General features: G+C 37.5%; 2 protein-coding genes across 3 annotated transcripts in view; both read left to right on the forward strand.

The window, feature by feature from the left end:
- Nucleotides 1-3,273, forward strand: part of LOC140241274 (medium-chain specific acyl-CoA dehydrogenase, mitochondrial-like) — an 18,812-nt gene extending 15,539 nt beyond the window's left edge. For both annotated transcript variants that reach the window (XM_072321023.1, XM_072321022.1), the window contains exons 10-11: nt 1-58; nt 3,010-3,273. The exon at nt 1-58 is cut by the window's left edge and continues 191 nt beyond it. In XM_072321023.1, coding sequence (XP_072177124.1) covers nt 1-58; nt 3,010-3,090 — 139 coding nt within the window. In that variant the 3' untranslated portion in view covers nt 3,091-3,273. The remainder of the gene's footprint in view (nt 59-3,009) is intronic.
- A 17,805-nt stretch (nt 3,274-21,078) lies between these two features.
- On the forward strand, nt 21,079-54,185 carry LOC140240347 (dual specificity mitogen-activated protein kinase kinase 7-like). Its single transcript, XM_072320112.1, has 12 exons — nt 21,079-21,214; nt 28,724-28,829; nt 29,291-29,357; nt 37,848-37,961; nt 40,250-40,369; nt 41,851-41,958; nt 45,492-45,543; nt 47,923-48,050; nt 49,708-49,788; nt 50,982-51,124; nt 51,896-51,941; nt 52,822-54,185. The coding sequence occupies exons 1-12, from the start codon at nt 21,079-21,081 to the stop codon at nt 52,936-52,938; spliced, it is 1,218 nt and encodes a 405-aa protein (XP_072176213.1). The 3' UTR covers nt 52,939-54,185.
- The last annotated feature ends 17,904 nt before the right edge of the window (nt 54,186-72,089 follow it).

Raw genomic sequence — 72,089 nt, forward strand, 5'->3', positions numbered from 1 at the left:
CGGATTCAATAGCGAGTATCCAGTTGAGAAGTTGATGAGGGACGCCAAGATCTTCCAGGTTAGTTCTCATTCTCCTGTTTTTTCCATATTGATCGGTGACCTTGCAACGCAAAACCACCACAACAAAAAAGGTCGCCAGTCAAAAATTTTTAGTCAAGGGCAGATTCTGACGGAGCAGACTCTGTGCTTTTAAATGACACAGAACTCAATAGAAGTGGACTTTCCTAACCCATCTAAATAAGGGAAAGAAAGTACACCCTCTGGAAAAGTGTTTACTGAGATAGGAGGCTGTGAAATTGAGGGGTCTATTCAAATGCTTAATCTTACCCAGCAGTGCTCTGTGCAATGAATGGGACAGAAAGCAGGATGTAAGAGTCTGTAGCAACTATAATGAGGGGGTTATCTGATTAAGCTCATTAAGCACATTCTGTAGCTACCATAATGAAGTGATTATCAGATTAAGCACATTCTATTCATGACTGATCCCAACTAAAAATGCAGTAGCATCATCCTTTCTAAAGTTGCCAGAGTTGAAAGTGAAGTGTGTGTAGAGGGTTTCTAAGGAATTAAAATGGACCTCTAAGATATGCCCAATGACACTGCATGAGAAAAAAAAGTTTTAGAAAAACTACAAAAATACTCACAATTTCACATTCATTTTATGATCTCAGACTTAAAGGTAGGGGATACCTTTTACAGACCTCCCAAAATGTAGCAAAACATTGAATATGAACCTCGGGGGACTTGCTCAGGCCACTGCTTAGAAATTTGGAAGTCAACAGTTATCTACAATTCGAATAATGCACAAAGCTCAACTACTCAGTAGTTCTGTGTGTCAGCCACACTTAAGCCTTTTTGTTGCATTCTTCTGTATTTGTGATCTATAAACACAAATCTAAAAGTACAAGAGCTGATGTAATAACATAAAGAGTGTGTGGCAAGAATGTTTATAGAAATGTTTGTAAGTGTTGATGAACTTTCTTCACAAAATATACATGATGGACACACATGCAGTACATGGGTCTGCAAAGGTAGCCTAGTAATGTACTGGAATTTACGGTGAGCCCCGAAAACAATTCAATTCAAAATCTAACGGTCAAAAAAATGTACTAAATGTTACCTTCCACTTTCAATACTTTATGGGAGTTTCTAAAATGATACTCCCTTCAACATACCACTGTATTTATACAACTCTTCATTTAAGGTGTGCAAATGGGATTCCCTACCTTTAAGAATTATGGAGAAGAATAGATCTTTCATAAAATAAAAGGCTATCCATCCATTCACCCATTTCTCTGGCTGCAGAAAAAGAAAAGGAAAATGGAACAAAAACTTGTTGGGCGTCTCCAAAAAATTGGCATACGATTGTGTACACAGAGTGATCACATTTCGAATCATAAATTCAGAGGTCATTGATGAATGTCATTAAAAATATGTTTGAATTCAAACCCTGTGTATGATTGTTAAATGTTGTGAGGATAAGTCCCTGCTATGAGTGTGTTCTTGAGTTTGAAGGTCGTTAGGGCGTAACAACTTGTAGATGTCGGTGTTTCTCGAGCATATGGTATAACAGATTGAATGAAATTTTGTCCAAGCGATGCACATAGATTCATGCTAAGCAACATGATAAGAAATGTCTCTTTGTGATACTGTCCAAGCGAGGTACATGGATTCAGGCTACATGGCATTGTAACAAATCTGCAACAGCTGTATTTTTTTTGCACCAGAATGAGAATCAAAATACGCGGTAACAACCTGCCACCCATTGACATTCGGTTCCCATCAGCGGCATGCGTACATGCAAAGTCAGTAGGATTTCATGTTGGTTGGTCCCTAAGGTGCTGAAGGTATTGTTTACCATTGGGAGCAGTGATTTGAAAAATGTTTGAGTTATCACATTTGATGCATATGTGTAGGTCAGCTGTATCACAAAACATCCTACCATATAAAGATTTCATAATAAAGTCTAAAATATAAGGAGATATCACTATTTTCCTTACTACACCATGACTGTATACAGTTTAGTCTTTAACCCTAATCAGGCCGGGCTTTTTTGGGTGTTCTGTGGTCGGGGAGGGGTTGATTCAAGCCCCCCCTGAGATCTCGGCCGTTGATCGCGCAATCGCCATGAAATTTGGCATGTGCATTACCTGTGGCGTAATCTACAAAGCTATACAAAAAGAAATGGAAATTTTTGTCATAATAATTAATTATGCTAATATATGCGTAAAATCATACATTTTGCTCTAAATCAGAAATTAAAGCTCCTAGAATCCTAATTTGTGGTGAAAACATTCTTTGTAGCATTCCTAACAATGTACTTGAAAAAAAAATTGGTATCACCATCAATTTCTTATGTATTTTATTGTTTTATGAATTTCTTATGTATTTCTTTGTTTTTTCGACCTTTTGTTTTATCATTTTTTTTCCACAAAATTTATGACAGAACCTATTTCCAGCATAATTATGCTAAAATTAATTAGTTTCAGCCTATGAAAGTGAAAATAATCATATCTTTATGAATAAGAAGAGAAAACTCCATTTGCATAGACTTTATACACAAAATCACGTTTTTGAGCCATTTTCGGTCTGACAGGCATGTATAGAATGTTATGCAGCGTCGTAACGGTATGCGCAATTTTCGCGAGAATGGTGTCAAAAGATGCGCGAGACTTGAAAGTAAAAAGTCAGCAAACGGCGCGGTCAAAAAATTTCGCACGGCGGAGTAGTCGCGAAAAATGTCGAGGGGGGGTTTGATTCAAACCCCCCCCCCCCCCCCAGGCCTTTTTAGGATTAAACATTGTTATCAGAACTGTTGTTGAGATTTTGTATATTTAGCAATACTCGGCATTGATTATAATGATTTACATTTTTACATTGGTTGTTTCTACCACTTTGTCACATTTTAGAACTATTTTGAAGCACTACAGCTGGGTTTTTGTTTCATCTGCAAATGGTAGATAATGCCTTTAACCTCTGTGTTTACTTGATTTTCTCCCACCTGCACAGATTTACGAGGGAACCGCCCAAATCCAGAGAGTGATCATCTCCCGCGAGTGGCTGACCAAAGCAAGCCAGGGCGCCTCCTAAGTAGCTTGTGCTCCGGAGTTGACTCGGCATCTGGCATATACCACATTGCCGACCACACCCTGTTGTAGGACTAATCAAGCACAAATCATCATCAGCAGCAATACTGGCAAAAATGCGATTGATCAATATTTAGTTTGAATGAAAACTAAAACAAAAGAATAATAAAGTAAGAAAGAAAGGAAATATGATGCAGATTAATTATCACATTTCGTTGTACTGGACACAGGTGTGTATGGCTGCATCTCTCTGTTAGACACACATATTCATTTTCTTTTGTTTGCCTGTTTGTGACTAGCAGGTGACAGAGATAGTGTTCTCTTCACAAGTGTATACATGCTCTTCAAGGAGGTGTGATCTGTCTGTAGTGAAAATGAAATTCTAGAAATATTTGATTGTAAGTTTGGAGTTAGTTAAAGAAAAAAAAAAACACTGTTTGTTACAACAATAGTGATGAAATATACCAGTCTGTTACAAGATAGATATGATATACATATTAACATTAGAACATAACACACACATGCATGTAATTGTCTTTGCACATTTGTACATTTCATTTGAAGAATGTTTCTTGGTAACGATAGGAAACCTGATTGTTACGAGCTTGGCATGGTATTCATTTGTATATAAACATATCAGAGGACACTACATTCTGTGTGGTATATTTGATTTTATGAGCAGCAGGGTTTTTGATGTGTTTATTTGTTTGTTTATTCAAATTGTATGGGTAGTTTCAGAAATTACCAGTGCACACCATGGCAATATCAGATTATTTTGGTGTATTTATTTTAGAGACAGACTTACAATGATGTTTTGTATTGTTCTCACAGCAGGTTTTTAGCCCAGAGATTGCAATGTTGCCCTTTGTATGCAGTGATCTTACTTGGCAGCATGATCCGCCATTACTATTGGTGTCCCCACACGCATTCGTGTTTGGTGAATGCATGATAGATATCGCAGCTCGCTCATGGGGCACTGCAGTAATGTCATGCACATCAATCCTCGGATCGGTCTCTAACACAGTGGCATATGGCAAAAGATGGAGACTATCTCAGTTTTCAATGCTTCAATGGGTAGTTTATGCGGAAGTCAGGAAAAGAAAAGGAAGTAAAATCACCCACATGTTGATATGTGTGGAGTATGGGCCTTATGTTATCTGGTTTTGGTATGATGTGCTACTTTCTTTGTGAAACAGGAATTTATGATGTAAAGATCAGGAAGTCATTTCTATGCACATATTATTCTATCACTAGTAGGCCCACACTAATTCTATCTACAGCAGAGTGATTCGGGGGGGGGGGGGGGGGGGGGGGGGGACTGTGATACCCCTCGTTGAGAATTCTGATCCAAGGGGTGAGTACTTAGTGCTATTAGCTGCATTCTTTCCAAAAAATAGAATGAAAATTTGTCATTATGCAATCAGTTCAGGGTATGATAACTTCCAAAAGATTTTCTAGTGTTTTGTTTGTTTGTTTCTTTTTAAAATCTGAGCACATTGTTGGTAAACTCAGCATTGTTACTCCATGTGAAGAGGAAAACATACTGGAATGTGTAGCTCTGTTCAATGTTTGTGTCTTGGTGTATATATATATTCTTTCACAAGAACAGATTGAGGACTGGAGAATGATTCTACTCGAGGTATTGTTTCTTGAAGCACATTTACATATTATGCAGGCTTCTGCATATACAGATTGAAATAGAGAGACAACATTTTTGAGAGTATATCCTTGTCAATAAAATATGCCATGGAAACTGGCTTTGCCATTAAAAAAGAAAGAAAAGAAAATGCCTGTGATATGTTTCTATGTATTGTCTGTGTCTTTGTCTGTCTGTCTGTGTAAAGAGAGAGATATCATTCTTTTTTGCATGTTGTCTTATAATTTCCCAAAGAGCAGAGAGTGGTGCTTGCAAGTGAATTGTGTATGTAGTCTTTGTATAAAGCATTGTTCCAGAACATTGAACAAGAACTTGACCAAGCTTCTCCAGAAAGCATGTAACATGCTGCAGTTGACTCCCATTATAATGAAGTCCTCGGGACCAGCTGATTCCTTTCGTTATATCGTAATTTTGTTATAACTGAAAATTCAAACAGTAAAAAAGCACAGAGTGGATGATATTTGGCCTGAATTTGCACTCCTTGTAACTGGAATTTTGTTTGGAGTGCACTATACTTTATCTCGGTAGCAGCACGAGGAAATTTGTAATCTGCAATGAAATCAAAAGGGGAGGGGGGGGGGGGACACACACACACACACACACACACACACACACACACACACACACAAACAGATTATCAAATTTTCTTCAAACTTTGCATAAGTGTAGCACCAGTCCATCGGATCAGCATTTACTGAATCCACACACCTGAATTATGTGTAGGGATCAGAAACACCCTCTTTTGAGCTACGTGGATTCAAGTTTTATGATGATACTGGTTCAGATCACAGAATTGTTTAAGGAGATGACAAAAACAAAACTTTTCTAAGAATAAAATGCCAGTGGAGTGTTGTATATAATGTATTAATTCAAAATGGTTATATTGTACTACGCTTCTTCAAAGAGGACTTAGTAACACCTTATTCTGACCACCCTACACACTTGAAACATTGTGATACTCGGAATCCAATCTGCTGCTGGTTTGAGCAGCCAAAACAAAAGCAGTTGCTGCAGCAAAGCCACCGCCACAACCACCACCACCAACAACACAAATAACAACTTTAGCAAGTGCGCACAAATGCCCATAAAAATATACGCTTTTAAAAGCAAATGTAACAAACACATGTAAATACAAGTGTTTGCGAATGTTGTGATTGATCTCTTTGTGTGAATAATGACAGTGCTTTACCAGTAGGGGGCGCCATGTATCATTTTTGGTCTTTCAGATGAAAAAAAAAAAAGGAAACCAATCTCTTTGACACGTACCAACAAACCACGCGCAGTTAACAAATAAAGTAACATGCAGTGCGTATGCAACTAGCATAATGTATGGCTTCCTTCAAACAAAGCGTATAACTAAGATTGTGTCCTTGCCTTTAAAATCTTGTTTACGACCGTTCCTACATCCGTAACTATTCTTTTTTAAAACTCAAATAGCACACTACTTCTTTCTTCTTCTGTTGTTGTCGTTGTTGTTGTCGTTGTTGTTGTTGTTGTGTTTTTTTTTCATTGCTCTTTTCATTCCAGCGCTGCGTTTGGGGTTTCGCTAGGTGCAGAGATGCCAAGTTCAAAAAACTTTTATGAGTGAGATTTTTATGACTCGGCATCTCGGCGCTCGCGCGCATGCGCGCGCGAACGAGGGGGGTGTCCCCCCTCCCATGGTAGGGAACTTTTTTAAATTATTAGCTCTTAATGATGCGATCTGGTGCATACTTAAGTGACTATGTTTTACTAATTTTGAAAAGCAAAAGGGAAATATACCTTCAATTGCAACTATCACTTTAATCCTTTGAGCTATATGCTCCTTATTTTTGGCCCAAATTGCAGACTTCACCAGATGCGTGAGAAAAATGGGTGCCATGCGTGAGATCGTGAGACAGACCCTAAATGCTTGAGTCTCACGCAGAATGCGTGAGACTTGGTAGCTCTGTAGGTGTAGGAACCTTTTTTGTTTTTAACTTCCTGGGAAGTTTTGATAAAAGTGTAGTACTCTTGCTTTAGATAGTGCAGTATCATTCATGTTTAACGCTCTGCATCTCTCACCCTTAAAAGAAGGACTTGATGATTATGACAAGAGAACCACCAAAGACATCACTTGCAAGTGAGTGACAAATTCAGATTGCAAAAAGCGATAAATAATGGTTACGTTAAACAAAGGGTATGTAACTATATATTATATATCATGTGAGTATAACTAAACTTGTCCGAATTCATTATAGTCTATGCCAATAATATTGCCACACCCTTCGGATTTGGGGGTGTGTATGTGTGTGTGTGTGTGTGTGTGTGTGTGTGCGCGCGCGGGGTGGGGGGGGGGGAGAAAGAGGGAAAGAAAGAACAAGTGGGGCAAATCATTCCCATCACATTATGCGTCAAAATTTGCATTGTGAAATACATAGGTTTTTATCTTACAACACGTATAAGAAGAGTCCTATATATGATGGAGTATCCTTCACGTGATTGCACAAATTTGTGACGGTAACCAGCTCGTAGGAAATGTCCCGTGACCTTAGCCAAGCTGCAGGAAATTTCACTTACAGTAAAAAAATGGCGCTTGTGAAAACACACTTAAAGGCACAGTGTCAGCAATGTGTGTACACGTATAGTATTATGCGCGTTTTGCTATGTTTAAACCGGCCTAGTTCTTACCTATAAATTATCAATTTCAGTTTAGGAGGTAAACCTTCATCAGAAAAGAACATGCCCGAGTAGACGTAATACACTAAAAAGCGTTATCACAGTAGGCCCTAAAAGCGGCAGCCTTGTCCAGTTTTGAGTGAAAATGTATGCATGGCATTATGCACATCATATTTCCAATCAGATAGGTCTACAAGTTTGTCATTCAATGTCTTGTGTTTTACATAGGCACGAACTTTAAGCATTTTCACTTTAATGATTTTATGTATACCTTATATTTTTATGATGTAAAGATAATGCACGTTAGGTATATTATACACATCCGTTAGAGAGACAAAGTTGATTCTTTAAAGAGGTTCGAGAAAATATTTATCTTTTTTTTTTTATTATTATTATTGAACCGTCAGTCACCAGCGGATGTCTTCTACAACGGCTCCAATAGGCTAAAGGTAATGAAAGACCATGCAAACAAACAAACAAACACGTGCATACTTTTATGTACGCCATCCGATCGGATGGCGTACATAAAAGTATGCACACGTTTGTTTGTTTGTTTGCTTTTTCGCACTGTCGTTTGACACAAGCAAACCTAACCATTTAGTATGCTTAGGGTAAATTCTCTGTGTAAAACAGCAGGATGACCTTCCTTTGATTATTGATTTGTAAGATTTGCAAGATTTGTAAGATTTTATTGACTCTATCGACCCCCTCTCGGGGTATGAGAGTACAAACATATTTACAATGTATGAATACAAAAATATAAGTGATAATGTACATGTACATGTGAAAATAACAGATAAACATGTTTACAAAACAAGGCGTAACGGAGTACAGGACGTTTAACTATACTCTACCACTCCGTGTACACACATTCACATCTACTTTACTTTCTACAAAACTACTGTCTTTCTTCTTTGGTTTTGACGAAAACTGAAACATTATCATTCTGACAAATTTGGCCAGTTTTTTTTTTTCAAATGGCAAGCATTAGCTGAATTGAATAGTTTGGCCACATTCTTGACGTATGGATATTGCTCTGCATTGCCACCACGCGCATGATCATTGTAGTCCAAATCAAACCCGCGTGCTGCCCTCCGGTGACACGTTTTCGAAAGGAGGGGGGCACTTCCGGGTTTCATCAGCTAACAAGCAAAAAAAAAAAAAAAAAAAAAAAGGAAACAAAAAAATAAATGAAAAAGGCCTTCAGCGCAAACATGTGGTGCCACTTTCTCAGCTCAATTTGTGTTCATAATAACTCAGATCGAGGACAAGAATTCTTATTCACATGACATTAACAGCAAAAACAAAGCGACACACACACAGAAAAAAAAAGAAACAAAAAAAAAAATCGCTGTAATTACACCCTCCCAAAAATCTCTTCATTCTTATGATATTTATCTATTTATTTTTTTTTTTTTTTTGGGGGGGGGGGGTTTATGATAACATCAAACACACACACACACACGCACACACAAAACCCGAGAATTTCAGCATAAAGGTGATCCACGTCCTTAATGTTTTACTACAGTTTTACTACAGTAAAACAGTAAGGAAAAGAAGGAATAGAGAAAAATAAGAATCGATTTCAATCATCGTCTCTTCCCCACCCCCTCCCCCCAAAAAAAGATCGACATATGTATTCATCACATTTGTAATTCTAATCAGCTAAAATGTGCCTGGCGCTGTGTTATGTTACGATCTGAACATGCATTTTCTGGATTAATTGTGATAATGACTATCGTTCGTGTAACTCGCGTTTACAAGATCCATTGTTTTGCGAAGAAAACATGTTTATCTTCTGATGATTCAAAGAAGTAATACTGTGACATAAGCTTTCATGAAGGTCCTGCCAACACACGTATTGTAAGAGGATACATCGACGCAATACCGATACTTGAATTTCAAAGCGCCTACAAGGCATATGCACTTAAAAAAACAACAAAAAATCAAAAACCAAAAACCACACAAAACAAAACAGGAGCTATAGGTTCCTGCTCTGTTTCAATTAACCTTCTGCGTGCTTTGAGAGCTAGAAATAGCACAGAAAATCTGATAGTTTTGTACTCTGTATATGAAAGTCCTGGTACAAAAAGGGTTAAGGAACATCGCTAACGCACCGTCCGACTTTTGGTGCATTTTTTATGACATCATAACAATCATCCAAGATTTCGCGAAATCATCCTTATCTTAGATGACAAGGGGTACTAAAACATACCGTATATAATAAGTTGACCATCCCCGAGAAGCACATTCCTGATCACGTTTCTAATGATTCTAGATGATTTTGAAGGTAATCCATGGACACTAGATTAACCCTTTGTGTGCCTTCACTGAAAAAAAAAATCGGGTGTTGAATATGAAACACTGAGCTGGTGTTAAATTTTGGTGCTCATTTGTGGTGTTAGATTAACACCTCCGGGTGTCGCTTCAAAACATAAAACCTGTTTTTAGATAGGCAATTAGTTACTGTTCTTCTTGTTTATTTAAAACTTCAACAAGACTAACAATAACGTTTCGATAAAGTACTTGATTTTTTAAAACAGTATACAACACCACAGTAACACCAGTTGGTGTGGCCTCCTATTGACACTGGGCTAGTGTTAAACCATTGACATTGACACCAGTAATATCACATCAACACCATGTAGTGTAATTGAATTAACACCAGTGCAGTGTAAAAAAAAAAAAAAAACCAAACAAACATCAGCTACAGTATCAAAATAATTATCACCACGAAGTGCCAGGTGAACTTTTTTTCAAAACCATCACAACATACTTCCTACACCAGCTGTAGGTGTGGTCTTTTATTGGCACTTGATTGGTGGTAGATTGAACACCTATGTTGTTAAATTTAACACCAATCTTTTTACACTGCCCAAAGTTATAGGTTTATACATCGACATGTAGAAGGGTCTAAACAAATTGGCTGCGGAAACCTGAAAGATCCTGTTTAACAGTCTATATGGAGTTCTCGGAATTTTGATAGGAAAGAGGTTGAAATGTCGCTTTGGCGTCGGTCATCATGCAGTACCCAACCTTCATATTATTTATCTGCGCATTGCTCAAGGAAACGGATGACGGCGTTATTAAAAACTGTTATGCTTGTGGATTACAACATTGAGAAAATGAATAATAACCTGTCTGGCTAAAGAGTAACAAATATCGGGATGATCATTATAGCCGCATCACGAGTGTGTGTGTGTATGTGTGTGTGTGTGTGTGTGTGTGTGTGTGTTTGTGTGTTTGTGTTTAATCTTGTAAAAAGTATAGTTGTATTGTAATTTCTTAATATCAGCTCAAGTTTAGACATGTTTTAAATATGACAACTGAGTGCCAGAAATGACTTTTTTTTTTCTCGTGAAAATAATACCACTCAGAGGTTCGTCACTGTACAGTTTGTTTAGGAAGGAAAACAAATTAGATTTCATGAACAAAGGGAGGGGGGAATTAAAAGCAACCCCAAGAAACAGAGAAATGTAAAAAAAAAAAAAAAATGAGAAGAAGGAGGGGACTCAAGATCAAGATCCGCAGAGAATGGTCTATGATATATATGATAAATATAACTTATGTGCATATATATAGATAAATAAATAAATAAATATATATATAATAGTATTATATCCATGACATCATATTAATTAGCATATTGTAAATAAAACCACTAAAATATTCGTGTCAATAGTTTGCTCAACGTGAGTTAATGGAGAGCTTGGACAAAACAAAAAAAAAATCAAAATCGGTTAAACCAATATCATTATTCAAACGTCTCGCGTTGTTTCCCAGTCCTTATAGCTATATGTCTTAATCACAGAAGCCCCCCCCCCCCCATTTACCCCCTCCTATTTCTACAACCGAATGCAACATATTTATCGTAAAGCTTCCACCCTCTTACGTCAATATTTGTTTGTTTTTTTTCATTGTCAACTATTTTTGTTTACGACACCGAAGCCAACGTAACATAATAGGATATGCAAACTGCTATCACTAATTGCATTTCCCCTTCGTTAAAAATTACAAATTGTTTGAAACCTTCTTCGCATTGAATTCAACACTTAACAAAAGGTCTTATACACCTCTAGCGTTGTTCACAAGTAATTAAAACATTGCCTAAGTTATCGGCAAATATAAAAGCGTGATCGATATTGTAAACAGCTATTTCATATTTCTTGTCACCTAAATTGCGCTGGGATACTTTCAGTGAGAAATGCACAAGGTTTAAAACAATAAAACTATGGCGCTGATAGAAACATAATTATAGCTTACGGCCTGTATGTACCTTCAAACCTGTCAATATCATAGTGCAGGGATTGACATTCACTTACTATTCACAACACTGGCAACCTGTTCTTTGTACATGACATGTATTTATTATATTATAGAAATTTTCTCTCTTTTTTTTTGTTGCAAAGGATGTGGACTAACTTTCAGTCACAACACACACATATACACACTCACACACACACACGCACATTAAAAACGTAAGCACAAACACGTACATGTAGCCTACACTCGCACACACACACGTATACACACACACACACACACACACACACACACACGCACGCACTCACAAAACAGTCAACAGAAAGAATACACCGTATACAACAGAAAAGACGGATGCAGATAATTTGATGCCCAAATTAGCAGATGTAAACAAACACTCACCCTCTTCCTCTTTTCCCCTTTCTCCTCCTCCCTCTCTCTCTCTCCCTCTCTCCCTGCTCCTCCCTTCTCCCCCTATCTCTCTGTATTTCTCCCTTCGCTGGCGCCATCTGCATGGCTGTCTGTCCTTGTCATGAACGATAATTTTAAATCTTATTATTCTCTTTTCGAATTTAACAGTAGGTTTGGTAACCTGTACACATGACATTTAAATTGTATTCTCCCCATGCAGTTATCATCATCCTACACAACTTGAGACCCCATTTCCCCTCCAGATTCGGTATATTTAGTCCTATGATTTCATCCTAAGTGCAAATTTAAGCAGAAACGTTGACTCTGATCCAACTAACCAGCAAACTAGCAAAAATAAGCTTTAATGCAACACTGCAATTCTGATAACATTAAGTTTTGACATATTGTGTATAATTTTTATATTCATAAACAATCATAACAAAATCACTCGTCGACATCATCATCTATTTCATAATATAAAAGTTTTATCAAAAGATTACCTTTGAAATTGATGTTACATCAGTCTTCTTTAAATAACCGTGAAAGGGAAAAAAAATCCTTTCTGATTATTTCTGATGTTTCTGATATATTTGATCTTCTTGTATGGAGAAAGAGTCATTCTGAGAGGGATTTTTTCTGTCCAAGCAAGCTCTGTAAAAACAGCAACGAAGTGTAATAGGTGGCCATGCCAAGTAGGCCTATATTAAAAGACGAAGCATCGTATACTACATAGTACTACAAAAGATGCTAAGAAGACATCAAACTTAATATGAGTTTTAGGACGAGCATGCATGCACTATCACGATTATAGCAATGCTCTCTATATAGCTAGAATAGAATGAAGTTTGAAAGAGAGAAATATTCGCTTACTTTCTAATCGTTTTACCAATATCGTGAAGCACGTAATTACATATCTATTTGTAAATGATGTTGGAAAACGCCCCCTAGAAATAACAAACGAACAAACAAACAAACAAACAAACAAACAAACAAACAAACAAAACAAATCAAATTAAAAAAAAAAAACTCCGACGTGGAAAGGACACCATGTGCCAGTTCATGATGATTTATTATTATTACACAACTGAGAAGAAAAGCTGGTTTTCAGCGTAATTATGTGTCAATTTTTTAAACACAAAAGAGCAGATTTTAAGAAAAAAAAACACCATACAATAAACATACAAGCAGAAGCCTGCTTTTACGTTACAGTCACAATTATACCACCGTCAAAAAAGACTTAACGATTTCTTCAAGTTGCATCATGTTTCGCCCATTCCTTCGAATCATTCCTGGAGGGCATTTCATGAAGTATTTTGTCTGATATGTTTTCTGACAAACTGTTATAAGCTATCAAAATCTTTGCATCTGATTGGCTGAGAGCAAATTTGTCCGACAAAGACAGTTGTCGGACAAAACGCTTCATGAAATGCTCCCCAGATCTTGCGTGTTTTATGTACACCGCATCTTACCATTTTGATTCATTCAGACAAGGTTGTGTGTGTTTCCTCTTGGAAGTAGAAAAGCAATTCGGTGGATCAATCAATTAAGCACGTTTTACCACGCATGAATGAATAACAATTAGTCCATTCACAACTAAAAGAAAAAGAAGGAAAAACTAAATGACACCTAACCTAAAATATGAACACTCGTTTTGGATGATGTGGACCATAGTATCTCCTGTGTAACAATGAAGTTGAAGTATTATACAGGAATATGAAAGTGACAAGACATCAAGTTGCAGAGTTATAACAAGGATAATACTAATATTATGAATAAAAATACTTACACTATATCACTACTACGTATAACTACTACTACCACTGGGGCCCATACTACTACTACTACTACTACTACTACTACTACTACTACTACTACTGCTACTGCTACTAATACTACTACTACTACTACTGCTACTGCTACTACTACTACTACTACTACTACTACTACTACTACTACTTTTATATACTACTATTACTAATTATACTATACTAGTTACTACTACTACTGCTGCTGCTATACTTACTACTACTGCTATATATTATTATGACTACTACTACTACTGCTACTACTACTACTACTACTACTACTACTATACTACTACTACTACTACTACTACTACTACTACTACTACTACTACTACTACTACTACTACTACTACTACTACCACTACTACTATTACTACTATACAACCAGTTGGTTTAACAGCATGGGATTGCGAGCGAGTGACTCTATTATACAAATAAGTATGACAATAAAATCATAATAATGATTATAGTGGCTTCTTGTAACACGAACATTCCAGCACATTATACCGGGTACTGATGTTTACTTTATGGCATCTTTTTAGATGGGAGCTATCATACAAGTCAACACAAAATGCCGTGACAGATCTCTGTATGATTGTTCGTACAGTATAGCTGAATAAATGTACGCATAATCACTGCTAAACACCAAACTCACTGGTATAGTCTGTTTTCAAATTCAAATTCAAATTCGTTATGAGTTTCCTCCATTGAACAAAGTCACAAATGAAATCCAACGTACATGCATTTTTGTCCATTTTCAAATAAAAAAAAGAAGACTTAACAACAATCAGTACATTCAAACAACTGACATGCATTTTAAATTCAATTTCCATTCAATTTCAAATCAGTTATATTCTATTTTCATCAAATAAAAAATACATACAAAGTATTCAATTGTCAACTCGTATTGTTGAGCAATTTGGAAAAAAAAAGTGCAAGTTGCGAGATATAAAGCAAGATATATGAACAGACGATTAGAAAAAGGAAGGCAATGCACACTTAGCAATAGTAACAAAGAGCAAAAAATAAAGCCATGGAATAATAAAGCGAGTGATCTACTGAGAAGCGATGCTTGTAAGACGTATAAAGATCACTCTAAAAAACAAACAAACAATATACCAATAACGTATACGCAGAATTAATCTAAATATGTACTCTAAAAGCATTTGAAATTGTAATTACGATGTGAAGTCTGAAATGATATACGATAAAGTCTGATATGATGTACAATAGTCTGACAAGATTATGCAATATGTCTGATAAAGAAATGGAAAGATATGTTGATTTTGATCTGTTCCGGATGTGGTGATCTGACCGAATTACAGTAGAATGTATTGATAGGGTTAGAATGCAGAAGGCTGACGTTAAATAAACAAATAGCTTTTCATTGGCTGCCATTGTCGACAAACCTCAAGGATTTCAACACACTAGTATGCAAACAGTTCATGTAAATATATATTAAGCACGAGGAATGCATAAATCATCATACACACTAACTTGCATGTATTTTTTCCTGATAATTCTTTATTCAAATTTCGTTCAAGTTCATATCACAGAAACAGAAACGTTCACAGAAACAAAAACAAAACATCATACAAAGACAAACTGCATTGTACACAAACATTGTGCAAACGTATATACATCATCCTTTTGCCCACACACACACACACACACACACACACACAGATATACAAAAAAGCGACTAAACGAGTCATTTCCCATGGACGAAATGCAACTTTAAAGTACAGAAGCAAGGTACACTCTGTCGCATGACTTCACACCCGTAACTGCGCATCCGATGCGAGCGGGATTCTAATTATAGTGAACTTGTCTTTTTGTCTCTCTCCCTCTTATCTTTCATTTTTCCTCTCTCCCTCTCTTCCCCTCTCTCTCCTTCTCTGTTTCTCTCTCTTACTCGCTCTCCGGGTCAACAGCAGGGTTCTGAACTTGACTTAACGATGTCTATCCGTGCAATGCCACATTCGATGTAGACAGCCCCGAATTGCTGCCATAGTACACTGCCACTTGATTTTGGTACACAAGCCCAGCAATGAATAGACGAGAGAGGTTGTATATTTCGTTCTGCCGGACGCCTCCCCGTCTGAGAAGTTTTCAACCACTAGGTAAGTTAACTATTTTATTATTTAACGTCACGTGACTGGTGTTACATGTTGTCATTGTTTCATTTATTCATGTAGTCTCTGCACGTGTATGAAGACGAGAATAGATGACCGTGTGTTTCTTTTCGCACCGTGAACTTGTTTGAAGATTTTTAAACAAGTGCATCAAACTTGTCTGTAAATATTGATTGCATTGGGATGAAATTCTGTTTGTACTCGGTTCTTGGCGTGCGCATTGATTTGCATTCCAGAACACTTCCGAATTTAACTTTGTGCCATATACAGTTAACCTACACTATGTCCGTTATTACACTATATTATTTACGTCAAAGTTACACACGAAGATGCCAGAACTATATTGACGCCTGTCAGTGTTTGCCACTGCATTATAATTACGCGCGCTCGAAACATCGCAGATCGATCTCCATTATCGGCATGTCGCAGATTTTAAGTAATGCTTCCTTCGTTAATGCACTGCTCCTCTTGTCTACATCGACACCCTTTCCCTCACCAATATTAGAGTGAAACAATAATTATTATACTTTAGATACGTCATTTGTCACATGACGGAATCTTGGTAATGGTTGGTGAAACAATTAAACCCACACGATTTGGCTCTGGATAGACATTTCGGGACAGAAATATCCATACTTTGCACGTCATCTGCTACACGACGAAATTCTCGTTGTCAGTTCTGAAATCTAACGGTTTGACCATAAAATGCCAACGTGAATGTAAACCGTAAATAATGTAGTTTCGACGAGGAGAGTATAAAGCCACAAAAGAGTGACATTAAAAACGCGAGGAACAGTTTTGCTTGATGTTTATACCAATTTCTATCAATCAACTGTAGATAGTGTTATAGTGTTGTACTGAGAAAAGTAGTCACGTGATTTTTTCTTTCTTACTTTACAACTCATGACTCCTTATATCTATGAACATTTAATTCCTGTGTGTATGTCTGTGTGTTTGTCTGTATGTCTATTTGTTTTTCTCATCATCACCATCTCACTCCGCATTTCTCTTAGCTTGCTACATACTTAGGCCTACATATAGTATGGTTTGCTTCGGGTTTGTTGTGTCCTGAACAAGTGTTCCCAATTGTTTTGTCTTTTCTATATTATGCAAACTACTTCTTAATGTCTTCCATAATAATCAACTATCAAATAATCTCCAATGGTGTAAAGTTTACATTTTCTGTCACCTCTCTTAATTTCTAAAATTAACATTGCATTCTATATACAGACTTTGTCATAATATATATATATATATATATATATATATATATATATATATATAATGACCAGGAGCAGACGTATACCCTTGTGTGTATGTTCTGCTTCAGAAACGGATTTTTAATCTAACATCACATCGCATCCTGGTCGCTGATGAAGAATGCGATGACTAACCTGTTTGGTGTCTTGTTTCTAAAACATGCGCTTTCCTCGCCAGGATAAAGCGTTTTAATGCCATTTTAGGTTTTAATCTCATAATTAAATTCAATTCAAATTTATTTCCGTTTTTCGACAATAACCTATATATGGCATTCTCTTTAGTGACAAAAATCATGTAAACAAAACAATGTGGATTGAACAGAGTAAACAACAATATACAGATAACGGTGCATTGTAATGGGAATGAAGTAAAATGAAATAAAGTGAAGTATCAATGTGCAATATATATATATATATATATGCAATATATATATATATGTATATATATGTATATAATATATATACATATATATATATATATATATATATATATATACATATATATATATATATATATATATATATATATATATATATATATATGATGTGTCATAATTACATATACGCACACATAAGTCACATATACGCTTGTATTTGCGGAGTGCTCAAAGGATCCAACGTAATATCTGAGCTAGTTTGACAGGGAGGAAATGGGGAAAAAAAGTTTTCACTCGTGAGGTCTCAGGGGCGAGGAAACGTCAAAAACCTGGATACTTCCGCCTGCTGGTTGCCACGTTTTGCGAACCATATGTGCGCTCGACGTTGCAGATCGAGTGGAAAATGGAAGCCACTATTTAAGAGAGCACTTTTCTGTTTTGCCCCGTTCGTTGCCTTCATCATTATTATAGTCCATGTTGTATAGATGTTCATCTCTTCTTCTTCTCTATCAGACCTTTTTTTTTTTGTACTGAACTGTTTATCATATTGCAGAATGTTTTATTCTCGTTATCATTGTAATCAATACTACTACTAATAATAATGATAATAGGGACGATAATAATAATAATAACAGTAATTATCACTGTTAACATTGATTATCTTTGATTGAACTATTATCAATATCACTATTATTGTCATCATCAGGCTCATCCCAAGTACTTAAGCATTATCATAACCATTCTACATTGATATGATATTTTGTATATTATAGTAAGCGCTATTTTTCCCTTTTGATTAACATCATAATCTTGATGGTGATATTATATTTTCACTGTGCTTACATAAGTTACATTATCATAGATCATAAGCAGTTCTTTCTTCCGCAGATGATGATTCTATAGGCCAACGTGTGTTTATTCTAGAAATAGTTATGGTATGGATACGTCGCATTAGAGTTTCAATAAGATTTTAACGACAGTTTCACGGAGATTAATTCGCATGGGTGGCTTTTGGCACGGATACTGACGATTTTTGGCCCTAGTTTTTGGCTCATGATGCATGCAAAGTGAACACACACATTCTTTTAAAGGGTGCGACCCCCGTGGATTTTCAAAGGTGTATAAGTTAAAGGAAACATGCATGTACCCTGAAAATAACTTGTTATCTATATACTTTATAATATAAAAGTCTTGTTTTTACTTTTGTTGTTAATTTTAGTCGTAAATATCCAATTGGTTAGATTGCTTATCTATACTTTTGTGTGATATCAAGTGATTTATCAATTCGATCAATTATGACGATGGGCCATAATAAGAAAAAAAAAAGTCTTCACTTTGCTACCACTTCTCTCCCCAAATCGGCTAAGATGCCAAAAAGAAAAGAAAAAATAGTAGTGATAAAATAATTTGAAAAAAAAAAGGTCTTCACATTTTTTTCCCTTGGGGGCTAAGCCTGAGGACAGAGTGCTATAGGAAAATACCGTGTGGATCTGCTCCCGTGATGCCGTTTTTCTGAGCACATCACATTTTCACTTGGCAGCGCAAAGGGGGGGGGGGGGAGCTCTCCTAATCCCTTCCCCCTTAGATCCGCGGCTGCAAAATTACAACAACAAAAAAAAGAGGAAGAGGAAGTAGAGAAAGAAGCTCTTTGTTGATAATGAAAAAAATGAAATGAAAGGTAGAAGAACAAGAAGAAGGATATAAGAACATGAGGTAGTAGTAGTAGTAGCAGTAAGAAGAAGAGGAAGAAGAAGGAGGAGAAGGAGGAGGAGGAGAAGAAGGAGGAGAAGAAGTTGATATAGAAGACGAAGATAGGTATGATGATGATGACGGCTATATATGGAATTTACGAACTTGTTGGGTATTTCCCTGCTTTGTATTATAGGGATCCGTATATGTTTGAGGTTTGCATATACAGCCAGATGTTTATTCCAGATGAATCTTCCGGATGCATTGTTTACTTTCAGACAAGGACTTCTACACGCGTAGGCTTATGGCACACGTAATATAATTTCTTTGTTTGCTGATGAATCCAAGAATAACGGCAGTGCTATTTCATAAAAGACGTGACTGTAACTCTTCTTAGTTCATTGTACATTGACATAGAAAGAAAAAAGAAGAAATGTTATTTAACATAACAGTACAAGTGTTTGAGCTATCCCTCTTTAAAAAAAAAAAAATCCACTCACAGTAACAAAAATCTAACAAACAACCAAAACAACATAACAAATACATATGCAAATGCAAAACAAAAGTTCAAATCCACAGCACTGCATGCACTGTCGGAGAAGTAAAGCTAGATCCCAACCGGGCATGCACTTTTCATAATTCCACATCGTTTTCAAGTTGGCATTATATGAAACATGGAAAACTTTAATTAGAGAAAGAAAACTTAAATGGAGTTAGAAGTAATTCAAAATCACACATAAAGTCAGAAGATGTGATTTTTTTTTTTCCAACTTAAGTTTCATCATACAGCTAGCCATAAATAGCAACCAAATACGCACGATATGAGTGAGCGTCATGGCCGCACAAGTCTCCCATTGGCATACGTATTAAATCTTTACTAAATTTACATTGTTGGCATGAAGGCAAAGAAATGTTAAGTTGTATTTTCTACATGAAATTGTGATGTGTTGCCGTAACATCCAATGGCAATCGTGGCTTTTAATATGGAAGAGTTGTAGCTGATAAATCATCGATAAAAAATGGTCATTTGATGATGTGATCTTATGATATTCTTCTGCTCAATGCAATGAGAAAGTAGTCTGTTGATGACACTATTCCCTCAGCTAATCTTGCGCCTGCCGTTCCAATAAGTGTGTGTTTTTTTTTTATGCAAATACGTGAAACTTTCAAATTGCACATATTTTTTTCGTATTATTTTGTATGTGCCAATTACAAGGATCGAAAGGTCTGAATTTATTCCACTGATGCACATGGTGTGGAATTACAGATATAACCACAACTCCATATGCCTTGATACGATTTTGCTAAACGGTTCTTTTCATTCCGTTATTTCACATAATGATTCAATGAAAGGCACGACTATTGATTATAATAGTGACATTGGTTGAAAATGACCCAAGTTGTGCGACAATATATCACCATTTACACTTGCACCAATTAATGTCAATTAAAATCCACCACATTGTGGTTAGATAGTAGACAGCAATTTCAGCATAAAAATATTATATCATACTAGTATACTAGTATGGCTTAATTCGAGGTTATCTCTAGGGAAGTGTGAACCCACTTGAATCTACATCTTGGACTTTCCTCAGTAACATAGGTCTATTCTAAAGCTACCCAATGTGCACTCAATGATGAGAAGTATTTTAAGATAGGAAGTGTTAATTCCACGTTTCCGCTTGAAACATACAGTTGTGTCTACTCTACGGTGACATATAGTCAAAAAAGCAAAGTGCGCATGCGTGTAATTTCCAAGATGTCTTCTCCCTTAGATCTCCGACAAAAATTGAATCAACTTCAAATCAGTATAGAAGATGAAAACAGGGCGCGAAGAGAAAGACCGACCATCGACTTCAATGTAGAATCCCCCAAATTACCTCGTCAGAGGCCAGGTAAGACTGTCAGTAGTAAAATTAATGATCTGTAAATGAAATTGTAATGCGTACTGATTAGTTAGCGCGATATCAATCGTCGCACAGACAGTCGTACAGGCTTCTGTGGAGTTGTACCTGGCAATCAGCTGCAGAACACCGTGGCGGTGAACGACGCACGACCGACGACGCGACTATTGCGATGGCTTCACACACAGCTAGCTCAACCAGACTCGTCGACATGCATTCAATAGAAAATGGCAATTGATTGTTATCAGTAGGGCCTTCTATCAGCATTTTATGCTATTAAATAGACCATATCGTTACCTTAAAACACATTAACGTGTATGTTCACTTCTTAAACTATGCATGTCTGGTAAAAATTTTGCACTGTCACCACCATCTCGCTCATCTGTGTGTGTGTGTGTGTGCTGTGATTATGACATGTCATGAGCTGCTACATTGTAATTTAGCTGTGTGTTTTCAACTTGAGTGCAGTGTGACTGACGGTCTCTTTACAAACTTAGGCTCTACATGTTGTGGTTAGTGGTCCAGAACCTAGTTTGTAGACCCAAAATGGTCATACTATTACAAATACAAGTAGAAGCAACTGCCATGCACCAAGGTTCAACCTCCCATTGCATGCCCAAGAAAGGTTCGCGTTTGACCTGTGCAGAAGTACACAACCCTTCCGTGATGTGGGTCCGTCCACTCACTCGACGCTAGTCTACTACCGTAGAAACCACGCCATACATTTAGCGGGTCTAGATTTGGCGAGTGGTCAAATTCCTGATTGTGGAGTCCTGTCCTGTACTGCGTACGTCACATGACATTCATATCGGGATCAGAGTCAATAGTTTAACGTGTCCTAGCACCTGACTTCCGAAATTGGCGAAAATAAAAACATTGCAAAATCTTGGGCATAGATTCTATACAGTATTTGAAAGTCATTGTAAACACTTTATTGATTTTGTGATTTTCAGCTGTGTTTTTAAGGTTATTGTCATGATAGACATATTAATCAATACCATTTTTGTACCAGATCCTCTAAATAGTCGTTACAGACTACCAATACTGCATACTGTATAAATGTGATCAGGCGTTCTGTCTTAGAGAAAATCAATTTTGAAATATGGTGTTTAAATCTTGTGTGTTGTATGCTAGTTTTATGCTAATATTAAGGAATTTACAGCAATTTTCAGAATAATGTCAAGGTCAAAATATCTGGAGATAACTTGAAATATTATTTGTACACTGTAGCTTGTGGCACATGATTTGCAGTTATTAGCTTTAAGTCACCATTACTACTGAAATGACACAACTAAAAATCGTTGAAAACACACTGGGTTAAGGAAAATTGACCGATTTATTGTGTTTTGTGATTTTCAGCTGCATTTTCAAGGTCATTGCCAATTAAAATGATTTGTGATGTACAATGTGTATGTACATGTATAGCCTTTTAGTACCAATTACAGACTAAATCACTATCATCACAGAAGATAACATTGTGAAGTGTCTTGGTGCTTCATCTCAGATTTATCACAAGTTGAAATTTTCTGAAAACCCCATGGCCCGAATTCACGAAGGTGGTACAAATGAAACCATGGTTTAAACCATGGACAAAAACCATGGAGCGCCAAGTGTCGCACGGAATATTTCGTTACGAAATTGGTCATTTCGTCGACAAAATGACCGTTTCGTTAACGAAATGATCATTTCGTGGACGAAATGTTCATTTAGTTACAAAATGTTGTCATTTCTTTACAAATCATCATTTCATCGACGAAATGACTGATTTCGTAATGAAATATTCCATGCGACACTTGGCGCTCCATGGTTTTTGTCCATGGTTTAAACCATGGTTTCATTTGTACCACCTTCGTGAATTCGGGCCCATGTGTCATTTTGCCTTGATTTGGGGGTTTTACGACCATTTTCAAATGCATAACCAGCTATAAAACATTTTGGTAATGAGTTTTTAGGTAACCCATGAAAATATACGTACAATGTAGGTAAATGTCTATCAATACACAAAAATTAGTGTAGCTCTTCAATGGGACAAGTGGTGATTTGTGACCCTGAGCTTGGCATCTTTTAAGAATATCCAAATTTGAGGGCACCCTACAAGAAAATGATGCATATTTTTTGGCTGATTTTTGGTAGGTCTGTAAAGCAAGTGAGAGTCTTTAAATATGCATAATGTTGGATTCTGAGCTAATTGAATTTTGAAATTATCAGCTTCCAAGCATGCATCCCAAAGCATTAACTTTGATGCTAAACAACATTTTTGGTGACCTCGTGCGCAATAATGGATCGTCAGGGTCTGCAGCATAATATATTGTGCATGTTAAGATCATAAAGTTCTTCCAATTTACAGAAAATTAGCAATGTAACTCATCTAATTTGGCTGCAGCAGTCAATCAAAAATAGCAAACTTTATTTAAACTTGGTTGTTCAACCACACATTGTTGCTACATATAGGGGAGGCCGTATCTTAACAACCGTTTGACCTTTGGGCAAAATATTTCAGAATCTTATACACGCTGTATCAGACACTTGGGGGAACATTTGGTGCAAGCTTAAAGAAAATTGAAGGGGGAAGGGTTACAAATTGTCTGAAAATTGGTTGATTTGATGGGGATCGACCCATACAGTGTATGTTAGATGTATGTACAGTTAGGCCTACATTGTACAATGTACAAAGTATTACAAGTTGTACATTATATTAAAAATTGAGATAAAAAAATACATTGTACAGGTGTAGTGGGAGATATGAAATATTGAACATGTGCAGTGGTCCCTTTGATGGCCATTGTGGCATGATTCTTCTCATTGTTGGATAGCATTGTGTCCATACAACAGTAAATATGTACTTGTATGCTACATTGTAAGCCTTTCTGTACTACAGTGTACAGTTCTGTATGTCTGCAGCTTGGTATCATGCCTCATGACTGATTGAAACCAGGATTGGCCATTTCATCCTTGAACACATGACAATGTACTGTACTAACAAAGAAATTTTTCTGTCAATATGCACCGTATCCATTATTTTTGCTACTTAGCCAGTAGAAAGACTGAAGCAGAGTTTTTCAAATTCAGTATTAAATTCCTTTTGTCATTTAAATAATTAGTCACATCTACAATGTAGACAGGATTGTCTTTCTGCAGATGGCTGAACGTTGATGTTAAACAAATTTTTACGTTAAAAATGTAATTTACCTTAATTGCACTTGGTACAGCTGGCAAAACGTCACTGGAATGACAAAACTTTGCACATTGTATCTCAACTGTCGTACTTGTACACGTACAGTGTAGTTCTGTCAGAAATCACTGGACTGTTATGACTTGTACATGATATGATTGTGTACTGTAAAACCAGAAATGTTCTTGTGCATTGTAATTTCGTGATTTTCGCAAGAGCCAAGATTAACAAAATTAAAATGAACATGAAAGTATTTATCTACACTATACATACGTGTATGCCTTGAATGCCTGTGGCAATTCGCAAAAATTTCATGCTGGGAAATAGGCTGTTGGCTCCAATTCGCGAAAAATTTCCCATTGCAAAAAATCTCGCTTTACAGTACAGCCGTACATTGTACATGTATTTGACATACAGTTGTACATTGTAGGTTAAAAAAAAAAAAAAAAAAAAGAGATTAAAAATGCATCTTTAATGTACAATATGTAGGTCACCTGTAATCAGCCTTTTGACTAATAAAAATGTACCGTACACTTGTGTACACGTAGGTTGTTCAGTGGCATCGTACATTATGTATGTATTGCCCCTTTTACTGCTTCCTTTGTCATTTCATGAGATAATTCTTGCACTGTCTTAGCAAATGTATTATGCATTGCATTTTTGGCATAAATTACTTGCAGTCATTCTAGTATTTCTAGTAAGTGTACACCACATGTACAGTGTAGTATGCGCACATTAATACATTTTCCCTTACGAATACACATCTGTATGTGTAAATACTGTACATATTTTTTTTTATACTGTACACCATGGGGAAAAATCGTTGCTACATGTAAACAATGCAGTAGTACACAATATCTTACAATGGAGAGACACAAATTCCCATAAATTTTGTTTGAAGTACAGCATACTGTACACTGTAGATGAAATCCCTCAGTGCTATCCATGATATGTATTTTATGTCAAAAGAATGTCTTTGACCTAGTCATACAGCTGTATTTGCTCAGGTGCCCCCACAAATTTGAAACATATTGTACAGCTCTTAACTACACAGTACATGTACTGTATGTACAATATAGAAAATAACAAGCAAAATTGTACCGTGTGCTGGAGAATATTTTTGTCTTTAATGCTATTATCTTCATATACAAATGTTGTAGGTGTAGCTTCATGATGTGCAGTTTGGATATCAGTAATCTTTTCCAGTTAGATCTACAGATGTAATGCCATCTTGTTCAGTATGCCTACATGTACAAATACTAGTATACATGTACATTTGTACACTGCAATCATTCTACGCATGTTGTCAATGTCACTCTATTCATACACCATGTACATTCGTACATACAAGTTGTATGTACAATGTACATTGTACCTCACTTCAGAGATGTACAGTACTGTATACTGATTTCACAGAATTGTGCGTTATGTCTTGTTCCTACTGTTGGTAGTACTTGTATACTGTACATGTACATTTGTCATTCACATCATATCCATCACTGATACAGCTTTATGAATAGGATGTTATTCAAAACTTTACAATACTGGGCAGCTGTATGCAGTGTCAAACATTTGGATCTGTATTACTAATGACACCATTGTATGTAATGCTGTACACTTAATGTTTACCATGTACTGTAATAACAGTGCCCTCCTAAATGTACATGTACATTAGGTTCACATGTTCTTTATGTGTTTGTGTGCATACTGAATTTGCGTCGATGTGACCGGGGCATGGCCTACATATCACTGTGTGCCAGGCATGCAGGCAATGTGTTCCTTCCTGAGGACATAACCTGCCAATCAGCATGCACTCGCCAGTACGTGTGTACTTCAGATAACCAATGTCTAAGCCCTGATAGAAGTCACCCACATTTTCTGTGACTTTCCACTCCTCGTCAGTTTACGTCTGCACACATGTACAAGTTACACTGTACTTGTATTTTACCTGTGTCGATTTATCTTTCATCAGCGTGAAGTTGTACATTGTACATGCACTTTCAAGTACATACAGTACATTATCAAATACATTCATTGCAAACACACCTTCCACATCGCTCTATATAGATGCAGTTTAGAGTCTATATAAATACAATCCACTTCCAGAAGTCGAGTCAGGGCAAGTCCCATGCAGTTCACAGATAGCAGAAAGTTTCTGTAAAACATGATATATTCGTGGCATGAAGCTTTCGCGAATTGGAGCTGATGGCCTTTTTTGCGGCATGAAATTTTCGCGAATTGCTACTTGCATTCAATGCATATAGTGTAGACAAGAACTTTCGCGAGCATTTTAATTTCGCGAATCTTGACGCTCACGAAATTAAAATGCGCACGCACATTCCTCGTTTTACAGTAACATCTTAGTACTGGTCAATCAGTTGCCAGTTCCATTTCAGTCCTCTCTGCCACACTTGTACACGTACATACATGTACTACAGTACAATCATGTGGAGTATGCTATGTACAAACATTGTCATTTCTGCATGTGTGATGTACTGTACTACGTGTGTACACTGTATAAAAGTGAAAGTCACTATTGACCAAGGCAAAACATTTCAACATGATACATTGTTGTACAGTAGCTGGCCTCTGAGGGGGAAAAAATATTGCTTGGAAAACTTTTTCATATATCAAAACCTGCCAAATCACACACACAAAACAAAATGACAAAAAATGAGAGAATGAAGAGATTGCAAAAAAAAGAGACAGAAAGGACTTGCTACACATTGTTCTCATGAAAGTAAATGTTACAAAAAAGAAGTTGTAATGTACAGAATATATTTGAAAACTGTTCATTGCAGCAATGAGTGTGTAAAGGGGCATTCCAGACGATTTTCATAATTTCATATGATGTGATACATAAATCGATAGTTCCATGTACAGTAATAGTACTGTAATAGATTTGTGGAATTTATTGAGGTTCTTGAGCAGAGAAACAATACTTTGAAAAATCCTAAACAAATTACACTGAACAGTGTTGATGACATAGGAGACTCACATATTTCAGAAATGTAGTCGGTGTAATTTCATTACAACACCACTTGCTTGCAAGTTCACCTGTGTATAATCTATGCATGCCTTCTTCTTTTGTTCTGCTCCCTGGAGCCAGAACTCATGCATTCTTATGGTGAGGCTGCCATGTCATCATCCTTGTTCATTGCAATTTGTTTTAAATTTCGAAAACATTTTTATTCTTCATCCCAATCACTATAAATTCTGAAACTCTGTACCCAGTATAACTAATTTACAGTTGTTCAAATGTAAAAATCTGAAAATCATCCGGAGGTCTCCTTTAAAGTACATGCTGTGCAGTTACATGTACATGTGTACCTGTTCATTCATTACAGGGGCTAATAAAAAAACAAACAAAAAAACCTTGTAGAATACGCTACACACTTTTGTGTTCCCTGATTCAATGTTCTTTTGAGAGTGGAAACTGGCATGATCACTTTTCTGTGCTTGGCAAATTTCATTCAGCTTTACTTTATACAATGGTGCACAATCACAGCATGTGTATATTGAAATTGTTTCTCCAAAGTTATGTTTTCATTTTTCACTCTGCAAGATTTGGGATGATTTCCACCCTTCCAAAAACTTTGTGCACTTTAACAGTATCTGCAGGGAATACATGTATATTGCATGCTCATCACACTTGTGAACATCTACAACACTCAAACATATACAGTACAATATACCTTTATATCCTTGCATTGTCATTATTTTATATGATAAAAATATAACTCAAATGATCGTAAAGAACTTCAGGCACATGGTTTAGGGCACTTTCTCAATTTGATGAGACAGGGATCGGTTACACACGAGAGAAAATTCGTAACTTGAATCATCATTGTAATGATGATTGCAATTCGTCTTTAGAATTATCGGACCTTACACACGCTCGCTCGAAAACTGTGATTAGAATTCGAATTCTCGAGCGAAGGCGTTACGTAATCCTTGGTGACTTGTCAATCAAAACAACGAGGTTCTATAGCGCGTATTATCTACGGAAGTGCTTGAAAGGTCACGTAAGCTCCGCCCCTCAAAAGATGTTTTGGAGGTCAAGCATTACACATGCAAATTTTGCACCGTAATTTGAGTGAAACTTCACTGGAATTCACCTCCGGACTAGAATTTGAATTCATGATTGTGATTAGCATTCGTGATTCTAATTTGCTTCCACACGTGCTAAAAATTCGTCATTAGAATTATTTTTCACTGGAAGTGGAATCATCATTCAAATGACGAATTTTTGACCGTGTGTAACCGCTCAGGATGGAAAGTGAATTTCATCATCCATAACAATGCAACTTTTGTGTGTTTCCTACCAGCTCTTCCACTGAATCACAATGGGGGTTTATCACCGCGCCCCAGGGACAGGATGGCAATACAGATACCGATGTCAGGAGGGCCTTTAAACAGAAGTACTATTGATGGGTAAGTCGGTGCGGTGCAGAGTGTTGTCTTCAAACATCCCCTCTAAATGCCGTCAGAGCTGCAGTTGATGAAAATGAAGAGACTCCAAGAAAATTGTCCAGGCATGGTCATGTCTTGGAAAACACTCATGATACTGATGCTGGTCATATTGTGTCAATATATGGTACAGTGTTCCCTCCAGCTATTATCAATCTTCAAACATATGTGCATGTACATCATGAAAACAAATTTTACAAATTAGCAAATGTGAGAAAAATGAATGCCATTTCATGTCATTACTCGAAATGAATATACAAACAGACATTGCTCAGTTGCCTGTTACAAATTGAAGCTTACTGCTAAAGATGATTTTTCGCCATTTGAAAGCTGTATGCTCGTATCTCTTGTTCATGCTGTTTTTACAGTAGATGTTTTTGTTTTGTTTTGTAATATGTTTTGCTCTCTGCTTTTTGCTTGTCCAGGCCGGAGATTGACAGGAAGCTACAAGAAATCATGAAACAAACCGGACTCCTCACAACAGAGGGCAAGGTTAGTATCACCATCATACAATGCCTCTTTTGTTTCCTCCTTTTTTTTTTCTTCTTCTTCTTATCTTTTGATCTTTATGAGGTATTACCAGGCATAGTATGAATTCCCCCTTTTTCCTCATTCTTTGTGTGACTGTGTAGTATTGCTTCACCTATTGGGTATTCTCATCATGATTTAGGAATCACAACCGTGGCTGATGTGAAATTTATGTCCATTTGCAGAGTCACATGGATTTTTTTCTTTTCTTTTCTTTTATGAGTGCAGTGTGTTTAATTTGTCAAAAGCACAGGCAGGGAGTGATAAATTCTACCAATGGCACAAGGAGACTGTGTTGATTTGTCTTTCTTCAGTGGTGCATGCTGACCATGGCATGTGCAGTAACGATGCAATACAGCCAGAGTGTTTGCACCATCTTTTATAGAGCTCTAGCCTCCCATTTCCTTTCAACAAAGGCACGTTACCACAAAATCATGTGCCCAGCCTCAATTGCATACAGGCTGCCCCTGCTAACAAAACGTGGTAGAAAGTCTCAGGAAAAGGACCAGAAATCTCATTAGAATGTCGAGATATAACCTGATCACGTATTTCAACCTGATCACCAGGTTGAAATGATGCACCCCATCATGTGAGTCTTCCCATTGTCTACACAAAAGATTTGGAGAAATTCATGAGATTACAGAATTAACAGACTGCTTTTGCAGGGTGCATGAAAAAAAAAATAACCCACAATTTCAACCACAAGGTTTACATTGCTATTGTAAAGATGGCAGCCATCTGTGGTAAGGTTTATAATATGGGGAGTCATATGTTACGGTCAATTTGTAACCTCATTCAGTGCACAAACACACAAGCTGCATTTTATTGGGTAAGGCCTTTGCTGATGACATTGTAGAAATGGCCTAGTTTTAGTTGGGGGGGGGGGGGGGGGGAGAGGTATTATACAGGACCAGAAATAATATAAACTCTAACAATAACCATTTTGATGTACACTATACAGACATATACCCGGTAAGTACTAATTTAGGTATGAAACTGTTCAGGTAGGTAATGAAGCATATGATTTCCCATTGCAGTTTATCATCCAATTCTGTACATGGGCTGCTTTACATGTATTATCTGTGACCTTGTGGTTGTTAATGCCAGTGGTATGGTTTTCAACAAACGTAATAGGTTTAATAGCCTTGACATGAAACTAGACTTCTAGACATAAAGTCAGCACTCTGTCTGCCTCTGACATCTATTGTACACTTGTAACACCCAGGCTGTATGTTATACATGCATAGATTTACACATCTTTCAGTGTATTCAAAGAGGAATAAACAGTGTTTTACTGTACATACAATGTATTCAAGTACATGTGTCCTGGCTCTATCCTGCTAAGTTGTGTTGGTGGGATGTACTTTTCAATGGCTAAAAACTTCCCAAATCCTCATACAAATTGTAATTCATAGCTTAACTTACTTTAATGAAAAGTCACAATACCGACCATGTGTGAATACAATGTACAATACAAAAATTGTATCGATACCATCTATACAGTGTAGGTTGACAAATATACTGATTTTTATTCAAGTACAAAGTACAAAAGATTGGCACTGTATTGTTAGATGGAATGGTTTACAGGTTGTACATTGTTTTGAGCAAATGCTCAAAATTGAATACCAATTTACATATGTACTACAAATGCGGTGAGCGGTACACCTTGTCAATAGGTTTGATATAAGTTTCTATGAGCTACTCTGTCTTTTTTTTTTTCCCTGGTTAAAGGTCACAGACAGTTGAAAAGTGTATTTTGTAGTGTACAAATTGTAGGTCTACATCAAGATTTTTTTAATTATTATTATTATTTTTTATTTTTTTAGAATGAATATCAATTATGAACTCATCCTGTACACCTACAATGTGCATACACTGTACTTCATACATAGAAAAAAAAATTGTGGCTCATATTAGGGATTTTGGAAACAAATGAAAGGCAAAGGAACCAATATCTTGCCATCCTCTTTAAATAGTTTGTAACATTATTGGCATCAAGGTACAACATTCTGCAATGTACATTATGCATACAGTGTACATTGTGTTTGTTTCTAGTGATGTTAATAATTATTAGTTATATGAATATGAAACCCAATTCTCTAAAAGGGTTAAGTAGACATGCACGATAATTTATTCATTTTTTTTTTTTTTTTTTTAGCTGATAGCATTTGTATCGGAGAGATAGAGCCCTCTTTATTCTATCGCACCCATCCTCTAATTTCAACAAATTATGAGTATAAAGGGCATGTCCACTCTTGTACTGTGTAGAAGTGTACCAGCAGTACATACTGTTGCAATAAAATGAAAAAGGTTTACAACAAGGTGTTCAAGACACACACACACACTTGTAAATCAGTACACAAGAAGAAGTAATTGCACTGGACAACAGGCACACAAGAACAGATGAAGATTTGTAATTAGTATTACGCCTTGTCTAATTTTCAATAAGCATATGAATGAAGCAATGCCTACAACATTGTTGTACTTAAAAACATTTTCTCATTATGAAAGGCTTGGTTTACACCCCAAGAAATCTTCTATCCTGAGGACAATAAAAGCTCTCTTTGCTATCAAAGATGTGCAGATCAGAACACCCATCCCTTTGAAAAAAAAAAAAAAAGAAACCAATGCAGCAACAACAATAAAAAAGCAATGCATGTACAGTGGTTTTGATTGTTGGATATCCGAAGACCAAATTCTCCATGCACCACAGGTTGTGTCCGCTTCAGAAAACGCAGCTGAGCATGACAGGCAGCGATGTCTAGATGCAACCTGTGAGAAGAATCCAAGAGTGAAAACAAAAGTCCTATTAACCACTGCTGCCTGCCCCCCTGTCAGAGTTGGGGGGAAGTGCGGGCCATGGATACACATGTGAGACCCCGCATGTCCCTCTTCAGGAAATTAAGCATTAATTTCAATTACCTGAATTGCCAACGCAGAGAAGTGCAACACTTCCTGTTCTCAACGGGGTCTGAATCGGTTGCCATGACGATGTCAGTAATGGGACATGTCAAAAGGACTCCTGAAGGTGCGGACTTTTGGAGGGAGGAGTAGGGAAAAAAATGAAAATAGGAATAAAAAATAAGGCAGAAATAAAAAGTTTCAGTCAGTTGCTATTAAACATATTTCTAAGTGTATCTTTCGGACTATTAAAGACGAATGATTCCCAAATTATGCCTTTAATATGGTTTAGATCGATACATGTGAGGCGAGACTTGAGGAAGTGCATGCAACACTCTAGATCTAGACCATGTGTGTTCCTGTTTGCGATTTCCATTAAAAAAAAAACAACAGAGTGCCGAACCATCTAGAGAGTATTCGGTCTTGTTTTGAATGTACTGTACATACACTGTATCACTGTATCTGGTACAGATGTACATTTAATAGATGTGTTAGGATCTGTAGTCCAGATACATTACAGGTACTTTGTATAGATTATGATCCCACTATTGGATTCAAGTGGATTTCAGCACTGGACTTCGCCTCAATCGCACATAAGATGTATCTGAATCATGATCACGTTAAGGAATTAACTCCACCTACATTTGTTTGTACATTGTACAAGCTTTACATAGGACTCACTCCTTGAAATGTTGTGGTTTAAAGCAGCTTTCAGTTTGACCAGTGTTCTATTTTCTGTGATGTAGGCCTACACTAAATTGAAATAACTTGCAATTTAGTGGTACTTTTTCTGGCTAGGAATATTGACCCACAGGTGCATGAATTCTTTAACTCTGCATTTCTGTCATTTAATTTTACCTTCTTATTCAGAAGCAATGTACAAATTTGTGTACTGAGCTTGCCATAAAAGTATGTAATGCTTATAGTTCTGTACCTACTGTAGCAGTGCTAGTGAGATTTTGATATCTGCAAATGTAGCTTTTAATAGTCTACATTAAATTTATACCAACTGTGCAACATACTGTATGTTCCCAGCTCATCCATTTTGTGCAGGTTTCTAATTTCTGCTGTTGAAACATAGTGCAGTGAACTTTGTGTTAGCAACTGCTGTTACAGGTGGTTCTTTGGCAAGCTGAAGAGATGTTACTTTGAATAATGCATGAGTAGTGTACATTGCTGATATTATATTCCATTCAAGATAGTTTATGTACATTGTGTATACCAGGGTATTTGGAAACTGTCACACATTCCCATCTTTCATAATGAAAGAAATAAAAACAAATGCCATTTAGAGGAACTTTTAATGTCATTATTTTCATCATGAAGCATTTGTGTTACATTGTAGGTAACAGAACATGGAAATTAGAATTAAATAATACTTGTACACTGTAGAATAAAAAAGAAAAGTGTGATTTCTAACAAATGCAGGGGATGTAGTTTGATACTTCGACTAGAATTAGCCTAGGCTGTACAATATTGTCATGTAATACACTGAGTACCAAATGGGCAATTCCATGGGAATGTGGACATGGCACTAAAATTTCAAGTTTATCATATTGCAAAAGAATTACTCATTATGTATTACCCATATATTGAAGTTGAAAAAACTCAAAGAATTATATCAATCAGTCAAATATTTCCCGAGAAACAGCTACAAATGTTCAAGACAATTTTTCAGTCATCCAAATTGCTAAAATGCATGCTTAACTTGATATACATTTTTTTTTAAAAGAAAAATTCTGCTAGCACTTCAGTTAATTCATTTTAAAGAAGTAGATTGGTTCTACTTCAGTCTCCCATGAGAAAATTTCTATACCACCTTCACAAAATTTTTATCACCACCTTAAAGTGCAGCCCTTGAGCCATGTAACGCGAGTTACCGAAACAAGAAATATTTTTCATTCTGAAGGAAGCAGTGGAGGTAATTTGTTGGGAATCATAATTTTCTAAATTCATCACACCCTGATACTGTACACAGGATTTTGACTTGAATAAACACTGTCATCACATTAGAAAATGTCAATGAAAAGTGTTACGCGAGTTACCATGTAACGCGAGTTACCGGTATGTAACGCGAGTTACCGACTATAAACACAATTTTCCACCAAAGTAAGCAAATTTTAACACTTAATTGAGCTATATTATGGTGAAAACAATCAAATCGAGTGTTGTACACACTATGCTGGACTGAAACAAAGGAGAGTAGCCTAATAAACTGTGATTGTATAATACTAGCATCAAGGCCACTGATCACATGCCACATTGAGGAGTCTAGCCAGGCTTTCACTGCATGTGTACATGTACATCCAGCAGTGAACGAGGTTAACCTAAAATTTATCTTCTGAAATTCCTGCATTAGTATTACAGAATTTTTATTACAGAATGCTATAAAGCAGCAAGTGTTGGTTCTAATCCTTATTCGGTGGTCTAGTGAAAATGACGCCTGTCCGGAGATCAGGAGGTTGTGGGTTCGAATCCGGCCTGCTCAAGTATGTGTGCCCATGATTTTTGTATCATGGCTACTAATAAAACACTGACCAATTCAGTTTTTATTATGTTGATGTAGGGCAATTTGTCAATTAGTTGCAATAATAACATCTCAATGAAAGAATTTCATGAATTTGAATAATTACGCAGTACCCGCTGCATGATATAAGGATTAGAACCAACACTTCCTGTCGGGCGGAAGTTCGGTGGTCTAGTTCCGAGATGATGCCGTGCGGAGATCAGGAGGTCTTAGTTCGAATACTGCTCGAGTATGCACGCCCATGACTTTTTTTATCATGGCTACTACTAAAACACTGATCAATTGAGTGCTTAATAAATTTAAGTTGATGTAGGGTAATAAGCCAGTTCGTAATTACACTGTAGCTCATGTACACATTGTTACAAATTACCTTTCTTTTCTCTCAGTTGGTTCAGCACTTCACTCTTTTTCAAAGCAGCATAATGCATAAAACTTGCCCGACATAACAATTTATGGAATTCATGTTCAAAAAAAGAATGAACTTGCATTTGGATCAGGGGATCAGAATACTCCCATCAGTTTACAATTTAGCAAGCATCCATTTCATTGTTTTGTATTGAATGCAGTAACAGCTTATTTCCTTTTATGCAAAATACCATTCTTGCTGTCAGGTGGATGTGCTGGCAAGCATTATTTAGATAAGGATCACATGAATAATCATCGCATCACATGCTTATATCAGTGAATTTACAAACCAAAATGCCTGTTGGTACAAATGAACTTTTTCTGCTCATGCGCAAAGTGGAATTACGAACTGGTCTATTTGTCAATCAGTTGCAAAGAAATTAGAGTTTTCAAAAAGACAGGATTTTAATTTTTGAAAGATTGTAGGCTTTTTTTGTAAACTTGTCGATAGGGTTTGATACTTTTATGTTTTGTTTTTTAAAAATTTCAACATCTTTCATTTTTACACTCTGAAAATTATGTACTTATACACCTAAATCATCTGGGTATATATATTGAAACATATTCAGGGTCTCTATGAGGAGTGAAGCTCTTTTTAGTCTTAAACACATTCTTCTCTATCAATTGGGTTGATTAGTAAAATATTTGTTTAACATTTATTCATTTTACTATGTACTAAGCATCTCTCAAAATATTCAACACAAGATTCAGTGCCATCAGAACAGTTGTATGTCATCAATTTATGTCACCCTGTGTTAGTGGACATAATGTAACGCGAGTTACCGTAACGCGAGTTACCGATATAAAGGCTCCCTACATTTTACCAGGTCATTGTTACTCAACTTTGATAGTGTTAATTCATGAGTCCTAACCCACTACCAATTCAAGGTAGGAAAACTTTTATCAGGATTGTCTAGTATGAGGAGACTTTCCAAAAAGAGGCCTTTATAGAATTGACCATGTCCTTTTTGTGTAACGCGAGTTACCAAAATTAAATGATTCAAGAATCCCAACATGTTTGTCCTTTATTTTTCTTTTTGGATTCATTTAGTTGGTGTATGTCTACTTAACCAATGATGAAAAAAGTAACTTGTGGATCCTTCCAACTACAAAGATATTGGTACATTATTCCATAAATGTACCCATTATTTGTAACGCGAGTTACCGTGGAATTGCCCAAATGGTATTTTATGCTTGACTGGTGTGCAAGTTAAAGATGCTGTTTACTGTATCTGTACACTTTTACTTTTGTTAGCACTACATATCTGGTACCCCATGGAGTATTTCATCCACTGTATGATGTAAATTCATCACTAGCCATGTATACACATGTATTTCAGGCTTGTAGGGCATTACATATGTATTACACTGTAGATATTATGCCTTGTTAGCCGTCATATTGCCCTGCATGAATACTGTAAGTTTGAACTTTCTGTGTGCATATATCTGTACTTGAGTTGAATAAGAAAACATTGCTGTAAATACAATGAAGATGAAATCTGATTATTACCTTGGAGGGACCCTGGCCTGCACATGTTGAAGTTCTAGGGCATGGTTTAATACAAATAGGAATTTCATCTGAAAGCTTTCTTCATGTACAGTGTAAATATCTATACTTTCAGCCCTGTGGTGCTTCTAAAGGCCACCATACCAATACAACTTTCAGTCGCATGATTGACAGACTTTGGATCCAAAATAAATCGCAATAGCCTCGTAATATTAAAATATGCTTGTTTATTTCAGATCCAAAGTCAGTCAGTCGTGCGACTGAAAGTTAGTTGTGTAGTGTGCGGTGGCCTTAAGATCAATGTCTTCTCATTGCCTTCAGTGTCCTGTCCATTGCTCCCTACAGGATGTGTGCTCCATGTTTGACCCTCTGTAGTGTCAATCCACTTTGGCAGCATTTTCTCAAATGCATTATACGGATTCTCTGACAGTGCTGTTTCTCCTGTGCAGAACATCTTTATCTGTTTTTTTTTTTTTTTTTTCTGTCTTCTCTGTCTATCTCTTTGATTTCTAGATGTCAAAACGTCTTTAATTTTAATAGCTAGTCTGGAAAATGTCTTTTAAAATGTACTTTGTAGTGGATTTATGTTGATATGGAATGTTGTTCATATGTACTGGTAGTACAATAAAGGCTATTGCATGGTGAGTTTTCAGAGAGATGATACTGAATGGTTGTAAATTGTGTCATTATGTGACCTTGGACCAGTAGCCAAAAAGACCTTGCATGGGTTCCTGTGTTATTCTTTTTAATAGGGACATTACCTATTCTTGAATTACTCCCTTAATTGGATATTTTGGCAAGACAAAGGCAAGTGCTTATTCATATTACTTGCGTGATAGTGAGCTTAATTTGCTCAGGCAACTGCGGGTATGGGTTTGTTGTTCACAACCCGACACTCCATAGTAGTAAGTTGGTACGTATGCAGCCATTTGGAACCCTCCACAATATTTTCTTATTTTTGATCCAAGTCATTTTGATAATGTACACAATGTAGATATATCATTTTACAGCAAAACATGAAACTTTGTGGTATTAAGCTGCAATACATGTATGTTGGAAATAGCTTTTAACTGGGTACTGTATGTGTGCATTTCTTTGTGTTTTTATATTACAGCGGTATCATATCACAGTAGAAAGCTTGGAATCAATAGGAGAGCTTGGCTTCGGGAGCTGTGGTCATGTGATTCGCATGAGACACAAGGAGAGTGGAACGATTCTTGCAGTGAAGGTAAAAGTTCATCACTGTTTATGAAGTCAATACTAATTACCTCCGCCAAGGGATGAGGTTATATTTTCCTCGGCGTTTGTTTGTTTGCTGGTTGGTTTGACGTGTGCAAAATAAATCAAAAAGTAGTGAACGGATTTGGATGAAACTGACAGGAAAGGTTGAGAATGACACAAGGAACAGATGATTAAAGGGACTTAACAGTACTGGTTGAGGTGGGGATTCATGTTTTGAATATTCTTAAGTGAGATAATGAGAAACCTCTTATGAAATATGAAAGAGCATGTAATTTTAAGAAGGGTTCAACATTTATTTGATGAAAATTGGTTTTCAAATGGCTGAGATATCAAAAAAAGTGATAATAATAAAAGGCGACAGGCCACAACTTTATTAGGATCTCTTTGTTTCACCTTGTTTTTGGATATCTCAGCCATTTCAAAACCGATTTTCATCAAATAAACTTTTGATACCCTTAGAATTGCATGCACTTTGCCATCTCATTGAGTGGTTTCTGAATATCTCGCAAAATGTTCAAAGCTAAATCCTCACCTTGACCAGAACTGTACACACCCTTTAAATATTGGTACATGTAGTAATCCGGGAATTTTTATGGATTTTATGAAGGATTTTCGATATTTTGGCAGGTAGGGTCAATGAACTTTGGAGTTCAAGCTGCGCATTTTTTGAGTGCGTGCTCTAGTTTCTGCTAGGGCAAAGCGCGCCAAGCAGCTGGAAGTTGATGAGGTAACAAAAGGCTTCTACAATGTATATTGGGAAATCGGGTGATTTTCAGCGTGCGTATGCATAGGTGGAAATCACTGACCGCTATGGAAGAACAAGATAGTGGTGGAAATGAGCTGCTTGGCAGAGGTTTGCGCTCTCAGAGTGCTTCTCTAGTTATTAACTAGACTTGCAGTTATACAACTAGTGAATGGTCACAAGTGTGAAATCTTGTTTAATTGCAAGAGGACAATTTACTGAACAATTTTAAGAAGCTCCTAAAAAAATGTGTTTCAGTATTAAATTCTTTCTATAGTATTTGTTGTGACAACTCTACATGTGTTTCTGTTTTCATTCAATGAATATTATGTTTGCACATAAGTATGTATTAAAGATTATGTTCCAGTGCCTTGTACAGCTATTGATGAAAAGGGGCTACTGCTTTGTAGATGCTATTGTTATGTCGTAGTGAAAGATACATGGCACAAGGACATTTACACATGGATGAATTAGGGGAAACCCCAGATTCAGCTGCATTTTAATAGTGAGACAAAGCTCCTTTATTCCTTGGAGTTCCGCATTTTCAGTATGGACTTGTTCAGAATCTTGTTCACCTGTATGCAGTGGTTAGGACAATGCTTTAATAATATACTATATACCAGAGACCCCACTCCTGGCCATCCCTAATTGAAGAAAGCTGTGAGAAATACTGCATGAAAGCAGAATCACTATAGAACTACAGGAAGCCTTTAATAACAAATGTTGTGAATGTATAGAAGAGCCACCCTGTAAAACATCCGTATTTGTATCCCATGGGAACCATACAGTTTAGCATATTTGCCATGAACACTTGACTATGAATCTCTCAGGGAGCAATTTGTCTTTTGCCATGCGTGCAAACACATGACCCAAAATGATTTTGGTTTCCATCTCTTCAAAGGGATTGACCATTCTTCTTTTCAGTGATATACGAGGATGTACATTTTATGTTTTTGCTTTTAAATACATATTGGAATCTTGGAGAAAGCATTTCAGGGAAGTGTACCATTAATGTTTTATGGATAGAACTTCTGTTGGGGCTTCCACAAGTATCACAAGTCGTGTAAACCTGAACTGATTCTTTGCTTTTCCCATTGGACATATGCAACAGTACAGAATCATCAGAGAAAATAACAGGCCATTTCTTTTTTGTTGCTGTTGCTGTTGTTTTGTTGTTTTTGTTGATCATATTTCTCTGTAGTGCACATGGATATATAGAAACTGAGCTAGTAAATTCTTCTCTTGGTGTAACTACCACAGATCCTCTCATCATGCATAGAGGAGTGTAAAGAAATATTTATGTGGATGTTTTGATTGAAGAAATGATTTACAGGTGTAGACCTGTGCCAGTCTGTTACGCCTAGAACCAAATTTCCACGCAAACCACAAACAATGGCATAGCAATCTTCAGATAACAAGGTTATGGATACTCTATCGGGTGAAGTACAATGTATACCTTGTGTTCACTTTGATATGTTAGTCTCTCACTCCCTTTTTGTCTCATCTCTCTTTCTCTTTCTTGAATATTCCAGCAAATGAGGAGATCTGGAAACAAGGAGGAAAACAAGAGGATTCTAATGGATCTGGACGTTGTACTCAAAAGCCACAATTGCCCATTCATTGTGCAATGCCTTGGAGCGATAGTCACGCCGGTGAGTATGAGGAATTTTGTCGACGGTACGGTTCGGTGTGAGATAGTCAGCATCACATTTGGGTTTTAAAAAAATGAGTTGTAATGTAGGTTTTTACAGCATATTCCGATACATGAATTGAGTACCGGTAAATTGCAGTTAGGAAATTTCACACTCTGGTACCAGCATGAAAATAAGAATGTGCAAATAATTTGTTTACTTTGCTTGCTTCACTCTAAGATGCTCTATCACTGATGAAGTGTCAGCAGTCAACAAAAGTAAAAATGGACTGATATCATCTCATTATTAACAAAGTGCACAAAATTCAAACCTGCAATGAGTATTTTCACATACATTGTGTACCTGAGAAGTACATTAATTTTATACCTGAAAAGGATGTGGCGAGCTTGCATGCATTGGAGAGCCACCTTTATCATATGATTGTTATTTTTTTGCCACAAAGAAATGTTTGTCAGATTGTTCAGGGCGAAGCGGTTAACAAACATACAACATGAATATGATGGGGCAAAGCTATGTGGTTAGTGCATGCAACAAACAGAGGAAACTCCTGCTTAGGAATATCGTCTCTCAATTATGTCATTATGCAAGCAGATGAATGTTGCTAGCCACTACAAGGCACTGACCTACTGTATTGCTAGCTTACAGTGAGCTAACACTTGTGATTGCAATACCAGCTCACTTGGTAGACATTCACACATATGCACACACATGTACATGCACACCCACATGACCATGAAATGGAATAGCATTCTTTGCATCAAATATACATTGACCATGACTGTTTGGTTGTACCATGTACAGTAAAATTGCTGTGGTCATATATATTTTATATGAATTTGTGTCAAAGAGTTGTGTATATTATACATAAGTGTGGCTATACATACTGACACCCAGTTCCCATACAATATAAATGTACATTGACCTCTCAGGCAGTATCTTCTAAATCTTTATCAAAGTGAGGTACAGTGAGAGTACTGATCCCAATATTGGTCTTTGAATTTCAGCTGGTTCTACATGATGAACTGCACACTTTGTGATCAACTAACTCTTTTTTTTTTTTTTTTTGAAGAGAGAGATAGAAGTGTGATAGTCAACCATAATGCTACATATAGAGAGATGTTGTTATGTACATCTGTAGCTTGTGTTGTCTCTATAAAATAACAAGCCAGGATTGATAATACAGTTGTCTCAATTGTTTAAGACCCACCCTCCCCCCCCCCCCCCCCCCCCCCCCCCCCCCCCCCCCCCCCCGTTGATGATTATGCAATTGAAAACAATTATTATCTGGAATGCTGCCGGTATTTTCTTCTGTGTAGTTTAGTATTTCTCTAAAACTGTGCACGTTTTCGTAGGTGGGAAAAATTTTCAACTAATGTTCCGTGTACATTGTAGAGCATAATTCTGTTATGCATTTTGGCAGTAGCCAATTGTTAAACTTTTGGTAACTTTATATTCTGTCTGTTTCTTTCCCCATTTTCCAGAGTGAAGTGTGGATCTGCATGGAACAGATGGCTACATGTCTAGACAAGCTAATCAAGAAATTAAGAGAGCCTATACCAGAGCAAATAATCGGAAAAATGGTTGTAGCGGTAAGACTAAACCTTTCATCTATTTAAAACGGTTGTAGCGGTAAGACTATACGTACCCTTCATCTACTGTAAAGATTGAGATTTTTGTGTGATTAATTTTTTTTGAACGCTAAACTGCTCAAAAACATATTCGCGGGTTTTGAATTCGTGCTGCCCAATTGCCAACCAATTCAAGCTATGCAGAGAAAACTGTGAAAATATTTTCACAGGTTTTAGAATTCATGCTTGCCAGAAGTAGCACGAAATACACAAAAATTGATGTACCGCAAAAATTTTTGCATTTACAGTATTTAAAATGGTTTACAGTTTAGTTATATCAAAGGTGTGGTGATCTGAAAATGAAATAAGATTAGTAATTCTGAAGGTTAATTAGTGTGCACCTTCTTTTCATTTTTGGATTAACAAACCTGACTTCATTTTTGGAATCATGGACCTTCAGAATAACAAATTTTATTTCATTTTTGGATAAACGAACTTTGGGAATAACATTGCAAATGTCTGGATTAACAAAACCCATTTCATTTTTGGATTAACGAACATCTAGGTATAGGCGCTTTTTGTGTTTCAGAATAAACCTTATATCCTTTTCAGATTAACAAACCTTCAGAATAACGAACATCACCCATTCTGAGTTGAGAATGACTTTATTCTCACATGTTTCATATTGCATGAGTTTCAAGTATTTATCGAGTAACTGTAGATCGGCATTTGTATACATAACATGTAGTAGTACCTGGTGCTGATGTTAGAAGAGTCTGATAACCCCTATACGAAGAGTTCAGTAGAAGTATTGTCTTTACTAAGTTAGCTCAGATCTTTTGTCTTTTTGTTGTGTCTCAAGGAGCATTCTCCATAATTTCATCAAAATTGTAAAGTAAAGAGTTTAAGAGATCCTGCCTAATAGAGTGGTCTAAAGGTGATAGTGCACTCTGAGGTGTTAGCACATGCATGCACAACATGCATACTAGCAATAATGAAATTCATACAGGATTCATTTCACGTAGTACGTAGCATTCATTTATTTTTGTGTTCAGATTCTTCTCGAAACAAAATCTTGCACAAAGGACTAAAATGTCTAGAACTCATCTTGTGGAAACCCAGGGTGCTAAAATATATTAAAGTAATTTGACAACATCAAAATTATTTGGTATGCTGGGGTACCAAATACCTCATGAAATGGCAGTTTCCTAGGGCAGTCTTTTTTTTTTCTGTCTCTCTCTTTCTCTTTAGAACACAGTTGTAGGGCTTCATTTTTTATTAGATACCGTAAGGACAAGAGAGAGAAGGGGAAAAAAGATAATCAGTCTTTTAAAGAGGAAAAAAAAAATGGGGCAGAAATGAGGAATTAGCAAATTGCTGCAATTCAGGGAAAAGGAGGAGGCCAGCAGCTTGCTGAAGGGTGGCTTCTTGGTTGCCCCACCTTCAGTGCTGCCTGCTGCTGGAATTTGATTAGGGGTTGTGCATTTAGCTTCCCCTTTGCTTGGGAGGATCACGTACCAGAACTCCAGCTGCAGCGCTCAAATCGAGCACATCCTCCAGTCGGCTTGACGTAAATACCGCCCATCCTGTCTCACTCGAAGAGAGAGGCTTGCATGCACAGTATGTAAAGGAGGACTGTGCAAGAGACTATTTAAAAGAATTAAACAAAACAGCAGTAAAACATACAAACAATAGGAAAATGAGGACGTTTATAACAGCAAAATTTGTGCTGTTTGAAAGTATGAATGCATCTATATTAAAGCACATATGTACTCCTTGTGTGCTGTTGATTTACTGATCTGTGTTGGTGTGTATATGTGTGTGTGTTTGTGTTTACAACATACAACTGTACATCTGGTATTACTGATGAAAAAAAAAAAGATACTAAGAAAGTAGAAAAAATGACAGCAGAGATGCAAGATTTATTAAATTTTCATAGACTTTACATTTAATCTTGATATTGTCAGGTTTAATTTTAAGATGTGAATTCCTTTTCTTGGTCCTTTTCATTTTTTTGATATTTGAATGGAAATGTTGCGCAATCCATCACGGCAACCTTGAATCAGCATGATCGATGGAACAGTAGCCAGATTCGTTCACTGATTGATGGGCCTTATGTAAATACAGTGTACAAACAAGCAAGGCAAATAGATGTTTACAGTTCACAAATGACTGTTAAGTATGCCAGGAATGTGTATTTTCGTGCATGCATGGCGAATAAGGTAACTGTTTTGTATTTTAGCACCTTTGATATTGACCTCCTTGTGTATTACATGCCCCTGATGAAGGAAGGTTGCTGGGCTAAGTTCTAGCGAAAACTTATTGCTGCCCTCACTTGTAAACATGCTACCTCTCTTCGAAATAAAAACACTGTGACCTTTGAGGGCGCTGTTAATGGAGGTCATGCATGTGGGAGAGCCACAAGCCATGCCCTTAGAAAATAAGAATGAGGAGAGGGTGCAGGGAATAAAACTCTCACCTACTTTTTGTGACCCTGTCACTGAATGCATGCCAGAGGCATGTATCTTTTTGTGTTGTCTGTCCGTCCGTTCATCCATCGATGTATCTATCCGTCCATCCAGCCCTCATCTCAATAGCAATTGAATGAAAAAAAAGAAAGAAAGAAAGAAAGAAAAAAAGCAACTGAATTCTTTAATTTCCTTTCCAAAGTATGCTGTATGTGGTGCACATGTGCTTTTCTGTAGATTTGGAGCAGAATCCCTCTAGGGCAAAGTTCAAAGGTCATTGAATGACATTCCACTGTAATTTCATTTAGGAATATCCAGTGGTAATATAATGTGGCAGGATAGAAATGATAGCTGTGCAGAGGTCAAAGTGAAAGTTCTGTGTGATAGTTCAATGTCATTGGTGAAAATGTCAATGAAGAGCACACTCATGGCAGGTCTATGTGGAGAGATGTGGAGGTATCACAGTCAACTAAACGCTGCAGGGGAATTGCACTTTTTGGCTATCAAGTTGATTTTCTGCTTCAGGTTTTGAAGATATACATGTATACGTACAAATCTATACTCTGTCTCTCTTCAGCCAATCATGCAGAAATTATGTATGGAAAGAAGATGTATTGTGATGGAGTCTGCATGCAGTCAGTTACAGACCAAAAGAGAGACAGACATAAAGAGAAAGGGAGGGCAACAACCATATAACAGTTTGGTTTTTGGTTTTGTTTTCTTGTTTTTTATGTTTTTTTAGCAAAGAAAAGATGCTTGTAATTTAAATACTGTAAAAGCGGATATTTTCGTGCTCGGTGGGGTATTAAGATGAATTTTGCTTTTTTTAATTCTGCACAATCAGGACACTAACTACTGGAACATACATGGCATGCAAAAATGTTTGTGTGCTTTTATTTTCGCATTTGCTTCTGGTTGTGCAAAATACCTGAAAATTTCCACTGCAAAAATTTCTACTTACACAGTAGTTTTACAGTTACAGTGTATGGCACAGATAATTACATGTCTCCAAGAGTAATATGAGTATTTGGCTCAGTAGGTTTCACATTCATAATGTTGGTGTCTTACATTTCTTACTTTACACAGATTGTTAATGCACTTGACTACCTGAAGGAAAAACATGGTGTTATGCACAGAGGTAAGCATACACAGTTGTCAGTGTTTTTAGAAAGAAAAAAAAAATATATATGGTGTGAGTTCTTCCTGCTGGTGTGAAACTATCCACTGACTCTTGATTTTACTTGAGTGAATTTCCTTGGGTGAAGTTCTATTTTATGTGATGTATTCTCCATTTATTCTTGTTTTATTGAAAAATGACTAGAAATATCCCATCAGAAAGAAGATATTTTTGTCAGAGTAACAGATATTGTTAAAAGCCCATGGTTTGTTTAGTGTTTTTTTTTTTTTTTTTTTTGTTTGGTCAAACTATTACAGTAGCAACACATCAAAAAGTTGTGCAAGAGCTATGCTACAAGATGCCTGCATCTGCTAGACATGTTTTAACATGTCTATCCAACTCCCATTACCTCAATGTTAGGGACTTATTTGGATTGCAAGTAGGGAAACAATGATATGCCGTTGAATTTGAATCAAACTCAAACAAAAATGGAAAGTTTCTTTCCATTTGAAAGTTAGAATAACATCTTTTATGGAAGTCTGTTGGCACCTCACCCTAGTCTTATGTCGTACAATGCCCCCAAAGTACAGTGTTATCACTTGCTTTGTAAATGAAATGGAACTAATGTTCTCAAAGGAAAAGAAGCATTTTGTTGAAGGAAGTACTTCTTTATGGACTGTGTCCAAATCCTGCCAGAGAGATTCTGCACCTGTGCTGTAGAATCTACATTGAAAGAAGTGCACTCAGCTAAGTGCATAACACAATACTGTATATGCCATATTTTTTGCAGGGTTGTTATTAATTTTACTGATTTTGTGAGTTAGGTGCTACTTGCGAATTTAACAACACACAAAAGTGTTAATTCTGATATTGACACGAATGTGATGTGCATGCATACATTTCTACAGCCACTGTTGTACTCCACGATCGCAAAATAAACCAATCGCAAAATTGTCGGAAAGTTTGATTTGTGAAAAATTACACTCTCTATGTAAAGTATATGGCGTATACAGTATTTTATGCGTGAAGCAGGTGACAAGGCATGCTAGTCACATGGCTGATGTCAATGTTGAAATGCTCAGATGATGTTGGTATGATGTCAGCCCAGTTGCTCACTTTTGGACATTTCAGTCAGTATTGTGTGTCCATTGTTTGCTCAGATTTTTACTGCAATCATGCCACTGCTTGTATACCAAACTGCAGTTATTCAAAGGATGAATTCTCCCTCAATATTTCTAAAGCAATATGAAGGAATGGTCAGTTTTTGTTTTTTGTTGTTTGTTTTTGTTTTTTTACGTGTGTGTGTGTGTGTGTGCTGTAATCAATGTTTCCCCTCAGTTCCTCTTTTTTTTAAAAGTCCCAATACACGTGGCAGCCTTATCATTGTTTTTGACACTCAGCAGCGATGCTGAATAGGACACTACAAAGATTAAATTCAGTTTGAAGGAACTCACATCTGCAGCTGGTGAAATGTTTCCTACCACACACACACACACACACACACACAATGGGTGGGTGTGGGCTATGTTGTTCATTTACTTACATGCTGCCTACACTGCCAGAAATGGGTTAGGTTTGTATATACATATGTCTGCATCCTGACCAAACCGCAAGAACCTTTATAGAACCTGTCATGGGATTCTCTGTCAGATAACAGTGTTTGCAGACATAACCACTTGCTAGAGGGTGTGACATTAACCCATTCCTTACGGGAACCTGATATACCAGGTTCACGTGGGGGCAACTGATATATGGGAACCTGGTGTACCAAGTGTACTCAGAGAATTGCGGGATGAATGGGTTAATAGCAAACTGGATTCAAACTTTTACTGTAGCTCTGCAGGCTAATCATGCTTGGCATATCTTTTTCTTGTCCTTCAAGATGGGAAATAGACCAGAACAAACTACACCCATTGACTTGATAAAAATGCAAGATGTGAAGTACACAAGGATTGTATAATGTACCCCCTGAAGTTATCCAGTGGATGAATGTCATTAGAAATTACATAATAGCGATTATTTGTGATTTAGATTTGTTGATAAGTGTTAGCCCATAAATCCTTCCACGGGGTAGGCAATACATCTGGTTGGTAACACATAATGCATTTATGAATGTGTTGAAGATTGCTGTGCAAGCCATAAAATGGTTGTTCCTCTTTAAAGGTAGCAATAATTTTTGAAGAGGTAGAGGGGAATTTGCACAAAGAAGCCCAGAGAATTGCATTTATGCTTCAAATGATATTACCTGCATTCATACTTGTGGTGACAGACATTTGTATAGGAATCCATATCATAAGTAAGTCATTGTTTCAGTGGTACTTGATCTGTATTGCATTATTGGTAGGAATCTTGAAGGGATACTTTGTGGTAATTTCATGCATCTGTCCTCTTGTGTATCAGATGTGAAGCCATCCAACATGCTCCTGGATGAAAAGGGTGTGGTCAAGCTGTGTGACTTTGGGATCAGTGGTCGATTGGTAGACAGCAAGGCCAGGACAAGGAGTGCAGGCTGCGCAGCTTACATGGCGGTGAGTATAAGGTGCCCTTTGTGTGTATCAGATGACTCGTCAGGTGACACACTGGTATCAGGTGACACAGTAATGTCAGGTGACACAACCCAGTCACCATGTGGGACAGCAGTGGCTTGATGTGGTTCTTGTGATGAGTATATAGATTTGTGTTAGTATTTTTTTTTGTGCGCTTTGTCAAGATCTCTTTGTCTTATTTAGCAGCCCCAAGAAAGACCTCCTAAGCGTTGCCAATTGTGGTTTTACAGAGGTTAAAAATATCTCTCTGGGGTATGAATTGTTCTTAAGGGGAGGATGTATGCTTTTAGACATGTGCTTCTGTGTACGTAGAAGGTACCTATAGCATGTGCTCTGGTACTTGAACAGGCTGCAAATTACTGTCGTCATTTTTTTTTTTTTTCCTAGGATTGCAAAAAGCAATTTTGTCAAAGTGGTAACCTCCCTCTGTGTTCTATGGCATGCTTCTGGCAAAGATAAGCAGATGCTACATACAAGAGCAATGAATGATAACTTCTCTCATTTTAAGATATTGAACTCATTCTAACATGCCCATCAATCATTACCAGTTGATCTGCATTGATTGTTTGACTTCAGAATTGTATCAATTGAATCGGTAAATATCCAGAAGATTATCGACCTCAAGCGACCTTGCTGTACTTTTGTCTTTCATGTGCATTCCCTTTCTATGTATCTGAAGGTAGTTCTTTGCACTACGGATCTAAAATTTGTAAAGAGAGCCCATTTCCCCTCACACCATATTAAAGAGACTTTCTTCTGCTAGCACTGCTTTACTAATAGACAATGTAACTCAGCCAGCTGAAATCACAGATATTTGGTATTAGACCTCTTTATTTTGTTGACCTTATCAACAAAGAAAGTACACCTACATGTCTGTTTATCAATTCCTCATTTGTGTTTATTGTCCGTTTTTCTGTCACTTTGTCAGCTGGTAGTTCTTTGCACTAAGGTGCAAGAAATTTTTATCCCCCCTAGGCTGTTGTACATGGTGCTCGTTTGGGCGACAAAGCTTACCCCAGAAAACAGATATTTTCTTTGAGACCTTGATTTTACATTGACCCTGGTGTGCAGGATGATATCTTTGTCAAACTGGGTTGCGTAGCCAATATCTGCACTTTCACTGTCTATTTCCATGCACTTGATGTCTGGCCAAAGTTCTATTTTCAGCAAGGCCCTTTTGTTGTTGTTTGAAACTGCTGCCATTTGCCTTCACACATCCCACTTGCAGTAGCGTGCCAGATGAGATTTCGGTGTGGGGTAATGGAAAAATCCCAGCTTTCATGGGGGCATTTGAAAGTCATGTGTGGTCAGATTGTAGCTTTCACACTCCTGAGTGTGTGTGTGGTTTCCCATTATGACATACACAGGGGTTAGTTTACTCAAGAAGAACAGTGGAGAATGAAAGCAAACATTTGGTTAAGTGTGCCAAGACAATTTTACACTAAACTCGCTGATAAAAACAGCAGTCAAATAAACCAGATTGATTGTTCTAATTATCTGCTACAAGTTGTAAAAGCAAGTATTGTATGTCAATGTTACCTGTAGAGTATTGAAACACAAACCACTTTGTCAGTTCATCGCACTGGATGTGTTGTAAAAAATATTCTTGTTTTCTCTCAAATTGATCTTTGCTTTGCAGCCTGAGCGGATCGATCCTCCCGACCCAAACAACCCAGACTATGACGTCCGTGCTGACGTGTGGAGTTTAGGCATTTCACTGGTGAGAGTAATATGAAGTCGGACTGTATGGATTCCAGTATTGCAAACATATGGTTGTAATTGAAAGACAGATGCACAAACTTTGTGTTAGTGTGTGTGTGTGTGGAAGACTGCAAACTCTCGGATGCGACATCTTTTATTCTTATAGAAGGAAGTTGAATCACACGCTTGCCAGCCCTGTTTCATAGAATGAACATGTGCAACGTGTGTAGCAAATGGGATTGCATCATCACTATTGCAAATTATTCTTTCCACCTCTTCCTCTTTCTCCCTGTCTTCCTTCCTCACTTCCTCTCCCAACCCCCATGTTTCTGCTTATATCCTTACCTTTATTGTCCTTCCTCATTTCCTTCACTTTCTCACCTTATTACTTTTCATTCCCCTTTCTTTGCCCTTCCCTCACCCTGATGTTCGTGTCTCTCTCCCCCTCCGTTCCCCCCTCTCTCTCTCTGTCCTCTAAGTCTCACCTTTCACTGTACCCCTTTTTCTCGCCCTCACCTCGGGCTTCCTCTTTTTTTGTCACCCTGCACACCTTTCTCCCATCTCATCCCCTTTATGCCCCTCTTCCTCCTTTCATCTTCTTTGTCCTTCCCTGTCTCCTCCTCCTCCTCCTCCTCACCCTCCTCCTCCTCCTGCCCTGTCCTTCCCCTCCCTTTCCCTCTCTTCCTTTCATCTACTTTTGACCTTCCTCAATATCCCCATTCCCTCTTCTTCCCTCTGACCTCCTCTTATTCCTCTCCCTTCCTCTCGTTCTCCTCTCTCCATCTCCTGCATTTTCCCATCTTCTTCCGTTCTTCCCGTTTGTCCTACTCTTCATGGTCTTTCCTTTTCTCCAACTCCTCCCTGTCCTCCTCCTCCTCTTCCTGCCGCATCTGCCCCCTATTGTCCCACCCCCTATCTTTCTCCCCTTCTGCCCCCATCCTCCTGCCCCTCCCCCTCCTATTTTCCCTCCTCTTCCTTCATTGTTTCATCCTTCCTTCATGTCTTCCTTGCGCCTCCTCGTGGTACCCCTTCTCCTCCTCTTTCTTCCAGTGCCCCTCCTCCTTTTCATCATGCTTTTCTTCAAGTTCAAGTTCAGTTCAAGTTGATTTATTTCATGTCCATCGAACAGATAATTAGGAAAACAATAAAATGCTTTTCTTTGTTGCCCTTTGCTCTGTGCCATCTGTCATTCCGTCTGCTTCTTCTCTGCAGGTTGAACTAGCCACTGGGGAATTCCCGTACAAGAACTGTACAAATGACTTTGAGGTACTAGCACGAGTGTTATCCGAGGATCCCCCGAGGCTCCCCCTGAAGAGGGGCTTTTCTGTGGACTTTCACTCCTTCATCCAGTGCTGGTATGTACCAGTTTCATCAACTGAAGTTCAGTGCCACATGAAAGAATCAAATCCTGTGACTTGAAATTGGCGCTACGTTTCCATGTGTGTGTAGTTGTTTGATCCCATTTTCCTTCCCTGTAGTCAAAAGTCGTAAGGGGCAATCTTTATTGAAAGGAGGAAAAAAAAAAAAGAAAAATGATTCCAGCACTTCATTTCTGCCTCAAGTTTTAGGAAACATTAACACATTTGCTTTCTGCAGTTCTGATTAATCTGGTTATAAATAAAACAAACCAATGTTCATCTGGAAGATATTGCAATCTAGATATTGTATATTATATTGTAAAGAGAGTCTAATTCTTGTCTCTTTTCATGCAACCCATATGACTTTCCATATGAATAGGTTACATCATTGCTTCATGTCCATGTAATTAGTCCATGTTTCAAGTTGATGAAAGTATGTACATGCCTTTGATTATGCCTTCATAGACTGACACGAGATGGGAATACAACTGTTTGTGTGCCGATAAACCAAACTTCATACGAATTTCTTTTGCAGATGTCTGGATATTGTTTTTATCATCTGTATTGCAATGGTATGGTTTGTGCAGAACTGGTACAGTATTTAGTCTCCCACAAACATTTCCTCAATGATGAGCAATAGCAAAATGTTTTGCTTGTTTGGTTTTTTTTTTTCTTTTTTCTTTTTGTTGACACCAAGTGGAGCCACTTTTGACTTGCCAGATTTTGAGTGCATGGCTATATAAAGACTTTTTCCCCTCTTCATTGCAGTTTGACAAAGGATTACAACAAGAGACCGAAGTACATTCAACTCAAGGTGAGCACATTGAAAAAGAACAGGAGTATGTGTCCTAGTGTCACATGAAATATCCTGATGACATTTTTCAGTGTTTCATGGACATTTTGCCAAGTTGTCCATGATATATTTTTGAAGGAAACAAAAACCTTAGACCATTAGAGCTAAATTTCTTTCTATGTGAGGTTTAAAGAACTTAAAAGAATCTGTGAAAATCTGAACACAGTTGTACAAAGAAAAGGGAAGGAACACCTCTCTTTGACATGTTGCAGTCATTGGAAGGCAATATTATCGACAGTTTAATAAGGTTTTGTTACTTCTCCCATGTGTTTGGTACTTGGAAATTTCTTGTGTTTATCTGCCTTTCTTGTGATCGAGGTAATCTCCCCTTCGTAGAGTCTAGATACCTGTGTAGCATTTAGAAATGTATTCTTCGAGAGTGTTCGGTATTTTGCAGTTACAGTCTGTAAAAGCAAGTGACTCAAAAAGAATGAGAACCATAGTAATGTTTTGTTTACCAAAGGAATGGAGAGTTGTTCACAACTCTTAAATGTAATCATACTGAAGAGCTCATTTTGTATTTGTCAGTTGTTCACTGATTCATTGAAACATGTACAGGCTTTATCATAAAAATAACAAATTTAGACTTTCTGGTTCAAAAATACTGTTTTTCCACCAAAAATATGCCTTTTTAGCCCTCAGAATACTACAGTGCTGTTTTGAAGGTTGGCATCCCTGACTAAGGGGTGCCATTTGACTTTTCAAGGTAATTAGGATGATACATATGTACATGTCCAAGGAGTTATGTCAGCTTGTAAGGCCTTTAAAATTAGTATTGTGCAGTGCGAAGCATGTAATGAACCTGTCCCCCATTTCACACTTGATATTTTTTACCCTACAGGAGCACAGCTTCTTCAAGAGGTATCTCATAGCAAAGGTCGATGTGGCGTCGTGGTTTGCGTCGGTCATGCACAAGGTGAGGACGCAAACGAGCCGCCACGACCGGCACACCCCCTAGTATGAACTCTGACCTCAACGACGCGTTTTGGAACTTTGACATTTTTTTGTGTGCACAGGATTTGCACAGGACTCGATGTATTTTTCTTGACCGAGTTGCGGACTCTCCTTTTCTCGTCCAGCGGCCATCAATGGGCAATACTATTGGTCAAGGGGGCTGCAGGAGGCTGTGTTGGCCGTCGGGCCTCTGTGGCTATCTAGTCTTGCTGTTCCTTTTGCCTGGAGGATCAGAGACGGCGACCCGTGATAAGAAGATGATATTTGCAAGGAACATATGAAAGTATACGTACTGTCCTCATGTTGTCTCTCTTCTTTTCTCTTCTTCCATCTCTCTCTATCTCTCACTCTCTCCCTCCCATCTCTCTATCACTCATCCATCTATCTCTCTCATATTCTCTCTTCTCTCAAAATTGCGTTTATGCTACTGTGTCGGGCACTTGCTCTGACTTCGATGAGGCAACCATGTGACACTATCTATGAGTTACGGTCTGCAGATACATTATGTAATCAATTCTCCTAATTAGCAAGGAGATGTATGAGAGTTAATTCATGTTATGCATTGACTTTTCAAAGTACAATGAGGCACATTGAAGGAGACCTCCTTTATCCTTTATTCAATGTTGTTTTCCTTTATAAGAATTTTCTCCTTTTTTTTTAATGTATCTATCAAAGTGTACTTGGTTATGCTCGTCACAACTGGATGCCAGTAGAAATGCCGAGTAGTCTTGTACAAGACTGGGCAAGTGAGCAAAAATGATTCGTTCATCATGCAAAACAGAAAGTTGTAGGCATTAAGTTTACCTTTGCTCTGAAAATTACAAAGTATTTTATGACACGCTTGTATTGTGTCAACTGTGTGTGTACAATTATGCACAAGAGAAAGAGAGCCCTAATAGCTGTCAGTCATAAAGTCTGTCTCTTGTGCACTTGTTTTTTTAATTATTTTTTGGGGTCAATGCCTTTTCAGAGGTGTGAGCATGTTACGCAGATAATAGTCATTCATCGAGTTCTCTGTATCGTGATATCCAGTCATTATTGCATTTAGCTGATGCAGAAAGGCCATATGGCATTCAACTATGTTTGGGTTTTCAAGTAAAGATTGTCTTTTGCTTTGCAGCATCATTTCACAAGCAAAGTGCAATTTTTCTAATGCAACTCAGAAAGATTGCAAACGGGTTGACCTGGTGTCACTCCGATAAGATTTCAATTCAAAAGTTTTATTCAAATAATGTTACAGAATTTGTACTTGCAGGGGGGAAAAAAAAAGTAGAAGTTTGCGTCCCTCAGTCAGGAAACTGAGATACGTCCTGTATTTTTACCCAATTTGAGTTTAGTTTTTCTGATTGTTCCATTCATTCAGGAACAGTAACAGCATCCCACTTTTGCCATGACTTTTTTTGTTTTTGTTTTTTATTGGGATATTTGTCAAACACTTTCTCATTTTCAAACAAGACCTTGCTTGATCATAAAAGCTATCAGTGGTAGCAGCTCATGTAGTGGGCCTTTGTCTTGTGAGAATCAGACAGTCCTAACTAACTATTGCAAGTGTGTCCCTCTGCTTCTTACGGGATTTTTTGCTTGTGAGCTGGTGTATGCTGCTCTTCTATTAAAAAGTGACTAACAAGCTTATTTTGTCATTTCACAGAAACTGCCAAGATAAAGTCGCAACTATAAATAGAGGCAGAAATCCTTGGCTTCTCCTACGAGTTGAACTTGAGGGAAAGTTTGTCATCTGAATAAGATATTTGAGATAACTTACCCTTGAAGTCAGTCCTGCTCCTGTTTTACTGATAAGCTCACTTGACTTGTGGTCCCCCCCCCCCCCATCTCCCATGGTGCAAGAAAATGTGGTTTGCATGAAAGAATTAAAAAGAAGTTGGTTACACATTGCTAATAGCACAATGTGAAAAGCACATTCAGACACCATAGCCTAATTTATGTAGGTAGTTTACATTTAGACCATGGTTTAAATTTAGACCATGGTCTAAAATAGGCGTACAATAGGCATACCTTTGACACGCACGTATCCATGCACGTTTGTTATTGGGCGTCTGTTGGAGTACGCAATCTGTCAATCACATTTATGCAGAAGAAACCACCGTCATTAATTTGGGCACGAGAGTTCATCATTATCAAAGTTTTATTGTCAATTCTGTGCAAATTGTCAAGAATTTATCCTGAACCATCTCTCTAATCTTTCAGATGTAGAGATTGCATTTGAATGTGTAAATCATAGATGTAGAGAGGTTCCTTTTCAGACACATTTTTCTTTGTTCCCCAAGAGGGCACACCTTGCGCTAACAGAGATTCTCTGTATGTACAATGAATGCAGACACTGTCCTTAAGAATCAAAAGTGCGTCTTACATTTCTTATTTTCTTAGAGGGTTGAATTTATGGCTGAAAGAGCTGTGATGTTTAATTTGATGAATAATTGATCGAGGGACCTTTTTTTTAAAATGATTGTTGCCTAGTGGAGCCATTTTGTTTAAACTGACTTTCAGAGACTAAGTTGCTCTTTCTACATATGAATGGAAAGGAATGTGCTCAGATGCCCATATTGAAAAAAAAAAAAAAAATTAGCTACAGGTTAGCTGATATAATCCTCACCGACCCCCATTGCAATGAAGCATTCATTTGATTTGCTCGTTTTGAGGGTCTTTTCAAAGTGGGCAAGTGTCACCATATATGCCCCATTTCTTGACGCCTTCCTAGCTTACAAACCATTTGTAACTTTTATATGGATTTCCTGTCCTTCTCTGTTTTAAATTGACTTTGAAAGATCCTCTTAAGACGTACCAGTAGAGGGAGCATCATGTCCTGCCGATCAGACCCTTTTAATCTGTTTAGGACAGTTTGATTTTGCTACAACACGCATTTCCCATAGACACCTGCCCGAGTATACCCGGGACTCATCCTCAACGGGTTAAGATGTGTACCAAGTCACTGAGACTGTATAGTATGCCTACATATGTGAGGAAATGGAGTTTATAGGATGGGCACATAGTTTTATGTATCAATTTATATGGAGTATCAGCTTTTGAATAAGTTTGTCAACAACCAAATTGAGTTGGGTATTGCATGTGGGCTCTCTCAAAGTTCTACTGATGAGAATTTAAGGGGACCTGACAGAGGTGATTTACAGTTTTGTACAGAGACATCGATGTAGAGTTGTCAAGTGAATTGAACCAACAACCACTCTTCCTTATATGCAAAGCAAAGCTTATCAGGCACAATCCCCAAAATATCCCCAGACACTAGCTATCGAAAACCACTCTCACCTCTCACAAGTAGTCTGGCAGATACTCCTGTATCAGTTTGACCGATTTTAGATTGATTTAAATCGTGATTTGAATCATATTTCTTCTGTGAAAAAAAATATCATAGTGATTTGAATCGACTTGAATCAACAAATCATCCTGGGTTTTACCCGTATTAATTCGTCCCGTTCGAAGTGTGATGTAATCTTCAGAGATCATGCTCAGTTTTTTCGTCGTCGTGTGACCTTTGCTTTGTGCATTATAAGAATTAGAGAAGAGTCACTAATGCCTCCACATATCCTATTTTTTTAAACATGTTTTGAAATTTACTTTGTTTACTGCATCAAATGTGACCGCATACCACCATGCCCTCCTGTGAACAAAGCAGCATGTGAAATAGACATCAACATTCTTGTTTGGTCAGACTTTGCCTGTTTACATGGCATCTGTCTGTTCATTTTTAGCAAGAGGTGCAATCTATCACGTCGTTTCAGCACATTAGCGCAGATAATGAGGCAAATCTTTTTAATCAAGTCCATGACTTAACATTTTTGTGGGTTGCTTTGAATGTGTTTTTCTCCCTCCTACGAAGCTTTGCTGCAAGGCAGAGCTAGTACAGAGGCAGTAAACATCCATGCACCAAACAACCCTGTGTGGTAAACAACTCTTTTTTATTTTCTGTTTTTTTTTGCCTGAAGGTATGCACTAGTGTTGTGCCATAAAAAAGAAGCAGTAAAATGTCAGAAGTTTGAGATGAATTTTGTGGGATCAAGCAAAGGCCTGTTGACATCTAAGAGATGTTGGAAGTGTGCAGTCAGCAATTATTAAGCAGTTGGGCACTGGAATGAGGACAGAATTCAGAGTCCGTAGATAAATACAATAAGCCAGTTTTAGGGTGCCACTTTGCGCATGAGTAGAAAAAGACCATTTGTACTGACCAACAGGGCATGATGGTTTTTACATTTACTAAGATAAGCATCTGTGATGCAATGATTATTCGAGTAATGGTGCGTGCGAGCACATCCGCCTGACAGCAAAAGTGGTATTTGGCAATACCAGTATAAAAAGATTGTTTATGCATACCAGTACAAAAAGATTGTTTATGCAAAGTGCTGACATGGCTGTTTTTCCAAGACGGACAATTGTGGTCACTTGGTCTACGCAAGTTTATCCTTTGTTTGAACGTGATTGATGAATTCCATACATCGAGCACGCTTATGCATTGTGTCACTTTTAAAACAAATGAAGTGCCTAATTTAAACTGAGAAAAAAAGAAAGAAAGAAAGGTTAGTTGTACCCATGTACACGTGAGCTACGTAACACTGAACTGGCTTATTAATGTAGGCTCCAGCCTCCAGGAGCATTGCAAGGCGACAGACTCAATCAGTTCTGTTTCTGTTCCTTCCAATTATGTGACCTGCCTTCATGATGCTCTGATAAAGCCTCAATCCGTTCCACTGGGGAGATGCCCAAAGGAGTGTTCTCAATTAAAACAAACAAACAGAAGAATTATGACAGCTGAGGTGTGTTACCAGCTCAAGAGTGTGATATCGTCACTACCTCTTTTTAAGGAGTTGAAATTCTTCGTTTATTTTTGTCATGAAGCATGTTGCCATGTTTTCAACGCCTAACCCCATGCATGCTTGACTGCATCTGAACTCTGAAGCAGATTTCTTCAAAACCATGTTTCTGTTTGCTGGCTTTAGTTCTCACCGCTTCTGTTGCAGGAATGGGGAGCTCAAGTGGGATGATGAAAACATATTAAGTTTCCGGTAAAAGAAAAAAATGGGATTCGGCAACTTTTATCATGCTCTCTTGGCAATGAGTCGCATTTTTGTAGTTTGGAGAAAATATGGAGATCACCATCTTCAGTGAAAACAGAAAGAAGAGAAGAAATGCTTTTTACTCTGTGGCAAGATAACCATAGCTCACTGGCTATTTATGAATTGTTAACAAAAACCCTTCTGTAATGTAGCAGTAGCCACCTATTTTTTAACTTGGGTGAGTTTAAAATGGCACCTGTGACAGGCAGCGCAGTATCATCATGATGATTGTGAAAGTATTAGGATTTTTATGACAGATGGAAAAAAATGTTTTCAGATCATGTGTTGCCCTCTCTAAGTATATGTTTCTCTGTTAAAAAGAAAAATACAGAAATAATGACAAAAAATCATGACTTTTTCCATATATGAACTCTTATACAGTTTACCAGGCATCAAATAATCAAGACAGTGTTAAATATTTAATTGTATTTAAAGATGTGGAAACACCTTGTACAGTACATAAGTGATGGAAAAACCACATGTTATATATTACTTGTAAACTTCCTCAAATGTCTCTAACTGGTAAAGAGAAAGAATTATGACAAGGATATAGTAAATGGGCTTAAAACGCAGTGCCTCCCGTGGCGCAAAAGAGAGGACATTCATTGTTTTGTCTGCTATCGAATGAATTCTAAATCCAAATGTTGTCTCTCGGAAAAAAATGCACTCCGTCAATTCCAAGTATTGACACAGAGTAATATTTCTAAGCATAATTTATCAAATGTATATATATTTTCTGAATTTGTATGTATCTCTTTTTTTTTCTTGTGCATGTTGCAAACTTGTATTGTTAACTTGCATACTAGTTCTGTTGTCAAGGACATGTCTTAATGCGTTGCTCCTACTCATTATTTTTATTGTTTATTTAACTCTCGTCTCTGAGACAGCAGTTTGTATATTATATGTCTGTGCATAGCTGGATTTGATAGATTCACAGTCAAGGAAGGAATTCTGTATATGTAATCCTTCTGATGTTATATCTCTTTTTTGTTTTGTTTTTCGTTTTGTTTTTTGATTGGAGAGCAGGTCTCTGAAAGAGTTATGATTTTGATTGGATTCGTTGTCAGTTTTCATTTCTGCAAACAGTCGATATATTCACAGGGAAAGCGTCATGAGCGCACGTCTGGAACAAACAAATGAAAGGAAGTCTGGCCCAAACTTTTATTTTTTCTTAGAGGGAGAGCTTTAACAATCAAGGTATCTGTTGTGATGTGCTTTTCCTTGAAAGAAAGTGGGAAAGATAAAAAGAAGTCATATGATAAGGTCATCATGTTGTTCATTCTTCCTAATATACAGGAATCATTCTTGATATCATGTTCATCAGGACTCGATGCAGATGTAATGTACTCACGGTGTATAGATGTATAAGAGAAAAAGTGTACCCCCAGGACAGTTATGTTAGGAGAGAAAGAAGTCCTAAATCCACAGACTTGACCATCTGAGTAGAATTGAACTCGTAGGACTTGATGCCTCTCATGTACTTCTTGCTAGTACTTGCTCCTTATTCTTTCTTTCTTTGCACAAATTGGCAGAAATCCTGATATTTCTTATAGTCACCTCCACATTGTAGGTTTCAAATATTGTTTGGAATATATATTCAGTGGACTCTAGCAAACAATATTTCTTTTAAGAAAGTATAAACTTTTTTTTTTTTTTTTAAACAAAATGCAACTTGCTAGTCATGCAACTGTGGTTGTTAAGTTTACTCCTATTACAACATGGTATGTTGACTCTGGAGAGATTTTGAATTGTCAGAATATGGGACGTAATTGTTGAATATCATTCGGGATTCCAGTGAGTGGCTGATTTTGCGTCACTGCTTTCATTCATGATAAATGTAAAGTGAATTCACATGCGGCATGGATATTGTGCATCTCCTCATTCATGCTTTGGGGGTTTTGTAGTTTCGACACTGGAGATAACTTTCATGCGTTCTACAGAACGGTTTTCAATGTGATTATTAAAAGTGCTATGTTTTAATTGTTGCCAAAATTTGGTGAAACTGGGGTGAAGTGATGATAATTTCTTGCTTGAAATTGTCCTGCATTGGTTACTCATCAACTTTGCAAGCAACATTTTTTTTTTTTTTTTTTTTTTTTTTTTTTTGGTGTGCAACGTGGTTATCCAACCAAGGATTCTTTTTTTTTTTTTAAATGAAAAATTGTTTCTTTCATATTTACAAAGACGCCCCTAAATTAGCTTGTTTGTGAAATGGGTAGCTGTGTTTTGCAATTCTCAGGAAAGGTCATGTTTTTTGACGAGGTATATCACACTCTCTGTCGTACAGGAAAGCTTGAATGCTTTTGTTTTGTTGCACATATATGCAATACTGTAGTGTGATCACGTGCATTCTCTGGAGGCTCCTACTATTATGTCCACTCCATGTAGAATATCAAAACATTAAAGAAAGCCCTCAAATTTGAAGACTTTGAACACTAAGCAGTCTCCATGCAATTTCCAGATGTAAGTTGTGATAATCTGAATTTTGTTGTTCAGTCATACTTATTGAACATATGTGTAGCTCAGTGTTTCACCACTGCTGGTTAAATGGCTAATCGGCTAATATTTAGTTATTTAGCATGGTTGTTTTTTTTTTTAATGTTTCTGATTATCATATTGTTTGTGAGAAAAAAAAAAGAATCTACCCTATTCATATATATTATACTGAGACGAGTTTCCATCTAAACAATAAATTTAATATAACAATTATGTGGTCAATGAACTATGTAAGTGTATGTGTGATTATTGTTTTCAGAGTTTTGCATGTACATTGGACTGTCCTTGTGCTTTGGACATTAAAGTGAACTCACGTTTTTGTGTAAACATCTTGTTTAAACTCGTGAGTCTCCGAAAGAGACCGTAATACAACTAAAAATAAAGATCAAATTTCAAACAGGTAAGTTCTCATTTAATCATTCTATCATATCAGGGTTTGAAACACAACATAAAACTAGACTCGGAATTTGTCAACACTGACAAATTAGGTGATCCGATCTATTGGGAAATCAATGATTTGAGTCCTGATCCCAATAGGCATGACCATACAGGTTTCATCTGTGTTGAGGGGACATTGGCCATGTGATGTTTGGAGTCTCATTTAAAAAGGGAGTCAGACCTGCCATATTTGGTACCGAATTCCGTATGCACTAACGAAGATACATAATGAAGTATATTTGACCTTTGACCCCATTTTACACACCAAAGATGGCATCTGAGCAAAAGTGGTTATTTTGTGAAATGATTCTTGTAACATGGTCTTTGCGTGTGCAAAATATGGGAAAGATAGGACAAGTATTCACCAAGATACAGATGAAACATTTATGACCTTTGACCCTAATTTACATACCCAAGATGGTGTCCGATCAAGTTGTTGTTATTTTATGAAATAATGTACGTGACATGAACTAAACATGTGCAAAATATGGGGGTGATAGGGGCTGTTTTTCTTGAGTTATTGCAAAGAAAGTTGCAAAAAGAAAGAAATATCTCAATACAGCAAAGATAAGCTTTAATTTCAACCAAGTTTTTTAGCATGATCCCGACATTGTATGAAAAACAAAAGGCACAACAACATAGCGCAAAGTCTCAACTACAACATATTAGAATCTGGGAGAAATTCACCGAAGGGTAAGTGAGCTAATGCTCCATAAAGACAATCATGTCAATTTTCACATCTAGAAAAATTCCCTCCCATAGAGATAACACGTCATAACGAAGATACAGAAAGAAATACATATGACCTTTGACCCCACTTTGCACAGACAAGATGGCGTCTGAGCAAAAAGTGGTTATTTTGTGAAATAATCCTTGTAACATGGTCTTTACGTGTGCAAAATATGGGAAAGATAGGACATGTGTTCACAAAGATACAGGATAAAACATTTATGACGTTTGACCCTAATTTACATACCCAAGATGGCGTCTGATCAAGTAGTTGTTATTTCATGAAATAATGTACGTGACATGAACTAAACATGTGCAAAATATGGTGGTGATAGGGTATGTTTTTCTTGAGTTATTGCAAAGACAGTTGCAGAAAGAAAGAAATATTTCAATACATCGAAGATAAGCTTTAATTTCAACCAAGTTTTTTTGACGCAATCCCGACATTGCATGAAAAAACTAAGGGCACACTCACGATAGCCCAAAGTCTCAGCTACAACATATTAAAATCTGGGAGAAATTCACCGAAGCATAAGTGAGTTAGTGCTCGATAAACATAGTCATGTCAATTTTCATTTCCAGAAAAACTGCACTCCCATAGAGATAACACGTAAACTGGTCAAATTTGAAAAGGTTACCTTCAATCCATTTTTACGAGGTGATACCATTATCCAATCAAAATTGTGTTATGCATTTTTTGAAAGAGAATTTAATAAGCTACAACATACTGAAATTTGGGTGAAAATCGGCAAAGGATAAGTGAAATAAGCTCGAGTGAACTTGATATTTGATGACGTCATTTTGAAAATTTACTTTTTTTACTTTATTAAGAAATTGGATATCTTTTAATCATTTTTTTCAGTAGCGCCACCCCATGAAATGACATGTACAATTCATCAGCTTTCAAAATATGTAAAGAAATTGGGGGGTCACCGTCCATCCTGACGAGTAAAATCGGATTTAAAATTGGCGGTTTTTTGGCATAGTTGCACTGTATATCGCCATTGACGCGCGCGCGGAATTTCAACTTTGACGGGCCCGTATGACGTCATATTGAGTCGGATTGACTTGAAACTTGGTAGAAATATTCCTTGACATGTCAGGCATCCGATCTGTGTGAAAAAACGGGAAATTTCTATTGCATATGAGCTGTGCATGCGTATATGTGCGCGCGCGTACGCGTCCGTCCGATTTTTTCAATTTTTCAAAAAATGCTCCAAATCGTCTGAAACGTGTGCAAAAAAATTTGAGCTCGATTAGAGCACACATATATTTCAACGCGCGCGTACGCGCACGTTTTAAGAGAAAATATGAATTTTGAGAACATGAGTAGAATGCGCATAATTTGAAATATATGTGACGTAAATTTCATTGAAAAATTCCATTCCACTAATGAGATATGATTGAGATTGTGTTTTCATATAATGACGTCATAGTGACGTCATGGTCGACTGATCACTATGATACATTAGATCTGTCGTCTTTGGGACATGATACATATGTGGTATAATTTTGAAATTGATAGCAAGAGGACTTTCAGAGCTAACCTCTACACAACTTTTGTCCAGAAATAAAGAAGAACAACCAACAAAGAATCAGTACAGATACAGAAGGTGATCCGAGAGGATACTCGGATCACCTAATCAGTAAAACTCTGAAATATGGAGCAAGAGGATAGCTGGTTGCAGCGAGTGCCTCAGAGGCCTCCCCCCCCCCCCCCCTTGATCTCGGAAACGCAATGTCCAATAAGCTTGAAAGTATGCATGCTGATAGATCTTCATGTGTCGAATCTGATGGCATAATCAATTTAGGTATGCAAACTTTTGCATCATTTTGAATCATTTTGAATCATTTGCTAATGAATCATTTACTATGCAACATTATACTATTCTGATGCATTCCGTTTAAAGAAACGCAAATTTTTCCTCTCACAAGGATGTATCTTTTGTGTTCTTATATTTTTCATTTTTTATATTTCTTATGTTTTTATTGTTTTCTACTTCTCTTGTATCTTATAGTTACAAACCTTTCTTTTAGTTTCTATTTGAACCCAGTCAAAAACTGAAGAACATGAAGCAAGTGCAACATCAGTTTCTGTGCAAGATTCATAACGAAATGCAAGCCATTGGATTGGCAGTTTCTACACAAATATAATGTACACATAATGATAATTGTACACAAAATATATACAATGTAATAGTAGTAAATGTAGTGGGCAAGTTTAGTATTATGCATGCTGAGTGACATGTAACACTCACCAGGTATATCATTCCCCCCCCCCCCCTCCCCCCGCAGCTAGGGTGTTGTCAGAAGCCCTGTTTTAACAGACCCTACCATACTACTACCACTACTACAACTACTACTACTACTACTACTACTACTACTACTACTACTACTACTACTACTACTACTACTACTACTACTACTTCTACTACTATACTACTACTACTGCTACCCGGTACTACTACTACTACTACTACTGCTACTACTACTACTGCTACTACTGCTACTACTGCTACTACTGCTACTACTACTACTACTACCTACTATACTACTACTACTACTGCTACTACTACTACTACTACTACTACTACTACTACTGCTACTACTACTATACTACTACTACTGCTACTACTACTACTACTACTACTACTACTGCTACTACTACTACTACTACTACTGCTACTACTACTACTACTACTACTACTACTACTACTACTACTACTACTACTACTACTACGAGAGCAACCACCAATACTAGGACCTACTACTTGTCACGACGATAGTGATGACAATACTAACATTCATGGGCAATAATGCCGGTGATATCGCGTGAAAGGTACGCAAATATGTGAATGAGAAAACTAGTGATAAAGGCAAGCATACAGCACGTAATACTACCTCTCTGCTCATCAGTACCAGACGCAGAAAAACAAAATGTCAAAGATGATAAAACCAAGGTGTTACTAAACCCTGCATGAGTTAAAAAAAAAAAAAAATGAGGGAAAGAACGAAAGACCAATAAACATAACTGAAAAGGAACGTTCCTGGAAAACGTGTGAATCCATGCATGCACGGTTCCTTCAAAAACATAATCAGCATTGATTCAAATCGTGTATGAAGAGCTTCTTTGAAGCAATTTCATTGATTCAAGATAAATTGCTCGTCTTAATGAGTATATCTATGACTTCCCTCATGTGAGTTTTCTTTGCACTCATATGTTTTTACTCCTTTTTTTTTTTTTAAACCTTTACTTAGGTACTTTTCAGTGCGACCTATACACAACCCTGTTTCACCGTTCTCAACGTTTTCACTGTTTTGCATTCGCTCCTGTTACCTAAAACTGAAGCAGAAGAAAAGGAAAGACGTTCAGTGAAGGAAAAAAAATGAAGAAGAAAGAGTAAAGCAAAACATAAGAATGAACGAATCACTCTCTTAGGTCCTGTTTTAACATACCTTACCGCGACAACGTCGCGACAACGTCCGGAGAACAAAATTACTCGCCTCGGGTACAAAATCCGCTGGAGAGAGAGAGGGACGATTTTAACAGACACACACCGAAAATCTCTAGGTAAGTTTTCACGGAGGAACCCTGGCCACCTGATGCTACTACCCCACCTACCGGCCAGCCCCGCCTTTTGTTCTAGATTGTGCACATCTACAGGTAGGCAATCGTGTTTTAGTAAACAAAACGTGGTTACGATCATTGATCTCAACTACACTGTACAGATCAGTGGCTACAATCCATTCACGTGATTAGCGGTGTATGTGCCAATCATTCTCTGTCTGCAATGTTGTGCCTGCGTTTTGATTATACTGTATCAAAGGAATGTTACCGCGATTGCGTTCTAATAGAAGGTTTGTCGGGGGTAATTTCGGGGTAATGTCGGGGTTATTACCCTTGCTAGAGGGTAGAGTTTGGCAAAAGTTACCGCGACAATGTCCGAGCAGCACTATGCGGCAGGGTTAAACAAAAAACAAAACAACAAAACAAAACAGACGCTACCCGGACGTTGTCGCGGTAACCCTCGTTTAAAAAAGCTCTGGTTAAACGGGGCTTAAAGGACAAGTCCACCTTCATATACATGTGGATTGAGTGAATGCAGCAATAAAACACATCAGTGAAAGTTTAGGGAAAATTGGACGATCAGTTCAAAAGTTATGAATTTTTAAAGTATCTTCACAGTCACTGCTGGGTGAGAATACTACTAGAGTGTATGATGTCACATGCGTACAACGTTATAAGGAAAATATAAAGAGAATTTCACAAAATGTTACTTTTTGAAAAAAAGTGCACATATCCTCGACTTGTCACTGACGTATGTTAAGGGTAATATTATTCCTCTTGCCTTCTGAAAGAGGGAAGTCAAGTGTTTTTTTATCATGCGAGAAAAGTGAAAATATGGATTATCCTTATACTTCTTTATAGAGTTGTACACATGTGACATGTGACATCACAAGCTGTAGTAGTCTTCTCATCCAGCAGTGACTAAGCAGAAACTTCAAAAATTCATAACTTTTAAATAGATTGCCCAATTTTCCTCAAACTCTTGCTGATGTGTTCTGTTAATATTGCTGCATTTACTCAATCCACATGTCTATGAAGGTGAACTTGTCCTTTAAGAAGCCATCACCAGCAGACACTATATACATTCCCAAGCATTTCGTAAACGGGAGATTCTCCCGCCTGGACGCCTTGTAGCAAGCTGAAGACTCCGATTGCGCAAAACAAGCCCACATAATTTAAACTCAAGTGCGAGAGAGCAGGAGATTTCGGGGAAATGACTTTTTTTTTTTCCACCGGATCTAAAAATGCAAGAAAATTCTAGCATTTTGGCACTGACTTTGCTGCCGTTTCGACAGAGGGTGGCGCTTAGCTTCTATCGTAGCAGGCGGCTCAATCTAAACCCTCTCTCACCAACAAAACATGTGTTTATAGCCATGCAGACGCAGCGTCCAATCACGTATGTATTCCATTTGACTTGGGATAGCTCTCTCATCTTTTTTATCCCCTGCCACGTCAAGTGTTAACCGATACAATGGCACCAGCCCTCCAAGAGTTCACACGGAAGCCAGCGAGAAAGGCTGACCTATTTTAAGTAGAAGGAGTGGTTGTGTTTGAGTATTGCACAATTATGAGTTATTACTTTCACCGTTTTTGTTTTGCTGACATCATTTTGCGATGACGTGCTCCCTCCACCCTCTCGTCCACAGCGTCCCGCTTCTCGTCTTACCCTATCCCTCCTCCCCTCCCCCATCCCACTCTGCATCCGTCTGTTTCTCCCTGCTCTCCCTGTGTACCAGAGGTAGCCTATGAACAATAAAGATGCTAAATACTTTGTAATGTCGGTCAGATTCTTCTTATTCCGGCTCTCAGTGTCGCATCAGGCGTTGGCCATTTCTCCGCAGCGATACCCCAAAAGTACCACGAGCAGATCGCACAGATCTGAAGACTTGAGAAAGGCGAGTTTTGCATCATATTAATAATACCCAGACCCAGGCCCCCCCCCCCCCCACACACACACACACACACATCCCCTTTCTTCCATCTCTTGATGCGCGCAAACATAGTTGTGCGCACATACAGGGAAATCCCTCACTTTCTGGGATGTTGCCACAGCTGAATGAGTGTGACTGAACGTTGATTCGGTCATTTGGAAGTTTTTCGAACGTGATTGATATAATGAATAGATGAATATGATGTTCACACATCTATCTATATGTCATATGAATATGTAGCTATTTATCTATATAATATATAACTATATAATATGATATATATTATAGATTACAATATGCATGTATATACTTATATATATATATATATATATATGTGTGTGTGTGTGTGTGTGCGCGCGTGTGTGTGTGTGTGTGTGTGTGTGTGTGTACATAATGTATATGGATATATTAGATGGCTCAGACAGTTTCTGGTATGTGATTGGTCAAGAGCTCGTCACATGATACTGTTTGCGAGGATCGCAAATGTTATATTTTCCCAGCTCGTTATATTTCACCAACTGGTCAAATGAATATATTTCTTCCATGTGTGTCGCCCTCTTACGGTTGAAATAAGAACAATTACACCAATATAAGGGTGTGGGACCACATCGGTAACTGGGACCACATCGGTAACTGGGACGAGCAAACGATTACTATCGATTGCTGCAGTCTGGATCGATATGATCTGTTCCCCCACCCCCCCCCCACACACACACACACACACACGATGTACGTGAGAGAGTAGACGGCCCTGGCATGCACGGCGCGACGCGGAGTACCGTCATGCGCTAGGCTTTCCTGGTTGGGGTAGGTACCGTACCGATGTACCGTTTACTACATGCACGTCTCACTCGGCCCGCGAAGTTTGGATTCACACTTCCAAATGGAACCCCGTTTTGTCTATAAACGACGACGAGCTCGATAAGAATTTGGAGGATAAGGATTCTAACTCCACTAAACATCTCGTAAAACAAGCGAGTTAATAGTCTGTGAGACATTTTGTTCAGTTCAGTTCTTAGAACGAGGACAATTCATTCATCTTTATTGACGTAACTTATTTAGACTAGTCTAGATCTAACTGTTGGCCTAACGTTACATCGAACAAGTGGGGACTACGACACCGAGTAGACTGGTTTGCAAATCACTGTGTTTCTACAATGTTCATCTCTGCAACAGAGTAAAAAGGAGACTGATTTTGAAATTGCTGCAGATTCCTGATGACAGAAGGTAGGCCTAATGTTGTAATGTCTATACCGGTCCTGGCACAAGACAAATTGACTAAAAATCACGGGGAAGAAAAAGATGATGCACTGGGCATGGGGAGCCAATTTGATTCTAACGTTAGTTCTAAATTAGGCCTAACATTTAACAAACATTAGAATCTAACTGTTAGGCTACCTGTACTACGAAACAAATGTCAAATGATAAAAATTGCCCAGTAGGCCATAACGTTAGGCCTAAGAGTAAAGTTAGAATTGTTTTGTGAGTAGACCCTAGAACATCTGCTGATATCTTGTGGACCTGAGCCTAACTTAACTATAAAGCGTCGTTACTGGACTTGAGCTTAACGTTAGTATACAAATGATGCACAGGATAGAGTGTGTTAGTGAAGGTGCGGCGCGCTCGAGAGTATTGACAATGGTGCGACATGCACGAGGCGCAGCCGAGTGCGTGTTTGCAACCGTTGTCAATACTCGAGAGTGCGCCGCACCTTTACTAACGCCACGAAATAATCCTGTGCATCATTTGTTTTATAAAATGGGTCGAAAACTAACAGCATTATTCACGTACCTTTGTGGGTCAATACCAGTCAGCTACATGTAGCACTCGCTCAAAAGTCAAGATGTCCGAATAGTAGAGCAGATAAGCCGAAGAATTGTGCAAAATTTGACTAAAGCATGAAACTTTCACCATTGTTAGTACATGCTATAAGATTAATTTTAAGATCGGGAGGTAAGTCTGAATTGACCTCTGATGACCTCTAGAGGTCAATGACCTCAAAATCTAAGAAAATTGATATTTTGCGTCATTGGTTAATGATAAACACAGTAATGATGTACTAAAACTTAATTTTTGTCACAGTGAAATTGTCTTTATGTTCCACAGAGCCCTGACAGGTTTCTACCTTTGACCTCTGATGACCTCCAGAGGTCAATGACCTCAAAATGTCAAAAAATTGATATTTTGCATCATTGGTTAATGATAAACACAGTAATGATGTACTAAAACTTAATTTTTGTCACAGTGAAATTGTCTTTATATTCCACAGAGCCCTGACAGGTTTCTATCTTTGACCTCTGATGACCTCCAGAGGTCAATGACCTCAAAATGTCAGAAAATTGATATTTTAACGCGTCACTCATAACTGAAACACGATAATTATGTACTAAAAACTAATTTTTGTAAGAGGAATTGCCTCAATGTTCCACTGAGCCTTTCGAGTCAGATTTCTACCTTTGACCTCTTATGACCTCAGATGACCTATGATGAGGCCAATGACCTCAAAATGTCAGAACATTGATATTTGGTGCAATTGGTTGATGACAAACATGATTTAGATGTTATATTCATTTGTTTTACAATTGAATTGTTTTCCTATTCCACAGAGCAAGAGAAATTACTCACGTGTCTCTACCTTTGACCTCTGAGGAAGGTGGCAGGTCAATGACCTCAAAATATCAGAATATTGATATTCTATCGATAGTCAATGGTCAACTTTGTAATACCCGATGTACAATCATTTATGCTATAATAGAAGAATCTTGTCATTCCATGGAACATTGGTCATTAGCCTGTGCATTATATCCAACTTTGACCTCTCAGGACAATGAGAGGTCACTGAGGTCACATGTGTAGGCTTACCTGTATTGATGTTTGGCTTCATTGGTGTAATCGTAAATGCTTAATCATGAACAAATCACGCATTGACGTTTTGATCAAAGTATGTATGCATATTCCACAGAGCATTGGTTTATAGTAACAGGTCTCTGAAATGTGAGAGGTCAATTACTTCAGAAATAAAGCTTAAGTTTCTTGAGTGATGGCAGTGACCTCAAATATAACTGTTATGTTTGGGTTAGTTATGAAGACTAGCAGATATAGGTAAATATGGCCATTATCTCGACACTCGAGGAAAACAAGGCCCACGAGACTGATATACAGAGTGTTTAATCTATTCAGTGTAAGTCTCATAGATTTTTTTCCCCCATTTGTCGGACTCATTATGGGACTGGTTTGCCTAAGTGTCAAGCTCATGGGCAATATTTGCATAGTTTCCAGCTGGTGGGCCTGTATTGGCCAGTGTAAAGCTGGTGGGTTGTTACAGTATGACTGCGATGAATGACTCATGGTCCTGGAGTATACAGTCCACAGCTGCGACATCATGGACCATCTTGAAAACTTCGACATACTGTGAGGCCCAACATGCATTCCACATGAAGCAATCCTGTGTATTGCAACTAGCTATTGCCATCCGAGACCTACCCAGGGAATAGATAAGCCTTCATGGCAAACCATGGAGAAAGCGGATTGTGCAAAATATTTTGGAGTTCCAATAGGAGGCTCAGCTGGAATCAAATCGCCACAGCAGCTTAAAAAGGTTATACTTCAACCAAAGACTCTCTCCAGACGAAGATACGAGTATCATAAAGTTCAGGTGTTTTGCTACTCCATGCCGCTCAGGACTGTCCTGGAATATGCATGCATCATCTGGGATCCATTCACCCAGGTGAAACATCATGAAGTCTGGAATGATCCAGAGAAGATACGCACTCTTTAGCTGCAATGACCATCATATGCAAAACAAGCAGTGTTACAGCCACACTTGAAAAACAAAACAAAGCAAAACAAAACAAAACTACAATGGCAATCCCTGTAAGAACGTACAGCACAGGCAAATTCAGCGATGATGTTCTGCATCAAGAACCCCACAATATCCACTCCGCAGGAAGTTGTGGCTCTATTGCTGCATTCTTCAAAAAGGGCAAATGACCAAAAATGTCAGGCATCATTTGCAAGAACACAAAGTAGGCCTACTCCGAAAAAAGGTGGCGGCTACTCTCGGCCACTGTCTCTTGTATCTCTTTGAAACACTTCAGGAGATAGATACTCAATATTCAGCTCTGTTATTAAAGATACATATGTCTCTCTTTTTGTTTTTGCATTTGTTTGTTGTCTTTTGCTTCATATAGCTCTTTGGATACCTTCTTTAACCAATTAAGAAAAGGCTGCATGGCAGAATATCACAAGATTACACAGTATAATGAATAAGAAGAAGAGGAAGAAGAAGAAGAAGGAGAATAGGAAACGAGATCTGCTGTCAATGATGCAGAGCCAATACCAATCAGTTCCATGGCAGATCTTAGTCGGCACTGCAAAGGTTTGGATGTCTCTCTCTGTTGACAAAGGATATATATACTAAAGCTCCAAGTAAGTCCATGGGGTGGTTTACATTGTCTGGGCATAGAGGATTGGGTTGGGTATGTGAGGATATGATGCTTTGTTATAACAATTAGGTCTGAGATATCTGTTTTTATGTTTGTTTTGACCATCCCGCATGGATCTCCAACGAAAAGGAATGATAATGTGTTAGACCCAGCCGCCACCGTGTTTTTTTTTTTTCAATAGATTTTGATATTACAGTGTAGTTGAGAAAAAAGTAACCGCTCATTGTCCTAGATGGAAGTCAAAATTGAATTGTGTGTTGAATACTCTGCATACAATTTTGGACACACACACACACACACACACAAAATGCATCTTCTTTAAAATATAATTATTATTTCATAAGCAGCTGGCCATTACAAACCGATGAGACCAGACATCAATATTCTTACATTTTGATGCATATCTTTCAATATCCTCCAGAGGTCAGAGGATCATCGCTAATGTTCATGTGAAATGAGTACAC

This window comes from Diadema setosum, chromosome 17 (assembly GCF_964275005.1).
Source record: "Diadema setosum chromosome 17, eeDiaSeto1, whole genome shotgun sequence".
In the NCBI taxonomy this organism is placed as follows: Eukaryota; Metazoa; Echinodermata; class Echinoidea; order Diadematoida; family Diadematidae; genus Diadema; species Diadema setosum.

What these genes read in the sequence shown, in the direction of transcription:
- LOC140240347 (XM_072320112.1), top strand. Translation starts at nt 21,079, where the DNA reads ATGTCTTCTCCCTTAGATCTCCGACAAAAATTGAATCAACTTCAAATC. An exon ending in GAACGATTCTTGCAGTGAAG is followed by an intron (nt 37,962 to 40,249) that starts GTAAAAGTTCAT and finishes TGAATATTCCAG; the next exon opens with CAAATGAGGAGATCTGGAAA. An exon ending in TCGGAAAAATGGTTGTAGCG is followed by an intron (nt 41,959 to 45,491) that starts GTAAGACTAAAC and finishes TACTTTACACAG; the next exon opens with ATTGTTAATGCACTTGACTA.